This window comes from Gossypium arboreum, chromosome 12, assembly GCF_025698485.1.
Source record: "Gossypium arboreum isolate Shixiya-1 chromosome 12, ASM2569848v2, whole genome shotgun sequence".
Classification (NCBI taxonomy): Eukaryota; Viridiplantae; Streptophyta; class Magnoliopsida; order Malvales; family Malvaceae; genus Gossypium; species Gossypium arboreum.
In genome coordinates, this window is record NC_069081.1 from 8,606,937 (window position 1) to 8,679,025 (window position 72,089).

The window sequence follows — 72,089 nt, forward strand, 5'->3', positions numbered from 1 at the left end:
TTAACCTAAGTCTCATTACAACCTCTTAAAGACTTTTTGATTGGTGTGTCATATCATTTTATAGTGGTGGAGATTTGATTTTCAAGCAAGCTTATGGAAATGACATTTCATGTTCGACTATTGAGTGCTTAAACACTTTGAGTGATTTAAGTGAATCTTTAGTGAGGATGTCAATTCTTGTCAATTTTGAATTAAAGGTAATTACTTAGAAAAGGGAAGATACTTATGTTTTCGTGCTTTAAAATTTTCAACTTGGATTGTTTGAATCTTTAGTGCCATTTTAGTTGAATTTCCAATGCATGATTATTTGCTAATTATTTTGAGACATTATTGATAAGAATCATAAGTTGAGAAAGATTAACTTTAATGAGAGTTGATGATTTTGCTTGAGGGCAAGCAAACGCTTAAGTGTGGGGATATTTGATAAATGATAAAACTAACATATTTTATCTCATTCTTAATGCATTTTTGGATGCTTATTTATGCAAATTGGTGAATTTAATGCTCCTAATCCCTTTAACTCATATTCTTATTCTTAGGTGAGCATTTGGGAGCAAAAGGAGCAAAATTGGACAAAAAAAGAGATTCAGGGGCCATACGGGCTGGGCTATAACACCACTAACCCATATCCGTGGCCGGAATAGGATTACGAGACATTACTGAATAACACACCTCATTCACATAAATTTATACATTCATACTCAAGATCCATTCAAAAACATTCACAATGTCCCTTGTAAGGCTCTACGAGACCTTCAATCATGCTTAGAAGTGGTTTGGGACTAAACTGATAACATTTGCAAACTTTGGGAAACTTAGAAAATTGTCAAACATTTAAGGGTCACATGCCCGTGTGAACAAGACGTGTGACCAGACACGCCCGTGTCACAGGCCGTGTGAAAACAGGGTATACATACTGACTTGGACCACACGGTCAGAGACACGCCAGTGTGCCATGGCCTTGGGAAAATTAGGGAGATTACTGACTTGGCCACACGGCCGGCCACACGCCCATGTGTTAGCCCGTGTGCCACACACGGCCAATAGACACACCCATGTGCCTAGGTCGTGTCAAAACTATAGGGTATACTGACTTAATTCGAAAGGGTACCCCAGGGGACACACAGCCATGCAGCATGACTGTGTGTCGTACACGGCTGAGACACACACCCGTGTCGATAAAAATAGGCTATTTGTAAAGCCAATTTGCCACCCTTTTCTCATGCACACAAAGTAACCAAATTTGGTACCATTTCAACACATATATAGGCAGCTAGAACATGCTAATTCATGCACAAATCATGCCAACTATCCACAACCATTTCAACTACTCAATTTCATATTCAAAACATACCAAATCATTGTACCAAAATCATCAAACTCACATAACTTCTAAATGTATTTATATTACCTTTCCATCAACTAGATCATGCTTTTCAAATAATTTATCATCGATAAACCATACCAAATATAACATTCCTCAAGCATTAAAAATTAACCAAATGAGTAACCATTTAGTCATACCAACGACCATAGCAAATGATGCTAAAACACAAGACATTTTATACACCATATATAATGCTTATCCAACACATAATTTAAGCCAACTTAAATGGCCAAATATATACCAACATTTACAACAAAAGTAAGCCAATTCTCATGGCTATACCATATCTCAAAACATACTAAAATGACACTAGTCTATACATGCCATATACCATATATACAAAGCTTCCAAAAATATCAACGAGATGATCGATAGTGTGATGACGTTTCTCGACAATCCCCGAGTCCGAGCTAGCTTCGATAATCTATAAAACAGGAAAGGAACACACAAAGTAAGCTTTAAAAGCTTAGTAAGCCATATACAAATAAATTCATTACATAAACATTTGCATATCAATTCAAATTTGCTAAACATAATTAATCACATTCAATTTCACAAACCTTTCTCATTGAACATATATTCAATATCTTAATCAAGTTCATCAAATACTTTCCCTTTTCAATGCTCGTATGAATTTCGTACGTACCTGAGTCACTTAGCTCATTCACATATTCTTTCTCGACTTAACTTTTCACATTGAACCGTTCGAAATCATTAAGGATACTCAGAAATCATATTAGCTAGTACAATGCCATATCCCAGATATGGTCTTACATGTTATCACATATCGATGCCACTATCCCAGACAGGGTCTTACATGAAATCGATTAACGAGGCCAATGTCTCAGATATGGTCTTACACGTAATCTGAATACAATGCCAATGTCCCAGACATGGTCTTACATATAATCAAATCTTGATAACCTAATGTCATGACATATGTATCTTATACTATTCCTAAGGTTCGTACGAGACTTTCGGATATCGTAACTCTGTCGGTTCCTACTCGTAATTGCTCCTTCAACATTCATTATAATGCAATCATAATAAAACATATATAATTGAATGTGAAGACGTTTATTTGCATATGAACTTACCTTGTAGTCGGAATAGAGGAGCCGGATCGACTATTCAATAACTTTGGATTTCCCCCGATCTAAATCTAATTTCTTTCGTTCTTGATCTATATACATTCAAAATTAACTCTTTTATTAATCAACACATTCAATCTAGTCCAAAAACACATATTTGGGCATTTTTTCACTTTTCCCCTAAAGTTTCACATTATTACAATTTAGTCACTATTTATAAATACACAAAATTCACAAAATTCAATACGGCTCATGCTTAGTCGAATTCTCTATAGCTTCATAACAGCCCATATTTTCATTTATTTCATACTTTTAACCACAACATTTGACATTTTCTCAATTTAATCCCTAATTGACATTTTTACTCAAAATCACTTTACAAAAAATGTATATCAAACACCAAGCTTTCATATTTCATTATCAAGCATTCAAAAACACATGAATTTATCAATGGAAACTTTCAAAATCATCAACACTTTCAAAAATTGAGGCATGGGCTAGCTAGTACTTAAAGCAACGTTCACAAAAATATAGAAATCATCAAAAATCGAGCTAAAACTGTACCTTAATAAAGCTTAACCATGATCGAATGGATGAAAGCTCAAAACACTCTTTTCTTTCTCTAATATTCGGCTAAGGTTGATGATAATTTAGGCTTAAAATTGTTTTTCTTTTATTTATTATAACTTAATACATATTTTACCACTTTACCCTTGATTGTTAAACATTTAAAACATCAAATATAAGGCTATTAATGTCCATCTCCACTATCAATGGTCTAATTACAACATAAGGGCCTTTCATTTAATAAGCCATAGTAATTAAGCACTTTTAACTTATAGCATGCTACTTTTGCATTTTACGCGATTATATCATTTTTCTCAAATTGAGCTATTAAACGATAAAGTTAGCTCACGAAATTTTCACACATATATATATTCACATGCCATAAACACCAAAAATAATATTAAAATAATTTTACGACCTCAGATTTGTGGTTTGTAAACCACTGTTCTGATTTAGTTAAAACCGGGCTGTTACATGGGCACACGCCCATATGAGCCACACGGATTATGTAACACCCCAAACCCGGCCCAGACGTTATGGCCGAATCTGACGTGCCACATTGGAGTTGAAAACCCATGTTCCGTTTTAGTGTTTTAAAACCATACATTTTATTGAGTTAACAAAGTGTATGGAAGCCGGGCACCGTGTAGGTATCCGAGAGAGGAGGTGAGCCATGAAGGTCGCTTAAGTACCAAGCTCTTTAATTGGATCCAATCTAGACATGCCCACAACCATAGCCACACTTTGTTATATCGAGTTTAAATTTGTTTAAGTGGGCGTCTTTGATAAATCGATTAATCGTGGTGTTGAGATATTTTGAAAACAAGTATCATTTTGAAAACACGTCCTAAGTCTAGCCCATTTGAATAATTATTAACCAATTTTTAAAGTTATTAAAATTAAAATAATTCCGAAAAGAAATAAAAGGAAAGTTAAAATTGGCCTTATTACAACCCAAAATAAATAATAATTAAAGGAAATTAAATGAAAACCAACACTTATTTAAAAGTCCAAAGACAATCACCGTAGCCACTCTGAATCCTCTCCGCCCAAGTCCCCATATTAAGGTTCACCGCAAGGTTAAGGAAAGGGGGTGAGTTTGGAAACTCGATGTGCAACAAGCCCTTTCGAGCCCAAAACAATAACGGCCTGTTGGGTCTAAGCCCAAATCCAATCTCAATCATGCACTGGGCCGTAGCCCTTTTCATATTTCATATTTCATAATACTGGGCCGAAGCCTTTTCATATTTCATATTACTGGGCCGAAGCCTTTTCATATTTCATATTCTTGGTAAAGCCTTTATCAGAAATCAGTATGGCCCTTAGGCCCATTTCAATGTCACATATAATTTCAATGAAAGAATGCAACCCATTTGGGAGACTACTCAACCCACCATTCGCTACTCTCTACCCGTACCAACCAACACACCATGTGGGATTAACTCGACCCACCCCGCCAAACTCTCCAATGGCAAAGATAGTTGCTTTATCATATAACCGAGGCCTAGCCTCTTTTAATAATCGGGGCAAAAGCCCTTTCAATAATCGGGGCATAAGCCCTTTTATAAGCAGGGCATAAGCCCTTTTGATAATCAGGGGCATAAGCCCTTTTGATAATCGGGGCATAAGCCCTTTTGATAATCGGGGCATAAGCCCTTTTCACTTCCTCCATCCATATAAAAACCCAACCCAATGCATTTATGATTACCTCATGTGCATATCATACATATCATGTGCATAGCATACATTTCATGTGCATATCATACATACCATATTTATCAAAATCCCATGTATTAAAATCATACATAAACCCTAGGGGTATAATGGTCATTTTTACCTAGGGGCAAAACGGTCATTTTCATATTATAAGGGTAATCTCGTAATTTTACCAAAATTAGGGTTTCCATGTTCATTAACGATTACTAACAATCCATGGGTGCAAACAGTGATTCTGGCCCATTTTTAGCGAAATCGAGTTATTGGGCCTAAAACCCCTAATGGGCCCTACTTAGCCAATTCTGTCGTCTAGGCCCACTTAGCCTATATTCCATAACGGTTTTAACAGTCTTATCATGCAATTTAACAGATTTCCGTTTTCTACCAATTTTACCCAAATGGGCCCGAAAGCCCAATGGGCCCCACTTCGGCCCCTCGAGGCCCAACTTACCAAGAACGCCAAAAATCACATTCTTACAGTTTCCATCGTTCTCGATCACCGTCTCATCGATTCTAACTAACTAGTGAGCGTTTGCTTGCTCACAAGTCCTCGAAATGCCAGAATTTCAGCATTTCGGCTTTTCGGCATTTTATCGCTTTAAGTTATGAAAGGGTTCGTTACACACCTGATTTACGATATTCCTTGACGAGATATCCTATGCGATTTCTCCTATAATCAACCACTTATAGATTAGACCATGTTAATACTAAACCAAATCGAAAACTACCTATTATCATCACTTACACATTCGGCCACCATCCACAATGGCCCTTGGGTTCATACCTTTGCCGAAGTTGATGACTAGATTTAGTCACTCTGATGATCCAAGCTTTTCACACACTCCTCGATCGGTAGCCTTTAATCCTCACTAGCACCAACAAACCAAATAACACCAAAAACCCTTTTAGCCTTAGTCGACAGAGGGGTTTTCATCTTTTCTTAAACTACAAGATACAAATGGAAAGAAGGTTCGAATACTTACCAAGAGATCTACTCATTGAAGAACGTTCCAAATACCTTCCTACCCCATATCCGTTGTGAATCCAACTTAAACGTGCGTAGAAAATAGATCTAAATATTAATTCCCGAATCACTAAAATATGAAGCTTTCGGCTTTTCAAAGAAATATTAATCTAAGCTATTACGAGGGTTAGTACACACATTACGGGTTGAAGTTGAAACGTTTCCATAATCAATCACCTCGATAACCACCACATCACTCAAACTCAACTATTCCAATATCAATATATGTAAATCCTAAGCACATCACCATACGGAACATAAGGGTATATTCGTCATTTTACCATACAGGGTATTACGGTCACTTTACCCTACAGGGCTTTTACTATCTTTTTACCTAATAGGGATATTTTAGTCATTTCATCCTACAAGGGTGTTTTGGTAAATCTACAAACTAAGGGTATTTCAAGAATTTTGTAAACCAATGGTATTTCTATAATTTTAGAAAGTCAAGGGTATTTCGTAACTTTGTAAATTAGGGGTATTTTGGTAATTTTACAAATTGAGGTTTTTCACAATTTCACAAACCAAGGGTATTTTAGTAATTTTGTAAATCGAGGTAAAACAAGAATTACATAAATCAAGGGTAAAACAAGAATTCTATAAATCAAGGGTAAAATAGTAATTCTATAAATCAAGGGTAAAATAGTAATTCAAGAATCGAGGTAAAACAGTAATTACGTAAGTCGAGGGTAAAACGATAATTATGTAAATTAGGGTAAAACGGTAATTATGTAAATTAGGGGTAAAACAAGAATTACGTAAGTCGAGGTAAAACGATAATTATGTAAATCGAGGTAAAACGGTAATTATGTAAATTAGGGGTAAAACAGTAATTACGTAAGTCGAGGTAAAACGATAATTATGTAAATCGGGTAAAACGGTAATTATGTAAATTAGGGGTAAAATGGTAATTTTGTAAGTCGAGGTAAAACGATAATTATGTAAATCGGGGTAAAACGGTAATTATGTAAATTAGGGTAAAAGCAGTAATTACGTAAATCGGGGTACTTTAGTAATTTTACAAGTCGAAGGTATTTGATAAATTTACAAATCGAGGGTATTTCAATATTTTTACAAACTAAGGGTATTTCGGTAATTTTAGTAAACTAAAGTATTCTAAACAGGATAACAATACGAATGGGCCTAAAGCCTATTCTCATTAAAAATGGGCCCACACGCTCGTGTGGCCCTTTTAGCCCAAATCTAGCCACAAATATGAGATTCACCTAGCCTAGCCCAATATTTACTACACAATCAAATAACTTATCCAATTGGGCTCAGAGGCCCATTAGGCCCACATGACCCTTTCTACCATCGCGACCAAGTAGCCATCCTACACTAGAGTAGTAAGAAATACATACCGATAGGAGACCTGAGTTAATCCACACTCAGAGCACTCTTAGCCGACACCCAACCCAAACGAGCACGCCATACGGTGAAAGGGATCGCCTAAGAAAGGTACATTTACTCTCTTCATGGTTCCTCTATTTAAAGCCGACTTCACAACCACTCTTATGTTAGCTTCCGATGTGGGATCCTCCAACATTAGAGTTTAAATTCAACACCAACTCTTGCCCTCGTTAGCAAAATAAATGCTCTTTGCTTGCCATGGGATTCGAACCTATGCCTCCCTTAAATGCTCCACACGCTACTTGCCACTAAGCCACAAGGCTTTTTGTGTCATTTATTTAATACAATAATTTCAAAACCCTCATCCAAGCATCCAGGTTTTTTTTTCACTTAATACCAAAATTTTTTGCTAAAGCCCAAGTTTGAACCCAAGATTTCTCTAACACTTCTCAGGGCCATTAACAACCAAAGCGGACATTTAATTGTGTCATTTCATTACACAATTAAATACCTATATATCACCTCCTTACGGACCCACACTCAAGGCCCAATACTTCTAGGCCCAAATTCGGGGTGTTACAGGTTAGCCACACATCCATGTGCCAGCCCGTGTCGATTTCGCACCTTGATTCCCAAACACGCAGAAAAACACAATTTTTAGGCTTTCTGAGAATTCTAAAGTTTATAAATACCAAATAGAATAAGCGATATGGAGCCATCAGAGAAGATCGAAGAAAACACTCAAGGAACAGCATTAGAGCCACTTCCGAAGCAAATTTCCATCAAGATCGAAAATCTCCTTTTAACTTCTTCTGAAGTTTTTTATGAGTTTCTTTGTTTCTTGTGGTTTTTCTGACTTTGAGATGTTTTTATTCAAAATTATAAACTAATTCCCTAGATATCTAGGGAAGATGAAACCTATGACGAATTCTATTATTTAATTTTTGTTTTACATGATAAATACTTGATTCTTGTTCTCAATTATGTGTGCTTATTTCTTGTTTTAATATTTCTGGGATATTAATTCTTGTTTAATGTCCTTAATTCAGTGGAGAAAAAGTCTCTGTTTAAGAGTAGATCTAGCATAATTGATGTGGAGTTGCAAGCAATCCTAGAAATAGGACGACATAAATCTACCGGATTAGAGTCAAATATAATAGAGGAATCCATGGATCGAGTTAATACGACAATAGGGTTTTAATTAGAAAGAGATTTCAATTAATCAACCTAGAGTCAGTTGCTTCTACTCTCGAAACAGATATTAGCATAAGTTAGGATTTCTACGGATCAAGACACCAAGTGAATAAATCATTTAAATTAGATTAATAATAATAGGAGTCTAGGTGGATTCTTTCCTGGGTATTATCTCGCTCATTGGTTATCTTTCAGTTATTTTCCTTATTCGTTATCTGCTGTGTTCTTAATTAAATTAGTTTAGTAATTTTAGATTAAAACTCATCACTCTAAATTGTCGGCTGGATAATAAGAAAAAAATAATTACTAATACTTTTAGTCCTCGTTGATGGGCGTCGAAATCACCAAAAATAATTCCTACAAAAATAACAATATAGTAGTAAAGAGTGGTAGTAGGGTCGAGTCCACAAAGATTGGATGTTATAATCAAATTTCGCATTTCACTTGTGATCAAAATTTTTTTCGTGTCGAAATTCATGGCAGAAGTCGTGCCCATGACTCCAAACGGACCTATAAAAAAATAAACAAATAAATAAGGGGAGTTTTGGAATGTTTAGAAATTAAGCAATTGACACAACATAAATAAATAATTAATAAATTAGAAATTAAATTGGAAATTAAATTTGGATTTTGTAGTCAAAGATAATAAGTTTTAGCCCTAGACTCGGTAGATTCCTAATTTTTAAATCGATCCTTAAAAATTAATTTTCTCCTCCAAACAATAAGTTGGTTATAGCAGTTAAGAACGTCTTAACCCAATGTACACTTTTTTTACTTGAAATCGAGTTAACTTTAAGGGATGAGTTGTCAATCCTGATACTTAGGAAAAATGTGAATACCGATTGAAAGGATTTTTAGTATGGATACATATCTCACGATTCCCGACCGAAAAGAACACCGGTCTAAAGCTAAGATGGAATTTAGTGAAACATGGATTTAATCATGCTTCATAGGTTTTGAAAGGTGTTTTGATGATAATGGAGGAAACAGGGAAGAGAAAGGATTTGAAAGGCAATTAGACAAATTTCGGTAAAGGATAAAGAAATGGAAATGAAAGTAGCAGTATGCTACTGACACATCAAATTGGAAGGAAAAAGTAATTCTTATTTTGTTCCAAATGAATTCCAATGTAAAATATAATGTGTCTTTCCAAGGTACCTTAAAGCCCTATTTATATATATGATATTTACTAAATTTGGCTTTAACCACTTCAACATATAATTAAAATTAAATAAAAAATAAAATTAGATTTTTTCTAATTTTGGCTTTTACAAAGTCAAAAGAATTTGATGAGTCCTTGGCTTTTTCCACATTTTTTATTCGGCCTCACTTTTTTGATTGTGTTTCAATTTGGTCCTTTTCTACTCGTTTTTGACTCATAGCATCCCAATTGCCCCCCTGACAAGATTAAAACATAAAAGTACTAATTCAGCAGGGATCAATTCAAAAGTTAACCGAATTAAACACAAAAAGTCATGCAAATTAACATGTTATCAAATTCCCCTACTTAGCTCATGCTTGTCCTCAAGCATATTGTACTTTCAAACATTAGAAATTATTCAATAATTTATTAAAAATCGAGCCTCTTTTTCGCATCCATAATCAAGGTAAACATTATAGGCAAAAAATAAATAAATGCTCAAAATACCTAGTTTGATCAACAAGTGTCATAAAACTGAAATATGTGAACTAAATCATTTTACTAAATTGAGTTTGAATCCAAAATTTGCAAGGTATTATTAATTAACCACGCAGTAATAAAAATTTTAGACAAGGTCAAACCTTTTTACGTGAACTAGGATGACAAACACAAACATCCTATCTCGGTTACTTAGTTCAAACAGTCTTTTTTTTTAGGCTCGGTTAGGAGAATGTTTGTAAGTTTTCGATTTGCCATTCGAACCTTTTTACGAGAGATGAAATCACAACCCAAGCACCTCACCCCAGTTACTAAATTGGGTCACGTTTTCAAAACTTTCACTCATAACTTAAGCCTTTATTTATTTATTTATTTATTTATTTATGTACAAGCAGATATTTTTTCAAACAATCAATTTTTTTATGAAAAATCTAGTTACATATATCAACTTTAAAACACACATGTCAATTAATCTAGATATTTGAACAATTTAATTCAAAAATTACCCAATTGTCCAAATTGACTAAGTAATGAGATTAGAGGCACAATGTCAAGTAATTTATCAAATAAATCTAGCATAAGATTGAACAAATGCAAAAGAGAAACATGCAGCAAAAATCAATCAATCATCCATGCATACTTACAATTTTCAATCCCCCTACTTACTCTATGGTTGTCCTCAAGCATGTTTTATATGCAATAAAGTTCAGTAACTCAAACAACAAGCAAAAAGAAAAGGTTAAGAATACTCCCCATGTGTTTCTATGGTTGTCCTCAAGCATGTTTTATATGTTGTCAGCGTTGGGAAATAATTGTCAGCATTTAGCATGGCATGCCCACGCCACCACCAGTATCTGATTTTGGGAAAATTGACAACCTCCATTACGTACCTGAAAATAACACATTAAATTGATTACATAATAATATCATTATTGTTCATTTTATTTTTAATCCAAATTAAACTGAAATTTAAAAAATTGAATAAATATTTTAATTTGGGTTGCCTCCCAAAAAGCGCTTTTGTTTAACGTCATTAGCTCAACGACCTTAAATGTTATTCATTTGGCTCATTGAGAATTAATTTTTCCATCTCATGCACTTGGATGTTCTTGTAGAAAGGTTTTGAAATTTGCCCATTGTCCTTAAAGCCCTTCCCAGATTCCCTATCATTAGTGGATTGAGGCAACTTTGAGCTTCTCCGTTCATCTTTATATTTTTCTCTGTTGGAATCCTTGTACCTTCTGGAAACAGTTTGAGCTCTAATTTCGAGGCTTTCATAACAGCATCACGTATTGGTTTTTTTATCGTCGATAATTCCTCTTGCTTAACATCGAAATCTACATTCCTACAAGGCACAATTTGTAACTTATCATTGGGATGTCTCATATCCTCATAAACATTAAACCTAACCATTTCACCGTCAAATTCCATGGTGACTGTTCCACTCCAAACATCAATTTTCGTTCACACGGTACTCAAGAATGGTCCCCCAAGAAGTATGTCAGATGAATTGACCGAGTTGTCATCCTCCCAAGAAGTATATCAGACGAATTGGCCGATTTTTGTGGTGCTGACTCTAATGGAGCCTCTATGTCAAGTTTCTTCTCATCTCGACCAACGTCGTAAGCACAAATCATGCCAAGTACGGGCTCAAAAACCTTCCCACTCCTCAACATCATAGCACTTACATTGTGTCGAGGATTAGGCTCAGTTTGGGACGGTAGCTTACCTTGGGACTCTAAACGAATAACCGTGAGTGCAAGCTTTCTCACTTGCTTATATAAATCCTAGAAATGCATTTCAATTTTTTGCTAAAACTTCACAATACTATTGGCTAGCCTTTCCACTATGGCCTCCAAAGATGACTTTGGGGGCGGTGATTGTTAATTCGAAGGCAGCCTTTGTTGGTAAGGTTGATTGAACTGAGGATTCGACCCATAACTTAGATTTGGATAATCTTTCCACCCCACATTATATGAGTTCGAGTAGGGGTCATATCACCTTTGGGGCGGTCCTGAAAAGTTCCCGACAACATTTTCTTGTTCTGTCGAATCCTCATGTAAAATTGGACATGAGTTTGTCGGGTGGTCTGGCTTAATGCAAATTCCACACAACCATGCTGGGCCCGTTTTATCTGTAAGCAAAGTTTGAACAACGTTAGTTAGCTTGTCAATTTTATTTTCTAGAGATAGATAACTTAACCCATGAACCTGTCTCGTGGGTTCTGTAATTGGTCGAAATTGCTGAGAGTTAGCAGCCATTGTCGATATCAACTATCGTGCTCTCTGAGGAGTCATGTTAACAAATGCCCCTTCACTTGCAGCATCTATCATTTTCATTTCCATCGAGAGTAAACCCTCATAGAAATACTGCGAGAGTGACTATTTAGTCAGTCTATTTTGTGGGCAACTTGCACACAACTTTTTGTATCGCTCTCAGTAATCATAGAGCGATTCAGTCTTCTTCTGACGGATTCCTATGATGTCCTTCCTTAGTTCTGCCGCTCGAGCTGTATGAAAGAACCTGTCAAGAACCAACGAGACATGTCAAACCATGTGTTGACAGATTCCGGAGGTAAATAAAATAGCTACTCTCTAGCAAAATCGGCTAATGAGAAAGGAAAAGCACGAAGTTTGATTTGGTCTTCGATTACTCCCTAAGGCTTCATGCTTGTGCACACCATATGGAACTCTTTAAGGTGGGTGTGCGGATTTTCATTCTATAATCCATGAAAAATAGGTAGTAAATGAATCAAACCTGACTTTGACTCGAACAGCGTTCCTCCCACCGGATAGGTTATACATAAGGGTTGTTATTCATCCGGTGCCACTGCGAGTTTGCGTACAGTTTGTTCGCCCATCTTGTCTGGTCCGTCAAATTGGAAAATTTCCTCGGTGTAAGATATGGCTTCAAATCCTAGATTTGGTTGCTTACAGTGCTGAATGGCTTCTTTCTGCAATTATCGGGCCAATTCCATAAGGTAAACAAACAAAAATTAGAAAAATATCTCCAATCCCCAGCAACGGCGCCAAAATTTGATGGGCGTCGAAATCAGTAAAAATAATTCCTACAAAAATAACTCTAAATAGTAGTAAAGATTGGTAGTAGGGTCGAGTCCACAGATGTAACACCCCAAACCCGGTCTTGATGTTATGGCCGAATCTAACGATGTCACATGGAATGGATTTTGAAAATGAGCTTGTCAAGTTAAAATCATTCTAGTTACATAGATTTTATTTAATTTGAAAGAAACGTGCACTAGATGATTTGCCTCAAAACTTGTCTATTAAGCGGAAGCTTTTGTAACCAATTAGTTTAGGAAAAACCATCCTTATTTGCGAAAACCTTAGTTTTTAGGAAAAACCGTGTTTTGTTGATTGCAGTTTAAAGATCCATAAAAACAGTATAAAGTCCCAAATTAAAAACAAAAAAATCCAAGTCCAAAATTTACATAACCAATACCGGTAATAATAGAAGGGAAATCGTATAAAACCAACAAACGAAATAAAGCAGTTCAACCTAGTGGTGGTTACCGTCGAGTCTTCCGTTGCACCGATTTGCCTAAGCCTAGGGGTTACCTGAAAAGATTAAATAGAAATGGGTGAGTTTTTGCAAACTCAGTGTGTAATCCTCACATAAAACATGCATACAGTTGTACATCAGAATACAGTCATTTATAGTCTGGGCCTGAGCCCATTATAGTATCAATTTGGGCCTTAGCCCATTCAGATAAAATCTCATAATTATATTAGGGCCTTGGCCCATATCAGATACAGAATGTAGATACAGTAAATCATAATCCTACCTACCAACCTCTACACACCATCTCTGTCTAGCCCTACACACCATGTAGGGATTAAATCAACCCACCCATCCCTACACACCATGGGGTACCAAAATGCGGCACATAATCAGAAGTTTGCAGTTGAGCTGCCAGATAACAAGCTTAGGATCCTTTTAGATACTCCCTCCAAATATCATCATCCCACCCTGATGCAATGCAACATACCATAAATGACATGCAAATATGCTAATAACAGAACATTCATTCAGTTCAGTACAGATATCATCTCAATTAGACACCATACAATCAGATCACATAATTAGGGGTCTAAGTAAAGCTTACCGACCCTACAGTAGGTCCATAGTCAACTAGGGCAACTCGTACAACCTTAAAGAATAATTCAGAAAAATGGGCTCACACGCCCATGTGGCCTGCCCGTGTAGCCCACACGGCCTAAATTGGCCTTGGTCGTGTGGATCACATGACCTAGCCTAGAATCTCACACGCCCGTGTAGACTGCCCGTGTGGACTCACACACTCGTGTGGCCCACACGGCCCAAATCAGTCTGGCCCATGTGTCACACACGGCCTACTTGACCATCACACGGCCATGTCATGCGTGCACGGCCTGGCTTGTCGATCAGACGCCCGTGTTTCGTCACACGGCCTACCACACGGGCGACCATACGCCCGTGTGGTGTCTACAGTAAGCTTTTTTGACTTTTCACCGAACGTTATTTTCTGCGTTTCGAATACACACCTAGTTCGTTTTCAATGTAGAAACACTCTCAAGATATCCAGCACCTATAGTTGACCAATACTTTCCCAACTTAGTCACTTAAATCATTATTCGATCGAAAAATTAACGAGATATTCCGACTTAAAACCATTAAATCCCTTACCTTTGAACGAACACTGGCGAATTTGCACTCTACAGCACCAGTCAAAAATCCACAGCCACTCAATGGCCTCCTAAACACGAATTAAAACCTCATTTAAATAATGATTCGATAACTAAAGGATAACCATACTTACACCCTTACCATTAATACCCAAAGGTACAGAGATAACAAGATACGACCACTAGGAAATAGATGGGAAAAACGCAAAAAGACAGCAAGGAAAAATAGGAAAAACGGTAGGGAGTCAAAAAAGAAAAAACAAACAAAAAATTTTGGGGAAATAGGAAGAGAGCCGAAAACTGTGTTTTTTAGGGAAGGGATAATCAAAATATTTTCTGATAATCATAGAATCTCAACTCCCCCTACTAACTCCACTATCCCACTCCCATCAGAATTTCAATTTTACTGAAACACCTACACGGCATCAAGCAAAAATAATTCCCTTCGCTCACACAGGGATTCAAACACTTAACCTTCAGTAACTTAACACTCCTCTTAACCACTAAACCAGCAAGCCTATTCTTTTAAGTATTTACAAACAATTACTTAAAAACCTACTAACCAGAGATAGGGCTTTGATTTAGAAGAAAAACAAAATTTTGCCAAAGACATGGCTTGAACTTGGGACCTCTCACACACACCTAGAACACTTAACCACTGAAGCAGATACATAATTGTCAATTAATAGCAAAAGCAGTGACATATAATTTGGGGCGTTACAACAGGGATTGGATGTTATAATCAACTTCTGCATTTAACTTGTGATCAGAATTTTTATCGTGTCAAAAGTCGTGCCTACGACTCCAAACTAACCTATAAAAAAATAAACAAATAAATCAAGAGAGTTTTGGAATGTTTAGAAATTAAATAATTGAAACAACATAAATAATTAATTAAATAAATTATAAATTAAATTGGAAATTAAATTTGAATTTTGTAGTCAAAGATATTAAGCTTTAACCCTAGACTCGGTGGATTTCGAATTTTTGAATCGATCCTTGAAAATTAATTTTCTCCTCCAAACAATAAACTGGTTATAGCAATTAAGAATGTCCTAACCACCAATTCTTCCTCCCGTAGCTAGTCCCGGTACGACCTGCAAACCAACCCTTATCTATTATCTAACCAAGATACATGTGTTCCCGATTCAAGATTCCAGCAGCCTTGTGGTCTGAAGAACTCAACTCAAATTAACGGCCTCAATCGCGTGGGTCGTTTAAACCCGATCACTTCTCCCTTGATTTATTCTCGGAGATCTGAATATAGCACAGTCGACTCATTTCTCCAACTGTCAACAAACATGACTCCAACCCAATGTGCACTTTTTTACTTGAAATCGAGTTAACTTTAAGGGATGAGTTGTCAATCCCGATACTTAGGAAAAATGTGAATACCGATTGGAAGGATTTTTAGTATGGATATGTATCTCACAATTCCCGACCAGAAAGAATACCGGCCAAAAGCTAAGATGGAATTTAGTGAAACATGGATTTAATCATGCTTCATATGTTTTGAAAGGTGATTTGATGATAATGGAGGAAACGAGAAAGGGAAAGGATTTGACAGGCAATTAGACAAATTTTGGTAAAGGATAAAGAAATGAAAATGAAAGTAGTAGTATGCTACTGACACATCAAATTGGAAGGAAAAAAGTAATTCTTATTTAATTCCAAATGAATTCCAAATTGGAAGGAAAAAAAGTAATTCTTATTTAATTCCAAATGAATTCCAATGTCAAATATAATATGTCTTTTCAAAATACCTTAAAGCACTATTTATATATATGATATTTATTAAATTTGGCTTTAACCACTTCAACATATAATTAAAATTAAATAAAAAATAAAATTAGATTTTTTCTAATTTTACTTTTACAAAGTTAAAAGAATACGATGAGTCCTTAGTTTTTTTCACATTTTTTATTCGGCCTCACTTTATTGACTGTGTTTCAATTTGGTTCTTTCTGCTTGTTTTTTACTCATCGCATCTCAATTGCGCATCTCTGACAAGATTAAAACATAAAAGCACTAATTCAGTAAGGATCAATTTAAAAATTAACCAAATTAAACACAAAAAGTCATGCAAATTAACATGTTATCACTCATGGATACGATATCTCTACTTACCATAGCTATACTATTATTCGATAGGTGCGCTTGCCTTTGTCGTAAATTTTGATTAGTACGGAAAACACACATCAATGGTATTATGCTAGTTTAGTATTATTATTATTACTAGTCTTATTATTTTTGATGTGTTGATTATGTCTTATTTATTGGTTTTATTATTCTTGATGTTAGCTTTAGGTTGATAGTTTAGTATTGGTTGTATGTCGTATTAGGAATAGATTTTAAAAATAGTAGTTAAGTGATCCAGCTGTCGTCTTGAGATGAATTGCATGCTGATTTGTGTTATTTACTATGCCAATTTATCTATTTGCTCGATTAATTGTTGGTGACACTACTTTTTTTAGTTAACTGATATTTGATTTTATCTTGTATTTCAGGTACATCATGACTAATACCCGCAGTAAATCTAAGGTCGCAGTTCCCGCTTTGAAAAAGTGGAAGACTCCGAGCGTGACCTTATCCTCGAGCCCCACCTCTGGCGCACGCCATCCATGTCTCCAGTTTCCACCGAGTCCTCACGAGGGCCAATATCAGCATCTCCGACAACGACCCTTGGGATTGGGCCATTGTATCGACTAGGCGGCTCTACAGGAGATTCACTTAGCCAAGAAAGTGCAAGCACTGATCAAGACAGCTCCATGGGATCGACTTTTCTCCATCGTCGAGCCTACCTACTCAGAGGTTACATTGGATTTTTGCTCAACATTTTTTCTGCAGCCCGCCATGTCGAGATATGATGAGCCACGCACCGTCTCTTTCCAGTTGGTATTAATTAATTAATCTAAATTTAACTCAAATCTAATCATCTTCATCTACACCAAATTCTATTTAATTATTTCTATTTAGCCCAATCATTATCGATAGGCTTATACCAATTTATCTAAACCGTCAAATTAAAAGTTAGACTAATTTAAAATTAAGCTACATAACTTAAAAACAATCCAAGTTAATCTAGTCAATTAATTCTAAACACATTTCAGCTATTTAATTAATTTTAACAATCTTCAGATACATCAAATTTTAATCAAATAAACTGATCAAACAAAGCTTCATAACTCCACCACTAACCGGTTAATCCAAAGCAAGAATTAACCTTAAATCTAGTAGCGAGTCACAATAACATTAAAAAGTGCGGTAACTACACCAAATTTTAATGGCCGCTTACTTGTAGCGACTAACAACAACAATATATAGGAGTAATGATCGGCAATTGGCAGCATCTTAGATCAGCAATTTTGGAGATAATTAACCGCAATAACTGAGGTGGTGAAAGCAGCAAAATTAATGAAATAGCAAGCACAAATGGCAGCAATTTGAAGCACGACATAGCAGCAAAATTGAGGCGATAAGCAGCATATCGAATTAGTAAAATGGGAGCACCAAACGGAATCAAAGATCAAGCCAAAGAGCATTGAAGGAAAGCTACTTGGTGCTGCAAATTAAAGGATCAAGTAGCAGCTTACTGGATGGCATAAAGAGCTGCTATTTGGGTGAAATTACAGCAGAGATTTTGATGTTTTGCAGTAGCAAATTGACGACAAAGACAACAGCAAAAAACAATGGTTTGAAGGAGCTGGCAATATTTAAGGCTTTGGACTGCGATTTCTGTTGAAGTTTTATTATGTATTTAAGAAAATTACACAATCCCATATTCTTGAAATAAACCTACCAAGGTAATGTTGAAATAAACCTATTAATAGAAGTATTTGTTAAATCGTGACAATATCTTAGAGTGATCCTTACACCTCAAGCAACAGTTTCAAATTTCTAACCCTCGGAATTCTAACAATTTAATGGCTATTATGGAGTAGCTGAAGCAAATAGCAACAGTAAATTGAAGGATGATCGGCACCAATTTGCAGCAAACTGAGGCAATTTTGGTCGGCAAACAAGCAAGAAGATGGCCAACAATTTGGAACCAATAAAAGACCGACGGTGGTGAAGGCAAAAAGTGACAAGGCAGCGGTGGAATTTAGAAAGAATGATGGCAGAGGTTCAAAACAACGTATTTCTAACCCTAAATTTTATGATGGAGATCGAAACAAACGGGAGTAGGGTTTTGAAGCTAATTAAAGTAGCATGGACGGCTTAGATAAAATAGAAAGGGAGAGAAACTAAAAGGAAAATTATGAATTGAGGACTTCTAGTTTTAAAAGACTTTTAATTATCTTAATATACCTAACAAAAATTCTTAAGAAAATCCCCACTATCATAATCTAATGTAAACAACAATAACAGTAATAATACGACACGACATACTCCGCTAATATATTGAAAATGAAACAACAACTTAATTCTAACTTTAATCTCCCACTAATTTTTGAAAATTGTGGAGGCAATATTAGCTAATTATTGATGAGTGACATTCGATAATGCCAACAGCAAATTACCACTAAAGTAGTTTATTATTTACCTTATTTGATTTGACAATTTAATGAAAAAAATTTTGGGACTATTCATGTGTTGTTTTATGAAAATACTATGATCTATCTATGAAAACTAATCCATGGCTTTTGAAGATTGAATTGGATATAAGTGAATCAATTCAACCCTTAAAATATGGAGATTTGATCGAGATTGTATTGTTGATTTTGGAGACCATATCTTCGATTGATTGTGCTTTGATTGTTAATGATGTAATAGTTATTTTAAGGAGTTACTTTATATTCACTTGGATTCTATGTCAACAAACCAAAATCAAAATATGCTTTTGAGACATGTCTAGGTATATACGAGAGTTTATTGAGTGCATTCTAATCTATTCATTGAAGAAATGTTTTTGTGAGAGTGCAAATTGTTATTGTAAACATTATTGAGTGTTTACTGCTAAGTTCTTAGGGAGAGGATTTGGAGGTGAGTATTCTAGTATTTAGGTATAAATGTGAGATCTCTATACTTGGAAAGTAATAGAGTTTGAATCACGTGTAGTATTTGTGAACAAAGATGGTTAAATTACTCACTAAGCTAAGCTCCGTAAATGTAGGAAAATTGAACTGTGTAAACAAATCATTGATGTTATTTATTATCTTGTTTGCACAGTTTGTAGTGCCAAGTTGTAATGGCCACTGCAGTCTAACACTTCCATTGTAGACATCATTTTAAGCAAACAAGTAACTTATGGTAGCAACAAAATTTTAATTTAATCCTTAAAACAAAATCGAATGTCAATTTAGTCATGAAATCAAGCAAAAATTTCAAATAGGTTCATAAAAATACTGAAAATCTAAATTTGATAATTTAGTACAAAATTGTTTAATAATTTATTATAAAAATGTTTTATTGATTTTATCTCGACTCGGTGCAAAATTTGATACCAAAAAATTTTGAAGCGTTACATTCATGTTTTTTGGTATTTCCTTAGAATTTTATGTATTCCCCCATAATTTTTGGCACTCTCTCATGTTTATTGGTATTCTCTCATTATTTTTGGTACACACCTCATAAATTTTTTGTACAAAGAATATTACTACGGTATAAACAAAGAGTTTAAGAGTAAGCATTACACAATCTCCAAGAGCATTTTTTTGGAAAAAGAAGAGAATAGATTCCCCGTTTTTATACTCCCTTATGTATTTTGGTATGCTTTTATAATTTTTGTCTGGTTTATAATTTTTAATATGCTTTATAATAATTGGAAATATAATTTTCTTTAGTGATAAATATTATTTTCATATTAAAAATTTTAATGGGATTTTATTGAAGGAAAATTTGGTAATTTTAATTATTAATTTTGCATATTAATATTCAATACTAAAAATATTATATATAAGGATAAATTTTAAAAATAAAAATATTTAAATAAATAAAACAAACTAATATTTGATAATCCATTATAATTTTTATACTTCTTCAATTTTTTGTAAACCCAACACTCATACTTTTGGTACTTTCTTATAATTTTTGTATTCTCTTATAATGTATTTTTGGTATTTCGTCATTATTTTTGTACTCTCGTGTTTTTTATATGCTCTCATAGTTTTTATGTAAACCTTCATAATTTTTTATATGCTTTGGAAAAGAGGATTTGGGATCAAATATATATATAGTTAAAAAATTTATTTTGCATGTTAATAGGATTTTGTTGACGAAAAGCTTTAAAATTATTAATTTTACATAGTGTAAAAGAAAGAGAAGCTTTCTTTCTGGATGCGGTTGAGTTGTGATGTCAGTCTATTCAGCAAGGGAAGTTGAGGCTTTAATCGATCGTTTATTTTGAAAATGGCAATGGAACCTCCAAGACTATGCCTTCTCAACCTACTTATCTAGCAGTGGGTTAAAAGGCCTACTTATCCTTGCCACATCGGAAATTCACTTCGAAGCGCAACAAAAGGGAACCTTCTCTCTAATAAAATGAACCATCATCAGCTCACTACATCCTTCCCCCATCCTCTCTTTCTTTTTATTTCCTTTTCAATCTACCTTTATAAATATAATACATATTGAAAAACAAATAGATCATCATTATATATAACAAGGGATAATTTCTTAATCCATAAGCCAAACTAGGATCTTACTGAAGAAGAGAGCTGAGATACAGGACGAAAACTTACCAGCAGATGGTAAAATACATATATAGCTTCTCACCATTCTAATATTACTATGGATCACCAATGCATATACATTAAGAAAACAAGTTGATACTACTTATAATAATTGCATCCACAAACTGAACAGCAAAACAGCTTCACCAGCATTCAAAGCCTTGCCTCTCCTCCCTTCTACTCACTTGTTCTCTAACACTTCTTTCACTACATCGATGATGCAAGTCAGGTCAGGGATCTTTTGCTTATGTTGATACAGATCAAATGGCCTCAGATTTGCTAGTAGGAACCCAAGAAACTTGGAATGGTTGCTAAGTGTGCAGTGCCATGAATAAATTCTGCTTGCAAGCATGCTCCGGAATAAGTTTCTTGACAACTTCTGGAGGGATACCAGAGAGCTCTGCCGATTAAGAGGAAAAAGAGAGCAAGAGGTTAAGACCACTCAGCAGGCTGGAAAGTCATCAAGATATGATTAACCAATTGAACAACGTAGTTACAAGATAGATTTTATCATAGCTCTTTTTTTTCTTTTATGCTATGATGATCTGTCAATGAGATTTCTCAACAGAATAAAGCAACAATGCATCTAAATGACATAAGATGCTAAGTGTATTTAAGTACCAAGCGGAACTGACCTTGAGGCTTGAAATTGAAGAGAGGTGGTAGAGGACGGCCGTTGGGAAGGCGAACATTTGGGTCCCTCAATTCATCAAAGAAAGGGTGAACGCAAGCCTCCAACTAAAGAAGTACCAGTACAAGGAGATACACATGGAAACGGGAGAAAGAAGAGGCTGATTATTGAATTATATTTTTACCATTACTTATCAAGGAAGCAAACTTAAGAATGTCACACTTACAGCAGTGCATCGCAAATTAGGAGAGTACTGAAAAAACCTACAGACAAGGTCTACTGCTTCTGGAGGTAAACGCTTTTGGAAGACCTGTTGCAAATATGTATTATGAACTTTGAAAAATAAATATTATGACAAAGGCACAAAAAATGGAGAAGAAAAAAGAACATGCATATACCTTGTGCCATGGATGTGGTTTTATCTGGGGAAACTTGAATTCAGTGTAGTTCGGGTTCATGCACTTGATCTCCTCCCTTGTTGGAGTCCCCAAAACCTAAACAACAATTGAAAATATATAGAAGCTTTCTTAGGGCCATCCAAAAGGCACCAAACAAATAGTTATGGCGCAGACTGTATCCGGCAGTACTTTTAAGTTTTAACATATTCAAATCCCCAAATACTGAATTTATTTGATTCAACATTTTTTTTCTCTATTCACCAAAAGGAAAAGTGACACCATAGAAACTCATTTCTAACTTCTGTGAAAAGTGTCAACTTATATTCGGAGTTTATAAACCAACCCAAGAGTACATTTAGTTTCATTCTTAACATAACTGAGTTTAAGAAAAAGTTAGTCTACACTGATTATAAAAATTTATGGTTTATTTTATTAGCATCCTTTTGGTCAATCTATAATCTTAGAGTTGGGTTGGGATGTCATAAACTTCAACTGATTTGTCCTATTCTAGCCAATGGTCAAAATTAAGTAACAGATTAATCATGCCTCAAAAGCATATACTCCAAAAAATTTATGAGAATTGGTAGAAGCAATCACCTTAATGATTTCAACTAATTGGTCGACCCCGCTCTCACCAGGAAACAGTGGCTGCATGGTAAGTTAGAAGTCAGAAACAACTGACTTATTAAGCCAACAGTAACTTATAACAGTATTCTGATTATACAAACCTGTCCAAGAAGCAACTCAGCCATCACACAACCAGTGGACCATATATCTATGGCAGTTGTGTACTCAGTAGAACCAAATATGAGTTCAGGAGCACGATAATATCTCGAGCAGATGTAAGAAACATTAGGCTCTCCCTTTACCTGAAAACATTGGAAAGGAACCATGCTCAGGTGAGGAAAACAGAACTGGCCACAAAAATTACTATTGTATCAAGCTTACCAGCATTTTAGCACTCCCAAAATCACAAATTTTCAGCTGATGTGTATGTGGATTCACCTGGGCATGAACCATAGCAGTTCTCATCAAATAGAGGACAATTTGAAACCAAATATGAAGCCAGTTTAACATTTTCTTTTTTCCTCACATAAAAAGAAAAAAATAATAAATCCTCAAGCTACCTAATTTATATCAGGGTAGCTCCACATAACTACCATATGTCTAGCAAAGATAAAAAGAACGAAGCCAATAATTCACAGATCTCTATAAGGTCAAGAGACTTTACCACCAAGAGTAACAAACAATACATTTATGAGCGAAGTGTACACTATTACATGAAAAAATATCTCTTTCTGCGGCAAATACATGATTCCTGAGAAGAAGAGTCTTACAAGTAAGTTTTGAGGTTTAATATCACGGTGACATATACCAATGCAGTTGTGTATATAGGCAAGTGCTCTGCAAATCTGCAAGCCAAAAGAAGACAATTAACTACAGCTTTCTTCTATTCAATTAAAATCTTTTTGCATTTAAACTAGACTGAAGAAAGGGATAAAGAAAAGCAAATTTATCTCAAAAGAAATTAAAATATTTGACCAACCTTATGGGAAAGCAATAGTTTGAATTTAAAATTGAAGGATGACTTCTCATTATATTACCATATGAGATAATAACAATACAGGAGAAGTTAGACCACAAATCATTTTTCAAACAATTTTGAACTACCCAATTACCCAGTAAAAGGTAATCCGAAGAAAGAAGCATATTCCAACTCCATCAGTCCATAAATCAACAAAATATATAAGGATATGCTTCCATAAAACAGGGACGCACCTGATAGGTATAGAGTTTAACATATATTAAAGGCATTCGTGTGTTGATCCGGGTGTAGCTTCTTGCTGTGCGATTAACAGTCTCAGGAACATACTCAAGAACAAGATTGAGGTAGAGTTCCTCCTTGTCTGTTTTTGAGAAAAAATAATGCTTAAGGGACACTATATTTGGATGGTCCAGCATTTGCATAATCTGTAACTCCCTGTTCTTGTAACGCTTGTCTTGTAGAACCTTCTTGATGGCAATAATTTCTCCATTTTCACGACATTTTGCCTGCAGCAATCAGCCGACTCATTTCAAGGTTATAATCTATTTGAATAAATTCAAGAACATATTTACAGACAGGAGTATAATAGAAGTACATACTTGGAAAACAACACCAAAAGAACCAGTTCCAACCACATGCTCAGCAATATAACTGACATTCTGTCAATCAAAACAAAAAGTAAAATGATGCGGGTCAGTAACAAAACCAAATAAATTGAATTTCACAAGAAAACTTGCAAGCTAATTTATTTTTCTTCCAACCTGCTTTGAATGACCATTTCGACCACCAATGGTTGTTCTTATCACATGCCCTGTTTCAGCACCCACTCCATCAACTACATCAGGTTCACTGTCCTGCATGGACAACAAAAGGGGTCACTTACAAGTATAAAAGCATTTTGCAAAGATTGTGAACTTCTACTTAAGGTTTCAACAGGCAAACTACCATATTTTCAATTAGATATTTTGGCACGTCCAATCCCCCACCCCAACCCCTCTCTATATATAAATTGAGCTGCTTACTCTGTCTTCGTCATGGTCCACTTTGTCTGTCAATCTCATTTCAAGCATTTCTCTCCCCAGCCAATCAACAGAACTAGAAGAACTTTTGAAACCGTTGACAGACCTTGAACTACCTGCTCCACCATTTCCTAGGCTTGCAGAAGCCATAATTCAGCCAGGAAACCTTAATAGATTCTCTAGTATTTGCTATCAACCATATACTCTGCAGTGCAGCTGCCCATCCCGTCCAAGCACCAATCTTCCTAACAGATTCCCGAAATTAAGAGTCAGAAACCTTAACAAAGATAAATATAGAATGATTTGTTAACATAAATAGCCACCAACTGAGATAAAAAGATCTGATAAGAAGAGAAAGAAATGCATCAAGAAAATAGCTTCCTAGACAACATCACAAGAATAAACTCCTCAAATAGAAACAATTATATGCTTCTAGGAGAGGTGAACTTAATCGTTTACATATTAGAACAAATAACAACAAGATAGATAAAATGGAATATTGAAAACATGTTGGAATTAAAATTATCAGTTCTTTGCGTAGGATATAATTTTAGGAATTTGTGTCAGAAGAAATGTAACGAAACAAGGAAACTGGGAAACAAAGAAGAAATATATTCTCAGTCAAGAAACGAAATGTTAAGACAAACAGACCAGAGCTTGACTTCAAAATAGTGAGATCAGCTATATAAATTCATTTCCATGTAAAAGTTAAAGTCTAATGTCGTACTCTCTGAAAGATGCCCTAGATTTACTGTTTTGCTTAATCTTCAGTCAATTATTTTACCTTAAAAATGAACCTTCTTTCCATTAAAAAAAAACCTTACTTCTTAGCAATTAGTTTCATAAAATAATCACTGTGATCTCAAAATAATGTAAAAGAAAAATCGAGGAAAAAATAGTAACAAAATTAGCAAAAAGAGAAGAAAATCTCACAGTAACTCACAATCACAACGTGAAATCATCCGTCTAACTGGTAACAAGCTTCGATCAGATCCAACCCTAATCTAACTAATCGAAACACAAGAAACCACACCTATGTCCACTCTAAGGATAAATTTATAGAAGAAAATCCTTAAAAAAAGCACTTCTGCTTACAATTAAACCTAAACTATAATTAAACCTAAACTATGTCACTTAAAATAAAAAAATTTAAAAAAAAAAAAAGATCGTGAAAACATTGTTAGCGTTTCGGATACTCACTGGGAAGAGTTGGAAATGAAACTTGGAACAGATCAAGCGCATCTTTCTCTTCCAATCTCCGGCGTCCACTTACGAATTCAAAGCAGCTCTTGCAAAAAAAAAAAAAAAAGGAAACTAAGAACAGTTTCTGATCTGATCAAGTGTTCTATTTTCTTGATTTTCCTTTTTTTTATTTTTTGTAATTTACATTTTTCTATATTCTTTTGAGTGGAGAGAGGGATGGGGATATATATATATGGAGAGAGAAAGTGAGTGTTTGGAGTTTTATGGATGTTTTTGGGAATGAAATTAAGAACTGAAAATTACCTGACAACCTTCATTTAACCTAATAATTATAATCATCATTGCTATTTTCTTTTAAACAAATCCCTTCACTGTTGCTTCTATTCCGCTTCCATTCATTCTAAATTATTTTTTGTTAATCAGTTCAAATCAACTTCTTCAATCCCACAGAATATACTTGTTTTCCTTTTTCAAACTAAATAACCACGTAAATTTGTACCTAATTTAAAATAACATTTTATCCCTAACGAATCCAACATTTTTATCTAATTTAATTATAAATTTCATTCGTCCAACCCTACAAAAATTGGAAATTTATTTTTATATTTTAATTTATTGGAATTTCATCTTACATTTAAAATAAATAAATATAATTCAATTATCAATAACCACATAAAACTGAACTTTAAACGGATGGTTTTTCTTTTTTTTTGAAGTAGTGATTTAATAGCAAAATTTAAAAGTATCATCCAATTACATTAAATTTTCAATTTTTATAAAGTAGAGAGGTAGAAATTTAGAATCTGACGTGTGCCTAATTACTTTACCAGATCTATAATATCAACAGAATCAGTTCAATTATTTTGATTTGGAATAAAAATAAGAATCATTATATTACGCCACCTATTTCTTTAACTAATTTTGTTTATTTCTTACTCTTCATATTATATACAATCATAATACAACTTTTATTTCTTTAAAATGACGAGGAGAATTGTTAGTGAAGCTTTTGCATTGTTAATCAAAGCTTAGTATTTACAATTTTCTTTTACTTTAGAGGACGAGATAAGATTAAAAGAATTGAAGGCATCAAAGTGTTAAAATGACTTACATTGAATTACTAACTTTTTCAATGGCCAAATTTTTATTTAATTAAAGAGCTACAAGAGATTAAATTAAAATATTAGACAATTATACCATTACCTGCTTCCATTGGTTAACCCGGTTATCACGCCATTCTTAATTTGATTTTATTTTATAATTATTCGGATATGATAATGTTATACTTGTGATTGTATTGAATTTGAATGAGAATTAAGTCGAATAACTGGATGATAAATCTAATTTGTTATTATAGACTCAACCCAATAGACTGGAAATTATCAAATCATATACCTTATGAATTTAAAATTAGTTGATATGATTAAAAATTGCTATAATAAACTCAAATCAGTGCTTATATAAAATTCGTAAGATATTGCATAAAATGATAAAACAGGAAAGGAGAGTAGCCAAGGCCATAATCATGGGTAAGAAAGGGCAATTATATAAATGTCGAGTTAAGGTGTCCTCCTCCTCCACTCCACATACATATATACATACCCTCTGTAACGATATAAAAGTAGTTTGTTTATCTATAAGAAAAAAGAAGAAAAGAAAAACACTAGTTATGGTCCACTACATAATTAAAGAAAAAAGAGTATACATATGGACATGTTCTGCCCCAACTTGTCTCTAAAATTCTATCTAATTTACATCTCTCTCTTTTTTTTTCTATTCTAAAATTATTTCATTTTTAGATATACTAACGTTGAATGATCAAGATCCAACAAAACATAATCTAAAAAAGGAACAGTATTCTGAGGAGTTATTCTGGACTCCTCTGATAGTGCATGAATACGAAGGGTAACGTCTAAACCTAACAATCTAGGAATGAACTACTAAATTTACATGATAGAAATGTGGCACTCCTTTCGCTTCAAAAGATACTCGTCTTTTTTGTTGAAATACCTTAAAAAAATTCTTGGTTTTTATTACTATTATTATTATTTTGCCATAAAGTATAATTTATTTGAAGAAGAAACACTTATCCAATTTTCAACCAGCACTTTATTAAGAGAAAAAGAAAAGAAAGAAATCTCGTTGGGCAATCACATCAAATGGCATCATCAATTTGAGTAACATGGGGAGATGGGTTCCAACGACATTTAAATCTACCATATTCCTACAAAACACTCAAAAAGTATCAACGTAGTCAAAGAAATAAAGATCCAAAACAAGCTGCGAAGGAGGGTGACTTCCCTTCTCTTGCACAAAACCCACCTGAAAACTTGTGGGGGCTGGCTGGCTGCCTTTTATACACAAAGTGCTAACCCTAAACCTAAGTCCAGCAAACAAGACCACACCGCTGCATTTATATTTACAGTTCCAGTTGAGTCCTCAACTGGATAATATCTGCAGGGACCAAGAAAACAGTGGTATCGTGTGACTAGAAAATCATAACCTCCTCCTATTCTCAACCATCTTTCACAAAGATGGAGATTTCTTCACCCTCCCGTGTGTTAATTACAGTGATACCATCTGCAACCTCTGTAGGTCACTCAACCTTCTGCGATAAGATCATGGGTACCAAGACAGCCTACAGCAATTGCAACTGCATGCTCAAAATTCAAGTGACCATGCACTCTGCTGCATAAATAATGATACGAAGTGAGAATGACTATAATACCTTGAAATAAAAATAAATGTATATTGCATCCGACAGCACAAATGAAATAGCATGAACCATGCAATGAGGCAACACCCTACCTACACTGGAATTTTCTTTCATGTGGCAAAATGGAAGATGACAGTCCCACTCCTCAAGACAACAATCCAATTCAATAAACCAATTTGTTTCACAGCCACGACAAACAAATTTTACTCGGATGGATGAATTCAAGCAGATTTTAATATTCCATACTCTAGATGAGATTTATGATCAATGTCTCATTCATAATATATTATCAGTAACACAGATTAATATTTCAAGGCACAGCTTCCGAACTTTTTCTTTTACATCACCGCTTTTCATAATTTGTAAAACTTCCGTCGAGATTCTTGTGTTCTGATTGACAAAAGAATTAATCACAAGCTAATAACAGGAACACACTAATGGTTGCATTAGACCAAGTTCAAACAAGTTAGCTATGGTTTGACAGATGTTTCGAGTCTTAAGTTAACTTGGCAACCACCTAACTAATTCAAGGTGAACACTCAAGGCATTACCTGGCAAAAGGTTTAGACCTTTAACTAGACTCAAAAATACAGACTGATTATGATCTAACTGGCCATTCCCTGAATTTCCAATACAGCACTCCAACAGGCTGAGAAATCAGTCCAAACTACATACTTCCTTTACAAAAACAAATAGTTCACATCATGCTCTAAACTGTGTAACTTTCAAGCTGGTAAAGCAGTGGCCAACAAATTCAAATCATTACAATAAATGCGTTCACAATAATTAAGTGCTTACCATTTTAAAAATTCACTAAGAACCTGAACTAGATTTCTGTACCCAGACTTGTTTCTGCAAATTTGGAGAATAAATATTAACAGAATAACACTACTAAACATATCAGATATTACAGCACAAATATAATCACCTCATGAGAACCATAGTAAGAAGCATTGCCTCTCTTCCCTGGTTTCCCATCACTCACAACAGATGATCCATCAGCAACTGCTCCGCATCGGCTACCATGTTTAGAGGATCCTGCATAAATTTACAAGAAATATTGATGAAATGCAAACAAACACAAAACAGACAGTTAATCAGCTTCCAAACACAAAGCTAACCACCATCAAAAGAACTGTTACGTGCACTTCTGACAGTTTTAGGTTGCATGCTCCAAACATTAGATAAATCAACTTTAGTATCACCATAAGCCCCTGCCAATTATACATGGAAAAAGAAACATCAAAAGTTGTTCTCCCTAAGGAAAATTATGATTATGCAGTTCTGGCTTGCTGCTGCTACTCACAGAGCACATAATGCAAAATCCCAAGTGCAAACATATGCAAGTTCTCAATTCAATGTGTCATGATAGCAATCAATTATATTTAGTAGAAAATCCCCAGGATAATGATTATCCCAAGTAACAATAATAGCTGAGATTAAACATACCTTCTGAAGAATCTAAAGGTATATGTGCAGATTGAAAAGCAGACGATGACAAGGACTCATCACTTGCATATGATCCATCAGAACGGCGAAGGGTCCATACACCACGGTCTGGCCTGTCTTTGTTTCTCCTACGCCTCTCTGGCTTCTCACTACCATGCAAGTCACTCCCGACCTTATTGTCTGAACTGTTAGTATCCTTCAGCATTAATTGTGCATGTGAATGCCGAGAAGGTCGTCTGTCCTTTTCCAAATTTGGGGTCTGAAGCTGCTGCTCTGACTGGACCCGAGAAGACTGACGAGCATCCTTGTTTAAAAGTACACCTCTGATAATTCTGCCTTCACGCCCAACATTTTGTTTGATAGGAGTTGAGCCAAGTATTTTTGTAATTGGCGATGCAATATCCTGTTGACGTAACATGCTTCCAGCCACCTGTGCAAAGAATTATAATCATAAGGAATGCAAAATCACAAAACATGGTGATTGAAAACTATAATTCCTTCCAGTATCCATGTGAAAACAACAATCTTATTAGCAACAATATCACATATAGAATGAGAGTAGCATTGTTCCTTTCTCCCCCAATTTAACCTACCCCCCCCCCCCAACACCAAAAAATAATAATAAAATAAAATCCTTACCCACTCCCCAAGTATCATAAATGCACTCTAGAACATGACAAAAAAGGAACAAGAGGCTCACATGAGAAAATTCTCTCTCTTTCCCTTTAAGAAGCAGAACTTTCTTTTTACCAGCATCAGTAACTCCAGAAACTCCTGGAAGAACAAGAATGAGAAATTTAAACTGGAAACATGAAACATCAGAATGCAACCACAAAATGAAAATTTCTGACTGATTACAATGCCAAATAAAACATACATAAAGCAAAGAATAATAGCTCATTAAACAAAGGAAAATTAGAATAATATATATTAGGCATTTATCCATTATCACCCATACCACTTTCCTCTTCAGATATTTGAGTTCCCACAGGTGAAGGTAAGGTAGCATGCTTATCAGAAAGTTGCTTATCATCCCTTTTGGAAACCAAAATGTAAGCGGACTTGTCTTTGCCACTTGCATTTTTCAAGCTATCCCTTAGAACATACTGCCACCAAAAGGACAAGGAATTAATGATAAAGAAACTTCCAATATCCGACCAGGAAATCCATCAAGGTCAACTAGATTTATTATTAAAAGGGGGAAAAAATCAAAAGCAAATGTATCGGTAAATACCCAAATCTACACATCTTTACAACATGAAATTACAACTCCATTACTATGCAAGAGAGAAAGATATCAACTCAAAAAATATTATATAGTTTTTCACTAAATTAACCAAATATACACATACCACTGTAGTACTACCCCTTCGCTTTTCACAACCTCTTCTGGATGATGCTGAACTTGGACTTCCACCAGATAACCCACCAGCTCTTTTGCTCACTTTCCCATTAGATAGTGACCTCTGTGATAAAAACACTATTAGAACCAGTAAGTTGCATATGATGAATTGCTGGTGCAAATAGCTCACAAAAAAGCACTGAAAGAAAATCAGAAACAAATTAAAAGCATAAATAAAAGGTCCAAACTTCGACAAGTCTGAGATTCAGGCTCTGTAATTAAAAAAGTTAAAAATGAAATCCTCATACTTTTTAGATTTAAAAATTCAAGTCTATTTGGGGAAACTGTTAGCATTTTCTATCAAATTTTGCTTGCTATCAAATATGCTTCTGAAGTTTGTAGGGTTGTATGAGTGTATTGAGGGTAAATTTTGAAGGAAGTCAACAATTGGACCACAATTTGACATCTAAAAAAAGATTTATTCTTAAAATTTTGAAGTATAGGGACTAAATCTCAAACTCCATTCAAGTAAAGGGACTAGCGGCATATTTTGACCTGAATAACATAAAATAAAACCAGGAAAGGAGAAGTTGGGGGAAAAAAAAAGACAGCTTACTTCAGTCCATTTATCAATATGTCAAAAGGTTGGAGGAGAAAAGTATTGAATCCTTGGATAACATTTTATCATTCTTCAGTAATGATGTCAATGATTGATTTTAAGATCGTATTTCCCTATCAAATCACATTATAGTGAACGAAAGAAAAGCCTATTTGACTGTAAGGGCAAAGCTTGGTAAGAAAAACACCAAATTATAGCAAACACAACACAGCTCCTAACTTTTGTCAACTATAATAGTGTTGCAAATATTACCCGAGATGCACCCTTAGCAGCTCTTTTCTGTCTAACAAAATCCATTAAAGGTGTAACTATCGGACTATCCTTTGATACACCTGATAAAAGCCATTGTGGCATAACAGAAAAATAGCAATACATAAAGATAATTTTTAGTCAGTCAATATAACTACAAAAATTTTCTTCTTGTTTTTCCAAAAGGATCAAAATAACAACTTCAGAGATATGGATAAGATTCATCTAACTAACCAGCTCTTTCTGCTTCCCTTCTCTCTAATTGTATCTCGGCACTAGGAAGATTCTCAACTGGCTTTTCAAGGAATTCAAGGAACTCCAAATACTCAGGATCTAGATGTTTATCAAGAAAAACTTGAATTCATGAACAGGAAAATAGTGGCATAGATAAGTTTTCACAAATTCCACTTCTTTTCAATTATGATTAAATAAAATCAGCTTATTACCTTTGGATATGGTCCCTTCACGACCATCCTTTTTAGAGAACTGCTTTGGAACACGTTGAGAAGGTGCATACTCAACAACAGCTTTGAACTGAGCCCCTGAAAAAGAGAACAGATATTTTAATTTGAAATCTACATGTAGAATCACTTTATTGCAAATAGAGGCTAAGATAAACAGGGTATTAAAGAAAATGAGATATTCTACATAAGCTAGTCAAAATCTCTTTTCCATTAGGCAATCAAGGTGCTCTAACATCCCCAAACAACTCGTAATTTTCTGAGGTGTGAATTAAAGACAGATTCAGATCATATGCCTATTTGAGACTTAAAAGAGGATTATGTTTTATACTGCTGCAATAAAAAACTAAAATAGTATTGCTTATAACAAATGAAAGCTACACTACATCAATTTCTAAGAAGTTAAAGGTTCAAGAAGCATACCCTTCTCACTAACAAATACATGACCATTAAAGAATTCTGCAAACTCTAAAACATCCTCTGGCCTCTTGAAGTCCACGTACGCTCTTGAATAAGACAAATTCTTCTGACTACAAATAATTTTGAAAAGTAAAACCATAATAAGATAATCTTTTGCTGTAAGCAACCCCTAGAATTTCCGTTATGAAAACAATACAACGTGATAATGCAAGATCAGCTGGATTAATTAGCCTCTCAGCAATATCTAAACGATTTATTCATATTTGATCGGAAGAATCAAGAACATGGCAAAAACTAGTACAAGACAATATAAACACTCCTACTAAAGAAAGACACTGAGACTCTGAGTAAGCAAAGCAAGGCCAAACATGTCCCTTTACAAGAGACCCGCAATTAACCCCACAATGGCATAATCTCCACATAAGACACATTGGATATATATATATATATATATATATAGAATCAACCCTTATGAGGGCTGAAAGCAGTAATTTACTGTAAATGCAAAGGAAAACACCCATGCAATTCACTAAAGGAAAATACGGCCAAAGTTAAAGAAATAGAGACCGAGAGGGACTCCATTAACAAAAAGAAAAAACAAGGATAAGAAAATACTAAAAAAGTCCAATGAAGAATATGATCCAACCCCCCCCCCCAAAAAAAAAAAAAACGAAAGAAAGAATGGACCAACCTACTCTTCCCGGGACGAAAGGAGAGCCAGTTGTAACGGCCAGAAAAGGCACTATCGACTTGTTCGAGAAGCACGGACTCCGTGATGGACGGAGGTAAGTGGCGGAGAATCACCTTGGTTCGATCTAAAGTCCCCTTCATGCCTTCAAAAACCCTAACCCTAAAAATCACAAACCACAACAAAATCCCCCTCAAAAACCCTTTAACGAGTTTGAAATTTAAGAAGGAAAAAACGCGAGAGTCGCTGTGAGATCACATCTTCAATGAACGGAATTGAGAATCGACCGATTAGCACATCGGAGCCCTAATTTTTGCGATTTGAAGCCCAAATCGCCATGCAGGAGCGCTTAACACTAAATGAAGAAACATAATAAAAAAAAGGATTCCTAGGAAGAACTTGTAAATTCTTTATTTATAATTTTATGATATTTCGGTTATGTCTTCATTCTATTTTAGGCTATTTTAGTTTCATTCTTTTTATTTTATTTTAAAAGTGCCCGAACTTTTGAGTAAATTTGATATATATATGGTTTTAGAAAACAATTAGGGATGATTTTTTTATATTTAGGGTAAAAAGTTCATAATTTTTTTCCAAACGATTAATTTATTTGGTATATAAATTTAAGCAATTGTTTTCCTTTCCCATCCAGATCTTATTCTCTTATTTTCTCAATTGATTCATTTTATACAGTCTCAATTTCTCTTAATTTTATATTTCGTAATTTTTTATTTTTAATTGATTTTTATAATAATAATTTTGTACATTTATTTCTATAATAATTACATTTTCGACGTCCAATTGTAAATGGTAAGAATATTATTAAAATTTTTAATTTATTAGTAAGTTGTTAACATTATTAATTTTATAATTTTTTTATGTTTATATAATCAAGTCAAAAATCGAATTTCAGACACATAAATATACAATTTAATTGTGCGTGTTATTGAATAATACTTGCAAGAGGGGGGATTTTTGCACGTGTTGTATGCTCGAGGGGATTAAATTGGAGCCCATACTTATCAGCTCTTTGGCGGAAAGACGGAGACCTGAGACACACATATTTTATCTTTCGTGCAGCGAGTGTACAATTACACTTAAGGACATAGCTTTACAACTCGATTTACCACTGGATGGGTCAGTCATTACAAGGGTAGTGGCCGTTGGCGATTGGAGCGCAATTTGTGAGCAACTATTAAATAAGATGTCAGACAAGTTTTTTGGTAGTCGAATAGAGATGAAATGGTTGGAAGAAAATTTCAATTATATCGACAACTCGGCGTGTGCCATTGAAAGAGAACAATATGCCCAAGAATTCATCTTGAGGTTAATCAGAGGTATTCCAATGTCTGACAAATCTCGAAATCTGGTACATTTAAAGTGGCTACTATAACTTATTGACTTGAAAGAAGCAGTGCGACTTAATTAGGGATTAGCTATGTTAACCATATTGTAATAAGAGATGTATCAGGCGACACAACCACAAAAAATTAAAATTGGTGGTTGCATACTCATTTTGTTGTTATGGGCATGGTACTGACTATCATTTTTACGTCATTGAGTGAACACTCATTATTCTTTCTCACTCGTAATAAGGTAAAATTTATTTGATAATATAGTTATCGTAATATTTTTCATTATTATATTTTTGAAATAACATATTATTTAAATAGGTAGAACAATAAGGCGAGTCATGTGAGTATAACGAATGAGCTCAAAGATATCCAACTACTGCTAAATCAACAATCGGAAGCCGAGCTTAGTTTTTGAATTTTAAATTATATAATATTTAAGTAAGGATTTGAAATTTAATAAATTTAATATTAGATAAATGATAAAATTTAGGCTTAAAAGTGTAAAAAGTCCTCAAACTTCTTCAAAAAAATGCAATTAAGCCCAGTTTTTTTTTCACTCAACTAAGTACTTGAACTTTCAAAATGCATCGAAAAGACTCTCAAAATTTTTCAAAAAACAATTAAGCCTCTGCTCTTATTAAAATTAGAAAATAATAATAAATAATAAATTTTAGAAAAATTATTAAATTTTAATAAAATATAAAAATTAAAATTATTAAAAATTAGAATTTTTAAAAAATTGTAAAAATTTAAAAATTGTAAAATTTTATAAAATCATAAAAATTAACGACCCTAGTTTTTTTTCAATTAAAGTCATCACGTGTCGCAACACAACTAGAGGTGTCCATGGGTTTGGGGGCCCAATCAAAGTTTTAGGTCTGTTTGCTAGGCCCAACCCGGAAAATGGATCTAAAATTTTACTCAAGCCTAGACCGGATAAAAATACTAAAACCCGCCCAACCCATATTAATTTTTATATAATTTTTAATATAAATTTTTAAATATATATAATACATAAAAAACTAAAAACATTAAAATAAATGTTTTCTAACAAATTGAAAATAAATTTTAAAAAATATGTATATTTAAATAACACTATATATGCAAGTTAAGAAGCAATTGCCTCTAAAATAATAACAAAATTAACAATAAAACAAGAGTTATACAATATCCAAACAATAACTATAAAATATTACCAACATAATAGTGAAAAGGTAGCAAAATAATGAAAAAAAAACAAGAAAATAGTAAAAAAAAATAAAGCTGGGACGGGTTCAGGCCAAAAAAGACTTACCCGAGGCCTGACCTGTTTTCTAAACAAGCTTTATTTTTTTCCCAAGCTCATTTTTAGAGTCTATATTTTTACCCAAACGCTCCCAATTTTCAGGCTGGCCTTTGAGCCGGATCGAATGACCCGACCTATGGACAGGTCTAAACACAGCGTGACATGTGGCAAAAATGATAAATAAAAATAAAAATTAATAAAAGTTATAGAAAAATTATAAAATGCTTCTTTTGGTACGATAATTTTTATAAAAAATTTTACAAAATTTATATTTCTTTACATTTTGTATAATTTTCCGACAACTTTATAAAATTTTATACTTTTATATTTCTATATATTTTATAATTTTTACAATTTTTATATTTTTTTATTTTTAATAACTTTTTAATAATTTAATTTTTATTAAAATTTAATAATATTTATAGCTTTTATTTTTTCTAATTTTTAATAAAAGCGGGGCTTAAATTTTTTTTGAAAAGGTTTGAGGGTCTTTTTGATGCATTTTGAAAGATCAAGTGCCTAATTGAGTGCAAAAAAAAGGGGAGGCTTAATTTCTTTTTTTTTAAAAAAGGTTTAAGAGCCTTTTTGACGCATTTTGAAAGTTCAAGTATCCAAATGAGTGCAAAAAAAAAAAGTTGGGGCTTAATTGCTTTTTTTGAAAATGTTTGAGTGCTTTTTGCACCCTTAAGTATAAAATTTACAATTTCATACTATAGTTTGAATAGATGTAATAAGCTGATCTGAGAATTCAAAAATGCACCCCGATCGAATTTTTGGCCAACCGTAATATCTGGCATGTCAAGGTGCCATTGATAGTTTTTGCGATGACGAAGATGCACGAATCTGATCGAGTGGTGCACCAGTTTAGGTTTAGGCAAAGTATTCCACCATCACCCTAAGACATCAAAGAACTACACAAAGTCAACTTGCGAGAGAAAATTGACGAAGATTGGGCAAAATTCCTTGACAAATATATTTACATTTGGGAAAATATTTACAATTTCATACCTATATGCGAACCAATTCTCGAATTGGAATTGGCGACCTCTACGGATTAAATGATATAATTTAAATATCACGGTAAGCCATATCTACTGCCAGAAGAGGAAAGGACTAACCAATGTAACACCCCATACCCGTATCCGAGACCGGGATAGGATACAAGGCATTACCAAAATTTTCAGAATAATTTCAATTAATTTATATCATTTAGTATTCATTTTCATGTTTCATGTAACATCCTTTTCATATTATAATTCTCGTATCATATCAAATATTCTATCCGTTGAATCATTGGAGTTCTGATGGATTTTTCAACAATACACTCAAAGCGTACATTTCTATATTCCATCAATTCATATTCAGAAATAACCCTTAGGACGTTTAATCATCAAGCACTCTTTCGAGTCACATCTCATGTAACTGTAGTGAATCAGGATTACCTTTTCAGGTCAAATTCTACCACCTTAAGTTATCATAAAGAATCATATATCGTGTAACCGTAGCAAATCAGGATTACCTTTTCAAGTCAAATCCTATCCACCTTAAGTTACTATAGTGAATTAGGAATAAATCCTATTCACTTTAAATTACCATAGTGAATCAAGAACAAATCCTATCCACTTTATATTCTCGAGAAGGCTTTTGTCAGATTAACCGTCCAGGTTATTTATTTCTGCAACACATGCAGGAACTCTTTCATTTGGGAAATCACCTATATCCATCTGGAACCCAATTTTCAAACAGATTTTATCCCTTTTAAGTAGTTTCAAAACATGTGTTATTTCTTTCATTTCAGCATCCATACATTTCATATATTCAATTCAAACATCATATAAAATACAATACAATATTTAAATTGACATATTTACATGCTCATTCAAGTTATACGAACCTATCTGACTAAATTGTAGAAATACAAAAATTTAGGGGCATTTTGGTAATTTACCATTTTCCCAAATTTCACCCTATCTTAAACTAATAAATTCATTCAATTTATTAATTTAGATAATAAAACAATTCAGTCCCTTCAATTCGGTCATTTTTGACATTTTTACAAAATTCCCCCTAAAGTTTTACTTTTATTCAATTTAGTCCTTAAGCCTAAAACATGCAAATTAACCATACTAGATGAATATTCATAAATATTTTCCTCCTCCTCCTCTCCATTCCACATCCTTAATGTATATAACATGCTTATAAGTAACATTATCTACAATTTCACTATTTACTTATATGTATATTCAAAGTTGTCCATCCGTGTCATAGTTACTAAATTATTTTTATCTTAAGATAAAGAACTCCAAATTAAGATCAACTAATTTTTCCTGAAACTAGATTCACATATCTTCTTACCATAAAATTTTCAGAATTTTTGGTTTAGCCAATAAGTACAGTTTATTCTTTAAATTTACCCTTGTTTTGCTGTCTTACAGTTCCGACCATTCTTCACTAAGAATTAATTTTATCCTCGTACAGGATCCATATGATGTTCCTGCTTATTTCTCTTAAAAATATACTCAGTAAGGGTTTTAAAAATATAAAGCCCTTAATTATTTTTCTAAAATTTTTAATGATTTTCTAAAGTCAGAACAGGGGAACCCGAAATCATTTTGACCTTGTCTCACAGAATTTATTATATCTCATAATTCACAATTTCATTGCTTACACTATTTCTTCTATAAGAAACTAGACTCAATAAGATTTAATTTCATATTTTGTTCATCCTCTAATTTGGTTTCCAAAATTTATGGTGATTTTTAAAATTTAGCCTACTGTTGTTATCCAAAACTGTTTTAGTGCAAGATGTTTATTTACCACGTTTATAACACACTTATTTTCTTTCTCTACACTATTTCCCATTACTTTCTCTTATTTTCTCTTCACTAACATATCAAGAACATAAAACCTTATGTAAGAAAACTCTACATTAACATCATTCTCATGCTTTTTCAATAGTATCAAACTTAAAAATTTATTGAAATCTTGACGTTCTTACTTGTCTCATTGATTTCAATCTTTAACTTGATTTTGTCTCTCCTCCAGCTTCTATTTCTTGAATCTAACTTGATATTCTAGCTCCTCATAGTATCCTTGTCATTTTTCTCTCTTGATAGCTAAGGAAATTCTTTTGATTTCTAAGTGAAAATGGTAGATTTTTGGTGGAAGATTATAAAGAAAAGAAAACTTTCTTTCTTCAACGTGAATTTCATGGATGGAAAGATGATAGAAATTCTTCATCTTTCCTTCCTTATATATTAAATAAATTAATAATAAAATAATATCTCATTAAAATATTAAAATAATATTTATCTTAATTAAATAATTATAAAATATCATCAACATCATCATCACTTTCTAGACTTCTCTCTCTTCCAATTGACCATTTTTCCCTTCATTATCTTTTAAAATTCCATCATTGAGTCATCATTTAATTTGATAAAATTACAATTTAGTCCCTCATAACTCTTTACCTATTCAATTTGGTCCTAATTCATCCATTTTCCTTAGTTTTTAGATCATTCCACCCTTAAAATATTTACACTATTGACCCTTTAAATTTTTTATATTTACACTTTAACCCCTCAAGTTTTGAGTATTTACTCTTAGGCAATAAAATTTTTCACACTTTTACAATTTAGTCCTTTCCTGAATCAAGATATCATAATTTACTTCCCAATATTGTCATAACTCAAAACTTCCATTTTTGTCACTTATTTCCTTATTTTTCTATATCAAGGATAATATCTTACTATAGAAATTTTCGGGGTATTACAGGAAACTTCGTCGTAGGAGGCCAAGACAACCCCACATGGATCTTAGGTCGGGAATACATGCCTTGATGGAGTTACCATTAGCTCCAACCCCACACATGGTACTGATGGTTGCCCTACCTCCTAGTCAATATGGTTCATATTATTTTGGTGCTTTCACTAACCCTATTTTTTATACACAAGCACTGCACCGTATCATGTATCAACACTTTCTGTAGGTGTATTTTTTACAACACCTCCATCCCTAGCACCATATGGAGTGCCAATGCCAATAACAACACCGATGTATTCGTCATCTCCGACAATTCCAACATTTTATTCGAAACCAAGTTATGCGGCATCATACATTTATCGACTGATAGTGTCGCAAACACCCTGGCGTCATTGTTCTACCAAGGTGGCTCATCTTTGCAACCACCTATTACTCGAACAGGACGACATGATGCTCAAGCACAAAGGAATGGAAAGAAGATGAAGATAGAGCTCGATGTGAAGATGAAAATGAAGAAGATGAGGAGCCGAAACCCTAACTACAAAGAAATCTTATTCGCAATCGGTACCCATCGAGTTATGGCACATATTCGGCTGACAACACAGATTATTTTTTAAAAAAAAAATTGTCATGTAAATTATCATTTACTTTTTTAACTTTTAATTTGTATTGTGTTACTTTTTTCATGCATAATGTACTTATTCCAATTAGATTAAAAAAAAGGGTGACATGTTGTATTTTACATCAATAATATACTTATTTACAGTCTAAGAAAAGAATTAAAAAATTGGCTTTTTTATTTTTCATATCAGTAGTATATATGACTGCCTCCGGTCGTACCAGCGTCCAAAGTAGAAATCCTGCACAAAATATATGAAGAAGCGGTGTCCACAAGTATATGGGTCAGGTTGTAATATAGTTACAACGGAGTAGATGAGTACTACGAGGATCTTACCCAAAGGAGACGAACACTAAATTAATTCTAACCTAAGTATAAATAGATCTAATTAGTACTTTAGATGAATTATATTACGATAAAAAAAAAAGGTTTTTAGGATTCTTAATAATGATAAAAATAATGAAATAATGAAATAATGAGAAATAAAAAAATATATTTATCAAATCTGAGCATGGGTGATTAGCTTGCTTCGGTAATCATAATCAACTATCGTTTCGGGTTTTCTTATTCAATCAACTAGCTGATATCCTAATAGGATCTTCCGATCTTCTACTAGAATAATGACTCAGTAAGAACTATTATCTCTCGACCTTACAATCCAGACCAATTTAGGGTTAAGGTGTTCACGGATAGGTCATACCAATTTTAGGTTAATTCCCACCTTAATGACTTCTTAGGGTTGTCAGGCTTAGGGTTTAAGTTCTTAATTTCCTGAACAACTAATCCGCTTAAGAGAACCCTACAAAACAGTTAATTAATCATACCTCCACTCGCTAATCCCCCACAAGAGGATTAGTTTCTCATGGATCTCATTGTAAGAGTATGCCCAAAGATTAATCATGAGATGGTTGTAATAACATACTTGATTTATCATGTTTTAATATAAGGCATTTCCATTATTATTTCAGTTTTTCTTTCTGTGTGTACAAATAAACTGTCTTATAATAATGTCCTCAGAATAATATGATTGTTCTTAAAAGATCCTTAGTCAAGTATTATTGTTGACTAGGACAACAATAATGCATTGAGACTAACATGTAGTTGATTGATGATAAAGAGTTGTCATTGATATGGAGTGTCAAAATCAATGCATGAATATGTGTGTTAGAGAAAAACATATTGGACTGACCCGCCATGAGTATGTTTCTTGGATTATTATGTAATTGTCACAATATTACTCATAGTGATTAATATGTATATGATCCTCAGACTTGAGATCATCATTATCCCAACATTGTGAGTTGTATATTTTGATACAGTCAAATGTACATCGTAACTGGTTGTTCTATAAAGGCTGATGTTAGATATACCACAATCTATGTAGAGGTATATGGTTGATCAATATAGAATAGGTCCCTCCTACATAATGGAAGTAATATCTTAAGCCACTTGATTGAGTGAGACTAGAACTGCATGGCCATGCTCAAATAAGTTGATATGAGATGTCATACTTATTTGTATATTATAGTCTACTCAAGATATCAAGAAACATGAGATGGACTATGCAAGTGTGACTATCCCATGACTTGTGTTCATTCCAGAGATAAAGGACTTGAGGATTAATGCATGAAAGATAAATCACAAAAGGTTATGTCGAATCATGACTTCTTGTAACTTAGGTAGCAATGATGCATTGCTAGATGCCACTCATTGTATGTAACATTAGAATCGTTCTAGTATTACTGCTAACGTTACAAGAGCCTACAGGGTCACACCATATGGTTGAGATGATCGGAATAAAATATAGTTGGTATTGTTTTTGGTTGTCACATGAATTAAATTAATTATAGAATTAATTTAATTGGGCAATCAAATATCGAACATATTATATGTACAAGAATGTTGTACACATAATGGGAACATAATTCTATTAATATATGAAGTTGGTTCAGTATATAAATTTAAATAAATATAGTTTACCAAAATCTTTGTTATAATTAATGTAATTATAATTTCGGTTAAAACATTATTATATTTATTTATTTTAAAATATTCGATATAAATATACCAAATTTAAAAAGGGAGTTATATATATAGATAATAACCCTAAAAAGAAAACCTAGTTTTTGTTTTTGAGTGGCCTAGCAGCCGTCAAAATAAAGAAATCTCTAAAACTGTTTTAGGGACTTCTTCCTTTCATTGTCAATTAGGTGGACTACGTAGAGGTCGACATCTGAAAAGTTGCGACTTGGTTCGATAGTGGTTCGGAATTCTCATTGCCGAGGCGTCGCTGTCTACTCAGATTGAAGTTTTGGTAATTTCGAAACCATTTTCATTATTTTGGTTTTCCCGATTCATTCCTCGCACATGGATCCATGGTTAAATTACCGAAATTTTATTTTTTCGCTGCGCCTTGGGGGCACCGGCATTCCAGCACTCATAAACAATATAAACTTGATAAAAAGAATAGACATGAACAATAATTCAAGAATATAAGGTTTAGAATAAGGATGGTTTATATTAGAATAGAATGTTGAATCCTAAACTACTTATACAAATTTCAATCAACTATAACTTACTTTATTACAAATTTGAAAGTAAAATACATAAGTAAATATAGATACAACATGAGGCAATTAAATTATAATGATATCCAAATTAAAACCCTAATTTATTACAAATACTTCAAGTATGGATTTCTAAGAAGTATTTTAATCTTTGAACATGCCGCCAAGCTCGTTCTGTATTCATAATATCCTAATACGCCCTTTTCTTTGGCGTAATCTTGGCACCATTCCTTCTAGTGCATACTCATAATCAGCCTGAAGAAAAAATATAAACTCATGTAAGCTCATAAGAACTTAGTGAGAAAAACGTCCTTTACCTGTACAATGCTTACACATTGTTACTGAAGAATTGTTAAGACTTTTTTATTATCTTGGTCTTTCAACTTGTTTTTGTCAAATATTTTTCCCAGAATTTCATTCTTCATTCTCTATGGATATCACGCCTTACTCTGAACTAATTACTTACCCATCAACACCTTCGATACACTACTTACCTCTTTCAAGATGATCTTTCATAAGTCTTTACTCATTTCCTTTACAGAGTTCCATACGACCGAAACACCGTTACTCTTGTATTCGTAACTTTAAGCCATCGTTTCACCACAATTCATGTTTGATCACTTATACAAATAATAGGTGCTTTCAGATATACGATTAAAAAAACCCTTATTCAAAATATGCTTCTTTTATGTTTACTCATTACCTCTTCTACATCTCATCACTTCATTACTCATAGTCGAATCATGGTCTTGCATAACACTTTACCATAGCCCATAAAGACACTGTGCCTTTCTAATCTTTCTAATCACACTTACAAGTCATATTGAATGTGCCAAAACAATTTAACACAAAATCTGCTGCCAGAAATCATTTCTTTAGGGTATGCCATTGAGAGCCTTGCTATAATATGCCACAAGGGCATTGTTTTCAGAATTCACCATATAAGTCATTCCTTCAAAGTGAGCCACAATGGTTTGTCTTTTAAATTATTACTACAAAAGTTATCATTGTAGGTTTCACCATTGAGACTATCCCTTCATAATTCACCATAAATGCATTCATTTCATATTGCGCCACAAAGGCTTTCTTTCTTTCCTGACATATTTATAATATGGATTTGCCTAAATTCACGTTATGTGAGGTTTGCCCATCATCATCCTGGGACATGCAACGAACCCCATTGGGAAATCACCGTTCTTTAGTTCCTTTCGAAAAGTGTCATGACCATGGGTTTTTCCTTCAAGATTTATATTAGAGATTGTGTTTTTAATCCCAATGGACCCCTTTAGACTCCACCGTAATGAACAGACACAGATTCTCTTGACAAGCTTTTCATATTCTGACATTATTTAATACTCAACACTTTCATGCATTAACATACACCCAAACTAATTCACATCCCTTCACATTTTTACCAGATGTACTCATACAACCATGCTTCAACATTAGGATACTTATCTCATACTTAAGCTTGACAGATTTTATACGAACTATACATGCCATTCCTAGCAAACATTCTTACTATACTTTTCTAGTTTCAATTTCATAGTTCAATAAATTTCCACAAAGGTATCTCGTGTGAATAGTATACTTACAAGAGTCAACTTAAGGACTCACCTGACAACCATGGATAGCAGTTTGAACTCTAGATCCAACCTTCATCATGATACTGCAACAACCACTACTTACAAAATAGAAGAACACAATTAAAGCTCATTCGAGTAACCATACTATCATATCAAACCCAGATGAACCACATACAAAGCCTTACTTCTTCATCTTATTGTTCATGCACTCATACAGGCCTACTCTTTCATAACACAACATGTAGAGCTATAAAACTTACCTTGACATGGAGTAATCATTAATAAAATCTGGGATCTCAACTTCAGCTTAGAGAAATGCCTTTAGTTCTTCAAGCTTTAGATAACCTTACTTTAAAAGAAAGAAGAAGAGAACTCCCCTTTTTCCAAACATAAGTATCTATTATTATAATATAAGTTCTTATTGAAACTTGACAAATGTCACATTATTACTAAATTATCTTATCAAAAGTTTACAACTTCCAAGAAACTAATTTAATATCCTCTTATCTTTTAACTATCCTGGTTCACATTCAGTTGGTTTCTAACTAGCTTACCTTGCAACTTAACATGCACAATACCACAATTAATGGACGCACTATATCCCTAATGTAAACTCATACTTTCGAGACCATTTTACTTGGTCATTGGTTTTATTCCAATTAATATAGTAACCTAAAAATGAACCTTTATTAACTTAACCACATAATTGCATATGCTCGCTCTATACTCCAAAAAACGTACTTGGGCAAAGCTTATTCTGCCAACCATACTACTTTAGGACTATACGCCAAACCTTGTGCCTGTTAGAATTGGGGTGTTACATAAGAAACGATTTGCATGAAGGGAAAAATAAACATATTAGCCTTATAAATTAAGAATCTGGTGAGCTGGTAACCTTTCTAACTCTTTTTTATCTTTTTTATTGAATGAAAAAGGTAAGAAACTTGTAAGTTATGGTAAACTTCATAGATGTGAAAAAAAATCTTAGATAGCTTATAAAGATAATTTGCATGCTAATGGATTTCGACTGTCTCACTTATGAATGCTATCGTTTTGATTGTCGAATGGTTATTTTGTTTAGCTAACCAAGGAGGAGGCCTAAGTGACAAAGGAAAGGTTAAACAGGTGTAGGGTTCAAGCATCCTGGTGTTTTGCGGATGAGTTTCTGAACTCCAACTCTCAGTTTTCATTTTGCATGTTACAGGGCTGTGATAGTTGGGTTATGTGTAACACCCCATACCCGTACCTGAGACTGGGATAGGATACGAGGCATTACCGAAATTTTTAGAATAATTTTAATTAATTTAAATCATTTAGTACTCATTTTCATGTTTCATGTAACATCCTTTTCATATTATAATTCTCGTATCATATCAAATATTCTATCTGTTGAATCATTGGAGTTTCGATGGATTTTTCAACAGTACACTCAAAGCGTACATTTCCATATTCCATCAATTCATATTCAGAAGTAACCCTTAGGACGTTTAATCATCAAGCACTCCCTCAAGTCACATCTCATGTAACAGTAGTAAAGCAGGATTACCTTTTCAGGTCAAATCCTACCAACCTTAAGTTATCATAAGGAATCATGTATCGTGTAACCGTAGCGAATTAGGATTACCCTTTTCAGGTCAAATCCTATCCACCTTAGGTTACCATAATGAATCATATATCATGTAACCGTAGCGAATCAAGATTACCCTTTTCAGGTCAAATCCTATCCGCCTTAAGTTACCGTAGTGAAACAAGAATAAATCCTATTCACTTTAAATTACTATAATAAATCATATATCATGTAACCGTCGCGAATCAGGATTACCCTTTTCAGGTCAAATCCTATCTGCCTTAAGTTACCGTAGTGAATCAAGAATAAATCCTATTCACTTTAAATTACCATAGTGAATCAGGAACAAATCCTATCCACTTTGAGGTATTATAGTGAATCAGGAACGAATCCTATCCACTTTATATTCTCGAGAAGGATTTTGTCAGATTAACCATCCAGGTTATCTATTTCTGCAACACATTCAGGAACTCTTTCATTTGGGAAATTACCTATATCCATCCGGAACCTAATATTCAAACAGATTTTATCCCTTTCAAGTAGTTTCAGAACATGTGTTATTTCTTTCATTTCAACATCCATACATTTCATATATTTAATTCAAACATCATATAAAATACAATACAATATTTAAATTGACATATTTACATGCTCATTCAAGTTATACAAACCTACCTGACTAAATTGCAGAAATACCAAGATTTAGGGGCATTTTGATAATTTACCATTTTCCCAATTTTCACCTGATCTTAAATTAATAGTTTCATTCAATTTTTTAATTTAGATAATAAAACAATTCATTCCCTTTAATTTGATCATTTTTGACAAATTTACAAAATTGCCCCGTAAAATTTTATGTTTATTCAATTTAGTCCTTGAGCCTAAAACATGCAAATTAACCATACTAGCTGAATATTCATATATATTTTCCTCTTCCTCCTCTCATTCCACATCCTTAATGTATATAACATGCTTATAAGTAACATTATCTATAATTTCACTATTTACTTATATGTATATTCAAAACTATCCATCCATGTCATAGTCACTAAATTATTTTTATCTTAAGATACAGAAATCCAAATTTAAATCCGCTAATTTTACCTAAAACTATACTCACATATCTTCTTATCATAAAATTTTCAGAATTTTTTATTTAGCCAATAAGTACAGTTTATTCTTTAAAGTTACCCTTGTTCTGCTGTCTGACAGTTTCGACCCTTATTAGCTAAGAATTAATTATCTCCTTGTACGAGATTCAGATGATGTTACTGCTTATTTCTTGAAAATAGACTCATTAAGGATTTTAAACATATAAATTTAAGCCCTTAATTATTTTTCTCCAATTTTTGATGATTTTCTGAAATCAGAACAGGGGAACCTAAAATCATTCTAACCTTGTATCACAAAATTTATTATATCTCATAATTAACAATTCCATTGCTTACAACGTTTCTTCTATAAGAAACTAGACTCAATAAGATTTAATTATATATTTTTTCATTCTATAATTCGATTTCCAAAATTTATGGTGATTTTTCAAAGTTAGCCTACTGCTGCTGTCTAAAACTATTTTAGTGCAAGATATTTATTTACCTTGTTTATAACACCCTTATTTTCTTTCTCTACACTATTTCTCATTATTTTCTCTTCACTAACATATCAAAAGTATAAAACCTTATATAATAAAACTCTACATTGACATCATTTCCATACTTTTTCAATAGAATCAAACTTAAAAATATATTGAAATCTTGATGTTCTTACCTTGTCTCATTGATTTTATTCTTTAACTTGATTTTCTCTCTCCTCCAGTTTCTATTGCTTGAATCTAACTTGATATTCTAGCTCCTCATAGTCTCCTTGTCATTTTTCTCTCTTGATAGCTAAGGAAATTCTTTTGATTTCTAAGTGAAAATGGTAGATTTTTGGTGGAAGGACCAAATTATAAAGAAAAAAAAATTTCTTTCTTCTAACGTGAATTGCATGGATGGAAAGATGATAGAAATTCTTCATCTTTCCTTACTTATATATTAAATAAATTAATAATAAAATAATAATAAATAATAAAATATCTTGTTAAAATATTAAAATAATATTTATCTTAATTAAATAAGTATAAAATATCATCAACATCATCATTACTTTCTAAATTTCTCTCTCTTCCAATTGACCATTTTGCCCTTTATTATCTTTTAAAATTCCATCATTGAGTCATCATTTAATTTGGTAAAATTGTAATTTAGTCCGTCATAATTCTTCACCTATTCAATTTGATCCTAATTCATCCATTTTCCTTAGTTTCTAAATCATTCCACCCTTAAAATATTTACTATTGGCCCTTCAAAATTTTCATATTTACACTTTAACCCCTCAAGTTTTGAGTATTTTCTCTTAGGCAACAAAACTTTTCACACTTTTACAATTTAGTTCTTTCCTGAATTAAGATATCATAATTTACTTCTCAACGTTGTCATAACTCAAAACTTCCCTTTTTGTCACTTATTTCCTTATTTTTCTATATCAAGGATAATAACTTACTATAGAAATTTTTTTGGGTATTACATTATGTTTGTTGGAAAATTCTACTGTAACATTTGGTGATGTTGAACTTTGTTGTTTCTAATGTTGTCAATGTTGTTTTGTTGAATGTGAAAGGGTATGTAAACCTCATACCATTGAGGTATTGATTGATATATGAATTGCTCTTATGTTGGTGAGCTGTAAAACTTAGAATGGGAGGCATGCTAATGTCTTCTTGATAGTAAAAAATATGTCCAAGAATAAGATAAAATATGACGCATTGGCGTTGTGGCGAGATGTTGATTGAATGATGTATCAGTGTTGTGGTGGAATGATAATTGAAGAAGTATTGGTGTTGTGGCGAGATATTAATTGAAGGAGGACTAGAGTCAGCAAGGACTTGTTCTCGTGGTTATAAATTATGATAGTCCGCGGGGACTTGCCCTCAGGTTACAAGTCATGATAATTCGCACTCGACTTTAAAAGCACAAGTGTGTAACCATTCCAGAATGAATCTGCAAACATGATAATCTGTCAAGCTTGAATTTGCATGGATTGTTAAAGTATGAGTTTGCAAGATCATCTATAAGCATCTGTTAGTAGGGACTATCTTTCAAGTATGATTCCATAAGGACCATATTGTATGTAAGATAGTCAACAAGTCTTGTTTTCAAGCTTCTCGGCCAAGTTGGTCCATTGAGACTCCGCTATATGACAGTTAACGGAAATAAGTCCGAAAAGTACAAGTCCGCGTGAACAAATTCACATAATGCGATTCTACGGGGCTAAATTCTCCAAGCATGATTGAATGAGAAATATTCATCAAACGTGAGTCTACAAGAACTATCTGTAAGTATAGATCTGTATAAACGAGTGCAGGTATGAGTCTGCAAATCTGAGTTCACAAGTATATGTCCGCAAACATGAAGCCACAAATGTGAATTCACAGGCATGTGTTTGGGGTGTATTAGCCAAGTATAACTTCGCCAAGATTTTTCACCCTGTATACGTTGCATTGGGTAAATTCACCTAGATATTCCGTAATGCGTATGTCCACAGAGAGTAAAGGTGATAGATTATGAGCAAAGTGTGTGTATGCGTGTTACTTATACATGAACTGTTAAACGAACTATTTGTCTTTATGCATAAATTATATTCTTCGCAAGCTATATGTGTGGGCGAGTAAGCAACTTGCAAATTCACTTAAGTTCACCTTGAACTTACCATGTTCCTTGATCTATTTTGTTTTAGGGTAACAAAAGCTATTTTGAACTTAAAGGGAGGGACTAAGCCAGAATTTGCTGTATCTTGCGTGAGCCTAGCAACTTTTGAGTTTTAAGTATGTACATATTGGGGGCGATCCATAGGCTTAGCTTATGAAATTGTAAATATTGAAAGTCTTGTTCCAGTTATGATGTGTATATATTTAACGTTGGGTAGATGAATGAGGAAATTATATTGTAAGAATAGTATTCGTTTCGGTGTAAGCACTGTGAATAGTAGAATGAGTGGTAAAAGTTTTAAAGATAAGACAAACTGTTCGCCAAGTCTGAAATCTATCCGAGTAGCATCCTGGAAGGGTGTTACAGATGACCCTAAAAATAAAAAAGCCATGCGACAAGAAATATAAGAACTTATCTACAAAAGATTGGCTCTTGAAGTTATCTGAAGTATGCAAAATGAAGAATTTAAATACTGCTGCTATTCTTCGCGCTTGGTTCAATTACACGACGAACTTCGATTTAAAATTTGACTTGGGTTGCTTCAAAATTAAGATCTTCATGTTAGAATGAAAAGCAAAAACTGCTATCAATTTGAACAAGAAAATTTGAGTCCTGCAACTTTGCTTTTATTAGACAAAGAAAGTAGAGCCTTACATGACCAAGGATTTACACTTTCGATTATACGAGGACTTCAACAGGAAATCAAATTCCAGTCAACATTGCAGGCTGCAGACTCCACAATTATTTGAAATTATAAAAGGTTGCAAGCGGTTAAAAAAAGAAAAATGGCACTTGCTTTAGCCACGTTGTATGGAGATTGGAGAAATGGTGATCAGGGAACGGATGGAGTGAAGCATGAAGCTAAGCTAGCAGTGGAAAATGAAATAAAAAAAAATTAATTTTGATTTTTTTTTTTTTTGCATGAAATGAGATATGATGAATCAAAATTAAAAAAAATTATTCTATGAAAGTTGAAAGCTCAAGATACAAATATAATCGAGCATTAAGATGAGACCAAATTTCAAGGTTGTCTCTTTCGCAACACGCAGAACATTCGTGTATGCTATTAAATCTTGAGAGAGTAGTTATAGATGAAGTAAATTTATGGATGAATTATAAAGTGTTATATACATTAAATTAAAATTATTGTTGGTCAAAGTCAAAATTATGATGATGATATCATGTGTCATAATTAATTTAATTTAATTTAATTTAGTTAAGAGATTCATTAATAAAAATAAAATACTTAAAAGTGATAATATCAAAATAAATAATAAATGATAATTAAAATTATTTTGTTGAAGAAAAGACTGATTAAAAAAAAAGAGAAGTGAAAGAATTGGCATATAAAGTTGTAATACAAACAGTAATGATGGAAGAATTTGGATGATAACATCATATGGAGAATGACAATTAAAGAAAAAAGGATTAAAAAATCCAAACATTTTTATTTCACATGTTTCACGACGACACAATAAAAAGAATTTGTGCATGAGAAAAAGTGAAAAAAAAGATAAAATGATGGGTGAGGTAAAAAATTGAGAGGGTATAAATGGAGCAAAACAAAGCATCATAAGAGCGTTGTTGGGAGTAGGGCTTTAGTCTCTTTGATTCACACTCTGCTCCACATAAAAAAAGAGGGCAGCAGACTTTGCATCTCTGCCCCTTTTTGCTCTTTTGCTTATTAGCTTACCTTTCTCCATCTGCCACTTTCTCCCTTTCCTTTCATCAAAGTAAGTTTGGGTTTTCCTCTTTAATGTTTATATACGTGTTTCTACGTAGGATTCTTGATTTTGATTACCTTTTCTTTTTCTAACATATGTTGAATGAATGAAGCAGGAATAAGGGAAGGTGATTTATATATATGATGGGGGAGAGGATCCCACCAGGGAGTTACTTTCAGTATCCGCCTTCTGGAGTTCCTGCTTCTCCTCATAGGGCTTCTTCTCTTCCTACAGATCGTGATAGGTCCGATTTTTTTTCTTAAATTACTTTAATCAATCAAATCCCATGTTCTGTTTTGCTTCTTTTGGGAAAGTTTTACTCCAATTTTTGATGCTTTTCTTTTATTGATCTAATAATTGAAGTTTTCTTCTGCTGATCGATATGGGTTCTTGAAGTTGGTTTAAGGAAAAAACTTTTCTGTTTCCATCTTCTTGGGTTCTTGAAGTTGGTTTAAGGAAAAAACTTTTCTGTTTCTATCTTCTTGTTTTTGTATGATTGATTGTTATGTTTTCAATTGATGGTCATGTTCTTTTGCCCCTCAGGTTCATAGTTCATTTGTGTGTGCTTTACATATTCCATTTTATCTAGATATGGTTTTACTTTATCATTGTTATCTTCAATGTTAACTTACAATCTAACAATGGCAGATATTTAGCTGAATTGTTGGCAGAGAAACATAAGTTGGTGCCTTTTACCCAAGTTCTGCCTCTATGTACCAGGCTTGTTAATCAAGGTTATTGATTTTTTCCCTTTTTTTCTGCAATATAAGATTCATTATCACTTATCATTGGTATCGTTGGAAACTGGTTTTGATTATTTTTTGGTTGAATGAACACCACACTAAAAGTAAATCTATCTGTATCTATTCATGTTATGCACTCAAGGATGTAAATATAAAATTCGTTTTACTAGATTGTTATCTTAGATTCATCATCATGAGTGCATTGTTGGTTTGCTTCTTCTTAGAATAAATCTCTCATGTTAACGATATTGAACTGGAATTGTAAACAAACAACAGCCTAGTACAAACTGGCCACCTAGCTATAGTTGACCTACTATTAGTCTAAACTAGCAACATATGATTTTAAGTTATTACAGGCTGAATTGATCCTAGACTAATTGGTTGTACTAAAACATGTGGCCTAAGCCAAAAAATAAACCCCAAATGTTCACTTTTACCATTGAGGTAATTTTGACTGCATATTGTCATTTTTGTTTTTTCTCATGTAACTGCAGAGATCAGAAGGGTCTCAAGTCTTACTCCTAGTTTTGTCGATCAAGAGCGATTTGAACATGATAGTCCTTTCAGGTCATTTGGTCAACATCCCAATGGGAGACAGATGGATTTGGAGGGATGGTCTGTTATGCAAACAGAGGTAATGCTGCTTAATGGTTATATACAAATTTCAACTGCCTTGTTATTGGCTCCCACTGTGGTTTATTCTTACGATGAATAATTTGCTTCTCATTAATATTAAATGAAAGGAAGATGAAATTTGTTAAATGTTGTTATCTTGCTTCCAGGAAAATGGGCATATGCAACGAGTTCCTCCAATTCAAGCTGCATCAGTGGGTTGGCCCGGTTTGCCTAGAGCCCCTACAACACCGATTGTAAAGAGAGTTGTTAGACTTGATGTTCCCGTGGATAAATATCCAAATGTAAGTTATGTTGAAAATTGTTAGTTTTCATTTTCTTCTTTGTAAGATAATAGTTCAGACTTAGTGCCCTTGCAGTACAATTTTGTTGGCCGAATTTTGGGACCACGGGGAAACTCCCTAAAGAGAGTTGAAGCCATGACAGAGTGTAGGGTGTACATAAGAGGCAAGGGTTCAGTCAAGGATTCTGTAAAGGTGAAGTTAGTCATGAATTCTTTTTAATTTCCAGCAAGTAATTTTGGTAGAAGAGTGTAGTTTGATATGCACCATAGGTCAAGTCTTAAGCTACTTCTAGCTTGGTCATTTATACAAGTTCTGATTATAATGGAACTGTGAAAGTGTTTTGTACTTTCTCTTGAAAATTGGAGTGTTGCTGGTTCTTGGGCTAGTTTTAGGAGCATGTTTTTCATATTTTTTCCCTCCCAATGGCATTTTAAATTGTATGTGATGTGAAATTTGCTCATGTAACTTCATTTATGCTAGTAATCTGCTTCTCCATTTGCATATGACATGCTTTGCAGCCAATTTCGGTATGATGTTTATTTGGGTTTTTTTTTGGGCTTTTTTCTGTTTGTCTCTTGTTTATAGTTAATGTGTATTTTATGCTTTTCACTTTTCGACTACAAGAAGCAAAAAGCAAAAGCATCATCGAAATGGCAACTTAGTCTTTTGCATTTTTGGACAAGTGACTATTGTGGATCAATCAATGCAGTGATCACCTTTACTACATAAAGTAACTCCTTAAATACAATAGTGCATGAGCTAGTTCTGACAGTTTCTGCTTAAGTATAAGATCAAGTTTTCCTTGGTTGTTTGGCCACTTATCCATTCCTACTTCCTTTAAATTCTCACAACTGGTGGCTGGCTTTTTCTACAGGAAGAGAAACTGAAAGATAAACCTGGATACGAACACCTTAATGAGCCACTGCATGTGTTGGTGGAGGCTGAATTTCCCGAGGATATGGTAAATTCTCGTCTGGAGTATGCTGTTGCGATACTAGAAAATCTTCTGAAGCCAGTGGTATGAATGAGCAAAAGCAATTTGTGATATCTTCTATGGATAGCTAACCCTTCCATTCCATTTCTGTTTTTGTGCTCACCCTTCTCCATTCCACCATTTCCAGGATGAATCCTTGGATAGCTATAAGAAACAGCAGCTTAGGGAGTTAGCTTTGCTAAATGGTACCTTAAGGGAAGAGAGCCCAAGCATGAGCCCAAGTATGAGCCCAAGCATGAGCCCAGGTATGTCGCCTTTCAACAGTACGGGAATGAAGCGGGCGAAGACGGGAAGATGAAGAAATCCCTTGTTTTCTGCTGGTTCTGATCATCAATTGAAATCGAGATGGCTTGGCTTGGCTTTTGTGATGGATGATGTATTTCACCTTAACTTAGGGAGGCTGAGTTAGGAAGATCTAAGTCAAAACTCCCATCAGTTTTGGGGCTGCATTAAGGGTTTTCTTCTCCACTGATATTCCTTTTCTTTTCCTTCTTTTATGTATTATTCATTGCCCCTCCCATAAGGTTTGACGTCAGTCTCTATTTCCACTAGTTCAAAAATAACTTGTTTCCCTAATTATTTTAGCCTGCTTCCGATGTGCTGCCATGATTCTTTGTACTGACAATTTTACATGCATATTTCTATGTATGCCCATCGTCATAAGATACAATCAGTCCCTTGTATTATCTTCTATCTTCATAGCAAGTATTATCTCTCTATCTTGTTCATTTTACGTTCTGGTTTTGCATCCACTGGTGTTATGCTTCTCTCCACTCCAATTTCTGGAATTCATGGCTGCCTTCTTGCGAGGATTAATGAAATATGCAAAGCAAAATGATGCAATCTTGTAAAACAATAGAAACTATATCTTCTTAATATAACATAAATAGAGAATTTCAAATCCAACATCTCAGAACATTAAAACTTAATTGTAATGTTACCTTAATCAAAACTGAAAACAGCAACCTATAAATAAAACCTGACATGCAAAAAGGTACCAGAAATATAAAAAGGTAAAATTAAGAACATATTCCATCACTTAAAGCACTTGGCATCCAAGAGAGGCTCTCCCTCAAATGGCTCGCAGTCTTCAATCATCTGATTCACCCGTTCCTTCTGGGCTGCATCTGAGAGGTCGACCTTCTTCCACTCGTAGAGTTCCATGTCATAGCACTCGTCAATCACAAATTGAGGAATCTCTTGCCCACGGAAAAGCCATAGTCCTTTCACCTTGAATGGAGGGTTAGCACCGATCACCAACATCTTCCCAAATGCATACTTGCGGGCCAAATCCATTCTCTGCAGGAATCCTCCAACCTTGTTCATTGTGACAAATGAAACTGTATTCTCCTCATTGTACTTGTAGTCACAAAACCACAGTGAGTATCCCTCGGGATCATACATGTCCCAGAATCCTGACACGAATCAAGTATCAGATATCACAAGTCCAAACATTGGTTTTAAAAGGGAGTGCTACTGTGAAAACAACAGGGATACCTTTAATCGCAACCTCTCGGAAATTGGTCTTTGTGTTAGAATAAAGCCTTTTCCAGTCATCCAGTACCATCTTACTTGGAGGCAGCAAATCAAGAGGATTCCTTGGTTTGGGCTTTGGTGCCTCCTCCTCCTCAGCGGCCTCTGCCTTTGCTGCCTGTTTCTCAACCTCCTTTTTGGCTTCTTTCTTTGGTTCAGCCTTTGGTTTAGTTTCTTTTGGCTGGGCAGCAGGCTTCTTTGAAGGAACAGGTGGTAGAGAGACTGCCTGCTTCACTTCACCAAGAATCCTCTTGATTTTTGGCTGATTAACCAAGGTCCAAAAGTACCTCTCAACATGAGGGAATTCAGAGGTAAAACTCTTGGTCATGATCTGGAAGAAACCCAAGTAGAGATTACATGTCATGATAATGTCAGCAAGGGTGACAGCATGTCCAACAAGAAATGTGTTGGAAGCAAGATGAGTGTTCAAAGCGCCAAGGGCTCTCTTCAATGCAGCAATAGCAGCTTCCTCAGCCTACATGCAAAATACAAATAAGAGATTAAAATGAAATAGATGGGCAAAATCATACCATTAAAGTAAAATGAGCTACTACTGAATTACAAAAATAAAATTTCTCTTTATATAGATTAATAAATACATCAGAATGGGGGAGAAAACAACCTAATCTCTTAAAAAAATAATGAGGAGAAAACCCATGCCTACTTGATTATCAATTCAATGGGCATTCCCTTCTACCAAAATTACTTAATAGTGCTTGAGTTGATTCCTTTCCAGAAACTATGCATGGGAAAACACCACCACATTAAGCATGTACTAAATGTTGTGTAACTAATCCTCTCTAAAATAAATAAAACAAGAATCATAGACAGGTAATCAATGCCAATTTTCCCTTCACCATGCCCACCTTAATATTATGTATTTTGATGACTAAGTTGCCTTATTCCAATTTTAACATGGGACCTATTGTCTTATAATTAGAAAGAAACAAAGACTAAGTATGGCCCCAGCAAATCAAGCTTAATTAAAATGATAAAAGAATCTGCGAGGAAAGATAGTAGAACTTACTGGAGGAAGGTAAACACCGTAACCAAGTCTTGGATACAACCATTTGGCAATATTAGCATCAATTTCCATGGCTGCAAAATCAATCCATTGCTCGATATGACCCTAAGAAAGCCAAAGTAATACATACAAACAATTACTTCCATGGTTTAAAATAAACTTAACTGATGACAGAAGAAAACAAGACCATTGTACTATAAGAATCTTACATAATCAATCAATGTAGAACCACATATAGGGTTGTTAACCTTTGAGCGAGCAACTGCAGAGAAAAGTATACCAATAAGTAAACAAACATTAGAGGAAGAAAATTTAGGATATGGAGTCAGCAGATCTTCTCACCATAACGAGCAATGGCATTGCTCTCAAATACCGGACCCTCAGGTGTTTCCAACACAGGAACCTAGAAGAGTTATAAATATCTTCAGTGAACTGACCTAGAAAAAAGGTTACGTAACATGCATAAAAAAAATTCTCCAGTTTAAATATATTAATAGGCGTTACAAGGTCACCTTCCCCAAAGGGTTCATCTTGATGAACTCAGGAGTCTTATTTGACACACCCATCTCAAAATTCTCAACCATTTTGACCTGCACACCACTATATTCTGCAGCAATGAGTGCCTTAAAGGCATTTTTGTTTGTTTTTCCTGCATGCAAGATCTGCATGTAAATCAACACACCACATTGATTAGATGAACCGGTTGATTAAGAAGTTGAATACAATGTCAAACACCAGTCACTCCCTACAACTAATCCAGGAAAATCCTGAAATTAATCCTTTTCACCCTATAAATTCTCTTAAAGACCATTCCCTTTACATTCTAAACTACTAAACGGTACTTAGCATTTCCATCTACCATACACAATTAACCTAATTGACGTAACATCTCGCCATCAATCTTTCTTCTGGTCAATGGTTCCCAATTGAAATCTAAGGTGGTAGAGTTAAAATCAAAATCAATTTTTTTTTATCGTTATGATTAGTATCTACAAATCCATAAACTATTCCATTGATAGTAACTATATAAAACATATTCAATCTGCCACTTCCTTCGCAATGTAAAAAAGCTAGTTACAAATTTCACTTTCTAATTCTACTCGAAATAACTTCCACCTAGTCATTAGGTGTCAATTCTGTCAACAGTTAAACTACCACAAGAAACGAAACTAATATAGATACACAGATATAAAGCTTACCAGAGCCATGGCTTGATAGAAAAGAGCGCTACGATTTGAGAACTGAGATCTGGAAATTGAAAAACAGAGAATAAAAATAAACGGAATAAGGAAAAATATTCAAGCAGGAGAACTTGATTGCCATGTATTAAGGAGTAAAAATGAGAGAAAGGATTAAGAAAGAACCTTGAAGACGAAATCGCAGCGAGAAGGAGCGGGAGAGACTGCGGGACAAAGAGAGAATAAAAGAAGGGGGGACTAGGGTTTTTGTAGAGTAGAGCGAATGTGATGTGGGGTTATCAGTTCGGGTTCCGGTTTAGATCCAGATTTACTAACCCCTTTCTTTTTCCGGTTTTTTTAAGCGTGTCTTTCAGGTAATAAGTGGGTGAGTTAGAACTAGTTTAATGGGATTACCATTTAAAGAATAATTAAATAAAAATTATAAATTATAAATTATATAAAAAAATTCTCATGACCATTGAACCGTTGTTTTTCTCCAATTTTCTTTTTCACAACAGTTTTGCTTTTTATGTAATTACACGCAACTAATTTATCTGGATAGATTAAATCACGAATTTTTAATTTAATTCTTTAGTTCACTCTCAACAACACTACTTATCTCAAATTTTTATTTTGTGTCTAGTTATTATTATTATTATTATTATTATTATTATTATTATTATTAACTTGGAGTATAATGATTTACATTTTGCTCATGCATGTTGAGGGTCTTTATTTAGATAAAAGTTAATTCAAGTGAGTTGTATTTAAGTAGAAACTCTATTGGTTTGGGTTCAAACATTGTTATATGTGATATTTTATTTAAAAAATTAAACTATTCTCAAATAATTTAATTTATTTTAAATATGAAAATATGTTAAATTTGTAAAATAAATCTGAAATAAAATTTAATAAACTAGGATCTATTATGTCAAATCATCAAGAATAAATCAAAAACAAAACTAGATGCAGAAGCGTACCTGAATCCATGAATTCCTTGAAGTTTTACCTGATCTTGGGGATTTGATCTTCTAAATTGGAACACAAGAAATTCAGAGAATATTTGCTCTCTCTTTCCTAATGATGAGATATTAGAAAAGATATCTTGTATATAATTTGGGGACCATAACCCTAAACTTCACATATTTGACCCATACTTTATTTAATAATTAAAACCCAGTAAAATTTTAACCAAATTAGATCACTTTTAATTTGGGCTAATCTATCATGATAATAAATAATAACATATAATTACCCTTGTTATATATGTGATATCCATATTTTTCAATAATCTCCCACTTGGACCACATATATATACTAATTACTCTATAATTACATGTCATTATATAACCTTATGAGCTCAAAATTTTACTATCATATCCAAAAGGTATTCCAAATAATCTCGTCCATTAATTATGTTAACATAGAACCAAGGCGACTTTCGTTACGTATATCGTAACTAAATCCATCCATGATTACGTATATTAACACAACCAAATGACATAGATCAAGTATGGATGTGTAGCATGGAACATGCAATATGATCTAAACATGTCTATTTCCAACTGGTCCTCCTTAGTGAGATCAAACCTTACCAAAATCAGAGTGTGAATAAACTAAATAAACTTCATTTCTGCAGAAAATAAACTTAATATCTTTAAACTGAAATAACTGAAAATGTGTCTATGACATAAAAGCATTTAAAAATACAATCTCCCACTAAAATCAAATATCTTTTAAATAACATTACACTTATATGAGCAGTGTGCTCTTATAAGACCTTAGGTGTAGTTCCTTAGTAAGCGGATCTACAATCATGGAGTTTGTCCTAATATGCTTTATAAGCACCTAACCACTCTGGACTTTTACTTTAACAACCATGAACTTAAAGTCTATGTGTTTTTACTTTGATGTGCTCCTGTTGATATTGGAATAAAAGACTGCAAATTGTTTTCACAATTTGCACCTTAGTGAAAAAATCTTGTATCCATATTCCATCAAAATCGAAGCCTATATACTTGATGATCTCTAACTGATTAGACCTCCGATATGTGAACATGTAATCTTTTGTTCTCTGAAAATACCTTATAACCCTCTTGGATGCGATCTAATGGTCCAAACCAGGGTTGCTTAAAATATCTGTCTAACATCCCAATAGTGTACACAATATTCCAATGTATACAAACTTGAACATATATTAGACTTTCTACTACTAAAATGTAAAAAAATCTAATGCATTTTTGTAATCTCAAAATCATTCTTAGGGCATTGATTGAGACTATACTTATTATTGATAAGCAGTATGTCATTAACATATAAAACCAAATATAGAACCTTACTCCCACTAAACTTATGGTATATACGATTATCAATAAAATTCATCTCTAAACCGAATAAGATAATCATTTGGTAAAATTTGTAATATTATTGACGAGAAGTTTGGTTAAGCCCATAGATGAAGTTCTTTGCAAATCATTAACTTTGCATCATTAGACACAAAGCTTTCTAATTGCGCCACATAAATGTATGATCAATGTTACCATTGAGAAACCATTAACTTAATATTCATCTGATGTAGCTTAATGTCAAAATATTCCACTAAAGCCATTATAACCCTTTCTCTAGTGGACCTTTTTAATGACATTCGTTCTTGAGGTTGTTAAGTTTGTTTTTTTGGAACAATTACCTCATCTTGAATAGGGAGTTGTTTAACATTGTCTTATTGAGGTTCTAGATTCACTTCTTAATCAATGATAGGTATGAGAATCTAAACATCATCAAAAGTGATAGTAAGAATTGAGTTAAAATTCAATTCCTCCTTAAAAACAATGTATCTAACCTTATTTCTCCTTCCAAACTCAACATCCTAAAAGAATGTTGCAATGCTCATCTCAAAAAAATATTCCTAATTGTGGGATTGTAAAATTCATAGCCCTTAGATCGCTCAGTATTTCCTTGACCTTATACTTTATAGACATCAAAGAAGTTAGAAATGATGTCATTTCAACCTTATCATTTTTAGCAAAACATTTCTCAATTTCGTCAATGAAACCTTAGCCTGAGTAATCTTTTCAGATTCTATGCCCTTAAAGGCTTTTAAAATGTTGTGCCTCATGATCATTAAACTCATGCAATTTGAATGATTCCACATCTCAAAATCCCTTTGTAACACTCTGAAAATTTCTACAGTAAGATATTATCCTTAATATAGTAAAATAAGGAAATAAAGTGACAAGAAGAGGAAAATTGAGTTATGTCACTGGGAAATATATTATGACGTATCGATTCAAGAAAGGACTAAATTATAAAAGTGAGAAAATTTTTGTGGCCCAAGAGTAAATACTCCAAATTTGAGGGATTAAAGTGTAAATATAAAAAAGTTGAATGACTAATATTGCAAATATTTTAAGGGTGGAATGATCTAGAAACCAAGGAAAATTGATGAATTAGGACCAAATTGAATAGGTGAAGAACTATGAGGGACTAAATTATAATTTTACCAAATTAAGTGATGACTCAAGAATAGAATTTTAAAAGATCACAAAAGGCAAAATGGTCAATTGGAAGAGAGAGAAATCTAGAAAGTAATGTTATGTTGGTGATATTTTATAATTATATAATTAGATAATTATTATTTATTTAATATTTTAATAAGATATTTTATTATTTTATTATTTTATTTAGTCTATATATATATGTGTGTGTGGAAAAAAAACACACACATACACACCATCCATCATCTTTCCCATGCACTAATGTGAGAGGAAGAGAGAATGAAAGAAAGTTTTACTTTCTTTATAATTTGGTCCTTCTATCAAAAATTCACCATTTTCACCCAAAAATCAAAAGAATTTCCATAGCTACCAAGAGAGAAAAATGTTAAGAAAACTATGAGAAGTTAGAATATCAAGTTGGATTCAAGAAAAAGAAGTTGAAGGAGAGAGAAAATCAAGTTAAAGATTGAAATCAATGGAACAAGGTAAGAACATCAAGATTTCAATACATTTTTAAGATTAATATTATTGAAAAAGCATGGAATTGATGTTAATGTAGAGTTTTCTTATATATGGTCTTATGTTCTTGATATGTTAGTGAAGAAAAAAATAAGAGAAAGTAATGAGAAATAGTGTAGAGAAAGAAAATAAAGGTGTTATAAACATGGTAAATAAACATCTTGCACTAAAACAGTTTTGGACAGCAGCAGTAGGCTAACTTTGAAAAATCACCATAAATTGTGGAAATAGTATTAGAGGATTAAAAAAATATTGAATTAAATCTTATTGAGTCTAGTTTCTTATAGAAGAAACGGTACAAGAAATGGAATCGTAAATTGTGAGATATAGTAAATTTAGTGAGACAATGTCAGAATGATTTCGAGTTCCCTTGTTCTGACTTTGGAAAATCATAAAAAATTGGAGAAAAATAATTAGGTTCTTAAAGTTATATTTTTAAAATTCTGAATGAGTAATAGAAACAAACGAGAACATCATCTGAATCCTGTACAATGAGATAATTAATTTTTTAGTAAAGAAGGGTCGGAACTGTTAGACAGCAGAATAAGGGTGACTTTAAAGAATAAAATATCCTTATTGGCTAAACCAAAAATTCTTAAAATTTTATGGTAAGAATATACGTAAGTCTAGTTTCATAGAAAATTAGCGGATCTTAATTTCGAGTTTTACAGCTCTAGATATAAATAATTAGTGACTGTGACGCAAATGGACAATTTTGAATATACATATAAGTAAATAGTGAAATTATTGATAATGTTACTTGTAGCATGTTATATAAATATAGGATGTGGAATGGAGAGGATGAGGAGGAAAATATGTATGAATATTCAGCTAGCATGGCTAATTTGCACGTTTTAGGCTCAGGGACTAAATTGAATAAAAGTAAAACTTTATGGGCAATTTTGTAAAAATGTTAGAAATGACCAATTTGCATGAAATGGATTATTTAATTATTTAAAATTGCAAACTTGAATGAAATTATTAACTTAGTTCAAGATCGGGGAAAAACATGTTTTAAGGATTAAATTGAGAAGTGTTGAAATTATGGAAAATTATGATATTTTATAGAATTCATGGGTTGTTATCAATTTGTATGAGAATAACGGCTAGAAATAAGGATTAAATTGCAAGAATTTTATTTTTTTGAGCCTAAGGATGAAATCATCATTAATTAAAAAGTTTAGGGGCAAAATGGTAATTTTGTTTAGAGCATTGAATGTATTAGAACATGAAATAAATGAAAACGAAGATCAAATTTATTTATAAAGATCCGGATGACTCGAATACGAGACTTGAACGTGGAAAAGAAAAAAAATCAGATTAATGAAATTATAAACATGAACAAGCAGCGAGGTAAGTTAGTGTAACTTGAATTGTATTTTTAAATGCATGAAATATCGATATAAAGAATTATCTGATTTATTTTTATGAAGAAATGGCAAGAGAATGATATTTATCATGACATGTAAATATGTGATTATCTTTGAAATTCAGTATATTGAGACGAGTAATAAATTCAAGTAAAACATGTCGAGAAAAATAAGTACGTTTAAGGGACAATATGTTTGATTTTAATTGGTTCCAAATATGAACGTTAGATGAAATAAAATATCTGATAAATAAATCGATACCTCCGGTAATGCTCCGTAACTCTATTTCGGTGATGGATTCGGGTTAGGGGCGTTACACCCTTTTAACATAGGGGGTGCTTTCCGCAGTGAGAGATGCGAGTAGTTCTTCCTTTAGTGCAAGGTTTATGTTCATATAGCCAAGCACTATAAGTAAGTGCGTTTTCCATTCATTGAAATTAGTCCCATTAAGTATGGGTATAGAATTTATATTAGCGGATATTGTGGCAGTAATATGAATTAACTGAATATAGAACAAAAAATAAATAAAAATAAGCTCACAGTAATATTCATAAGTAAACAATAAATTCAGGATAATGGTTAATCCTATCTCAAGATACCAAACACAACATTAATATCAATTTTTTGGACGATAATATTAACAGTAAGCGGTACTCTTGTTGTAGCAATCAAACATTGACAATAAATCATGTCAAACAATGAATTAATCTTTGGACTGACATATTGCTCACATAAAGTACCTTATAATTGTCACACATTTATCGCCACAGATGTCGTTGAAATTCTGCCAAATATTAACTTACCTTTGGGTCAATTAATAAACGCATGAATTACAAAAATATATAATCATCTTGCTATTTTAAATAAACTAATTTACACAAAAGAGGTCACTTTGGCGGTATTTTGTTTCAACTAATTTATTTAAAAATACTAGACATCCTTAATTAAAACCTAAAGCCAAAATCAATTTATTTGTTTCAAAATATTTCTTTTAATTTCATCTTTCAATCAAATTAAAAGATAATAGTATATATATGTATATATATATTTACCCCAAAACAACATACAATGATGTTGGCAAATATAATAATAGTTGAATAAATCTTAAACCATAAACAACCTCACATAAGACTTCAAATTTAAACTAAAATAATTTGAATAAAGATAAACCTCATCTTAAGATATCGGACACTCCATTAATATTTCATCTTTGAAAAAAATATTAACTTGTAAGTGATATCTTGGTGTAGTAATCAAACATTGACAATAAGAACATGTGGAACAATAAATCTTCCTATGGGCCAATTTATTACTCACATGTAAAACCGAATAATCGTCACATGTTTATCACCATAGTTGCACATGTAATATTATTAACCTTCATTTGAGCCGATCAATATCAACATAACTTAAGTTACATGCACACAAACTTTTATATTTTAAAACAAAATAATTTATACAAAGAAATCACTTTGGTGACTTTTTGCTTCAATTAAGTTATTTTAAAATATATATAAACATACCAATATTCAAATTTAAATTTCCCAATAGTCAAATGTTAAAACTATTTTTTATTGCTTTATAGACTCAAATAACCCAAAATAAGGTTGTCTTAATAATGCAATAAAAACTGAAAACTTAATTTTTTTGACTATTTCTTTTTTGTTCCAAAACCATATATATCAAAACCAAATAGAAATAATGTAGTGGTTCAAAGCTAAATAATTAACAAGCACATGTATTCATAATTTTGGCATGGATAAAAACACCAAAGCAATTCACACATATACATGTATTCATAATCAAATAGAAAAACTTACTGAATTTACCATGTAAATCTAAAGTTGTATTTATGATTAAACATATATTCATATAAATACTTGAAAAATATTTTCAAGCCAATAAATCTCAAAAACAAAATCATAATAGTTGGCATATCCCACAATTCATACAATAAACCATATCATCATAATCTAACCAAATATTTGGAACCATAAGATGCCAAAACCTAAAATTATAGAACCAAACTTAAAACCAAATTATTTAAATATGAATATAGTTGACATGAATTTGCACCAAAGCACCAGTAGAATTGAATATATAACCATAGCAATAATAATAATAATAATAATAATAATAATAATAATAATAACAATTTCAACGATATCCATCATAACTTAATTTCACCAATTAAACTATAAAAGATATCTTCTTGAATAATGGTTATAAACACCTATTCATGCCAACTATAATCATGCATTAATCCTCAAAATCATTTATATGCATATAATATATATACACACAATTATATAATTTATATAATAAAAAATAATCTTGGTTTGTCTTACATATTTCATGTAAACTAAAATTTATATTAATGACTAAAGACATTAACATAAAACTCATTTATACGCACAAATACTTAAAAAAACCATAACCACCAAATATAAAAGAATCCCAAATTGTATAAAAGCCTTCATATGCAGAACCACTTTTGAAAATTCATAGCCACCATATTAAAAAAAATCCCAAACATTTTAATTTTAGTCGGGTTCCATAAGGACTAAAACTTATATAAAATAATTATAGTAGGAACCAAAAGTAATCATTTGTATATATGAATTGAATTCAAAGGTGAATATAATTCATCATGAATTAAGACAAAAGATGATATTTTCATATACATTCAACCACAAATAGAAAATTTAAAACAAATAGTGTGAAAAAAAAAACATCTTAACAACTTTCATTTATTCATTATTAAGCATAATCATGAGCAAAAGCATAATATACAAATAGCAAACTAGATTTTAACCTCAGGCAGCTTGTATTTTGCGTTGTTTTATATGCGCATACATGCTAAAACAAGCAAAATAATTGACATACACTACAGCAAAATTGACTTTTAGCGGCGTTTTTTTAGGCTTTTAGCGGCGCTTTTAAGCGCCACTAAAACTACTAGCGGCGTTTTTGCAAGCGCCGCAAAAAACGCCTTTATAGATGGCACCGCTAAATTTTGCGGCATTTATTTGAAAAAAACCCCGCTAAAGGTCAAGACCTTTAGCGGCGCTTTTCCCACAAACGCCGCTAAAGGTCGCTTTTTCCACAAACACCGCTAAAGGTCATAAAAATTAAAAAAAATATTATAAAATATTGTAAAAGTCCTGAAAAATATAAAAAAATTAAAATTCATTATCAAAATATTGAGAAGAAGAATAATCTATGATATAAATACATCCCGCCAAACAAAATACCGCACTTATACACCAGAAATCTAACAAAATACAAATAGAACAAAATAAGGATGAATGAAAGACATTAATGATATATAAAATAATTGTTTCTAATGCATATGTAGAAATCAAGCCATGGTGTGCACCAAGGATCCGGCTCTCGTAATAGCACCGTGCCTTGATCAAAATAATCTGCGTTTGAAAATATGATCTTTTCAATTAGTGGTCAACTTTGAAAAACAAAGCAGTTCAAAAGAAGTCATGTGTCAATTAAACTTGCCACCCTTGATATTGTTGTAGGAATTAATGCATGGAGAGTGATGGAGATGGGATTAGGGATTCCTCAAGGTCAGCAAAGAAAACTTAAGCAACAGTGTGGGAAAAGGTGAAATGAGAGATTTTAGACTAAATCCAAAGCATTAATTTCTATTAAATGAAAACAAACAAACAAATATAATTGTTAAAGAAACATTAATTTCTCTTAAATCCGTAAAATCTTAAAGGATTTAGAAATGAATGAAATATAAGGGGAAAAGAAAGAGGAAAAGCTAAACTTCACTCTTGGGTTAGTAGTGATATGGAAGACAAAAGGATAAAACACCACATACCAAACGAAGATCATAAAACTACTAAGAATTTAATGCGGAAAATGAAACAATGTACCATTTAGAATTATACTTTTGAATCATCTTTTGCATCAAGTGATTTATATGAATTATGATTACCACATCCACAATGTTGGAATGGAAACGGATTCTAAACATATCAATGTTGGATAGGATTAGATGATACCTTCTCCGAAAGCAAAGTGCGAGATAGACCACCGTTTGATTGAAAGAGATGTCCACCGGTATGTCATTCACAGTGCATTTCACTATTTTAACCTGAAATCAAATTCCAAAATAACCGAAATGAGCTCAAGATGATTTTAAGCTATATTTGCTGCTTACGTACATATTCTAATATGCAATAAATACCATTTAATCGCACGGAACAACGACAAAGATACAACTGAAAATTTAATATCAGATAATAGCACAAAAAGAAGTTGTTGCCAAGTGTCCAACAAAGATATGACTTATGTGGTTTTATTCAATATCGTTAAGCGCCTAGTCGTTTGCTACCCTAATTTCCGTTATCTACATTACAGAACGTCTTTTAAATTTTACACGTGATGAAAAGTTATAAAGGGTGCTACCTTAATCGATTAGCATTGGGATGCGGTTTCGATGCTATGTCCAATAAAAGCGAAGTTAAGGAAAGAAATAAATCGATGAAAAACACAATCCTTTAATTAAATAATATTTAAATAATTATTATATTTATAATAATATTTAAATAAATTAATCAAATTATATAATTTAAAAATTGTGTATAAAAAGTTGAAAACTATATAAAATGAAATGTTAATTTTGTTCCATGAAAAATAAAAATAAAAATAATACACGTAATGCATATATTCAAAATGAAATACATGAGAAAAACTTCAAAACAAAAATTAATGACAAAAAAATCATAATATTTAGTCATGTATAATACACGTAAGTTTATTATTGAAAAATGAAAAGCATAATACACGAAGTTCTCACTTCATATATCATCAAACTATAGATGGTTAAGAATGTCAGTGTCAAATCAAGAAGGAAAAACTAATATATTAAGAACTAAAACTCTACAAAATTAAGCTTAGTTAAAAGTAGACATGGTTGATAGCAGAAGATGATGTAACATAAGTCACAAACTATACACTGTTTCTTAACTTTGTCATAAATATTAGCACTGTAACGCCCCAATTTTCGGGAATTCTGTGAATGTTGGCATAGGTTTAATTATGTTAGTGGGCCTCTAGAAAGCCCAAACTTAAGATAGAACCCGACAATTTTAGTTAATTTTTGTTCCATAAGAAAAATTTGGGTGAAATTATGAAATAGGACCTATGTGAAAATGTTTGAAAATGCTATAGGCTAAATTGAAGTGGCCAAATAAATAGGAGTGCAAAATAGGATGATTTGCATGACAAACCTCCCATTTTACATGAAGTGGCCAACCATCATGTTGTTGTAGACAAAATGTACACTTGATATCCATAATTTACGGTACAAATTGATACAAATTGATAAAAGGTTAGGTAAATGTTCCATGATAATAGGTTAGGTAAATGTTCCATGATAATGGGTTAGGTAAATGTTTCATGATAATGGGTTAGGTAAATGTTTCATGATAAGAATTTCATGTCTTTTGTATTAAAGAATTAAATGGATGAAATATGAAGTTTTATTAAAAGAAAAAGGGGTGAAAAGAACAAAGTTCTGTCCATCTTTGTTCATCATAGCTGAAAGTTAGAGAAGAGAAAGGAGAGGAGAAAGCTCTTGAGTATTCGGTCATTAGGAGGAGGAAAATTGAAGGTAAGTTCTTGGTACCTTGCTTCTATTTTGAGGTTCATGAGTTCTTCTTGTATATTTTGATTTTTAGTTGTGTTGTGAGCATTTAGTCATGAATTAAAATGAAGGAAATGGTTGTTGTTTCATGTTCTTTTGATGAAAAATGGAAGATAGGTGAAGTTGAGCCAAACAAATAAGCATGCATGTGCCTTAGATGTTAAAGGGAAAAATCAGCTGACATGTTGTGCTTTAAAATGATAAAATGGAGATTATACTTAAGTAAAATCATAGATATGTGATGATTGATTGGTGATATACATGTTTAAATAACATGCATGCAAGGTATGTGTGAAAGAGTGATTTGGTAATAAATCTGCTTGGGACAGCAGCAATAACGTGACTTTGGAAAATCACCATAAATTGTGGGAGAAGAATTAGAAGCTAAATAAATTATGTAATTAAAGCTTATTGAGTCTAGTTTCTAATGAAATAAACAAGAACATATTTTGAATTCTGTACAATGATCAATTTGATTTGTAATGAAGGGTGGTCAGATTAGTCAAACAGAGAAACATGGGAAACTTTGAGAAAATTATGGTATTGATTGGCTAAACCAAAAATTCTGAAAATTTTATGGATAAAAGATATATGAGTCTATTTTCAGGGAAAATTAACGGCACTTGATTTGGAGTTTCGTAGCTCCAGTTATAAATAATTTAGTGACTGTTGCTCAGGAAGACAGCTTGCAGTGAAATTATGATTATGTGGTAAACATTGACAAAAATTTGTTAATGAGTTGCTTATTGATTTCTTATAAGCTTACTATGATCTGTAGGTGTGGTTGGCGAATATTGTAAGGGGTTAATCGTAGTTTGTATTTGAATAGTTAAATTAACGTGTTAGTAATCCAATTGTAAGCGGTTCGTGTGTGGATCTCACAAGATATCGTCGCAAATGTGTGTAATCGACACCTCTCATAGACTAGATTGGCAAAAGCCAAATGCCGAAAAGTCGAGATTTTAGGAATTTGCGAGTGTGCGAATGCTCGTAAGATAGTTGGGTTTGTATATTTGGTAATCTAAAGTAATAAACCGCAGACGCTGCGATTTCGACATTTTGATAATTTGGGCTTAATGGGCCAAAGATCGGGTTCATGGGCCAACTGCCCAATTCGTAAGTATCTTGTAAGTGTTCGATAGTACGTAAATAGTTAGGATATGCATGAAAACCCTAAAAGTAGCTAAATTACTATAATACCCCTATGTATGGAAAATTATCATTATACCCCTAGGTGCAAAATTACCGTTATACCCCTAGGGTTAATTTTGACCAAAAGCATGACGATCGATTCGTATGATGTATGCCATGATTATATATCTGTTGCATGGGGACATGGGTTATATTATGGAGGAAGCGTTCTGGTGGCTATGCCACAAATATCTGATCTGGTGGCTCTGCTACAAATATTTGATCTGGTGGCTCTGCTACATATATCTGTTCTGGTGGCTCTGCCACGTTTATCTGTATCTGGTGACTCTGTCACATTATCTGTTCTGGCAGCCATGCTGCAAATTCTGTGGTGTGTAGCGGTTGGGTTGGTCGAGTTGTCTCCCCACACGGTGTAAGGTTGGTATGGGGGTGTATACAGTTGGATATGGTTGGGTTTCTGCATAAACATGTAATATCTGTTCTGTTCTGTTATGGGCCTATGGGCTTTATTCTAAATTCGCTCAGGATAAGGCCAACTTATTCTATTTCGTGGTTTGAGCTGATATAGGCTATGGTTGGGTTAATTTACACACGAGTTTCCACAAACTCACCCTTTTATTTTCATCCACGCAGAAATCCCCAACCATAGTGGGCTTGGAGCTGTGAGGGAATTCGAGTGGCCACCCGCTCGAAAGTTTGATTTTCTTACGTGAACTGGACATTCTTTTATTTACGTTTGAAGTTTTGGGTTTTAAATGTAATAAGGCCGCTTAATTATTTTTGATGGTTTTAATATGTATTACTAAGATAGGTAATACTTATTTTAACTGTTGAAATTGGATAGCTTTAGGCGCGTTTTCAAAAACAACAGTTGATTTCAAAATAACACGACAATAAGCAAAGCTTCTGCAATGAAAGTATTTTTCCAAAATTAATCACTTTTCCTAAAATGACTTAATCAAATCGGTTTCCTAGAAATATCCATGACGTTAAGGTGTGGTAATGGCGGTATGCATGTCTAGGATTGGATCCGAAGGAGCTTGGTATTAGCGATCAGATGGACTCACCACCTCTTTCCGGTTTCCTACCGGTGCACGACTTCCATTCACTTTAACCCTTAATGAATTAATCTTTTGAACATCAAGTACGATTTTCGGACTTAGAATGGAATTTTTTTTTTACGTTTTTGATGTGGCATGCTTGGATTCTACCATA

The 72,089-nt window shown here is 33.1% G+C and overlaps 4 protein-coding genes across 12 annotated transcripts; 1 reads left to right on the top strand and 3 right to left on the bottom strand.

Annotated features, from left to right (window-relative positions):
• Positions 1–21,222: 21,222 nt before the first annotated feature.
• LOC108479202 (shaggy-related protein kinase kappa-like) lies at positions 21,223–26,615 on the bottom strand. Of its 4 annotated transcripts, none has more exons than XM_053023450.1 (14): positions 26,425–26,615; positions 26,119–26,206; positions 24,922–25,159; positions 24,661–24,753; positions 24,499–24,558; positions 24,133–24,405; positions 23,691–23,765; positions 23,302–23,358; positions 23,082–23,222; positions 22,951–23,001; positions 22,354–22,449; positions 22,182–22,265; positions 21,960–22,062; positions 21,223–21,724 (listed from the first exon to the last, which is right to left on the bottom strand). In XM_053023450.1, the coding sequence occupies exons 3-14, from the start codon at positions 25,066–25,068 to the stop codon at positions 21,636–21,638; spliced, it is 1,269 nt and encodes a 422-aa protein (XP_052879410.1). In that variant the 5' UTR covers positions 25,069–25,159; positions 26,119–26,206; positions 26,425–26,615; the 3' UTR covers positions 21,223–21,635. The 4 variants fall into 4 exon arrangements, with proteins under 4 accessions (XP_052879410.1, XP_052879409.1, XP_052879412.1 ...); XM_053023449.1 differs by having other exon boundaries at positions 24,922–25,163; positions 26,119–26,204; positions 26,425–26,614; XM_053023452.1 differs by lacking the exons at positions 26,119–26,206; positions 26,425–26,615 and adding an exon at positions 25,862–26,082.
• A 1,600-nt stretch (positions 26,616–28,215) lies between these two features.
• LOC108479203 (regulator of nonsense transcripts UPF3-like) lies at positions 28,216–34,572 on the bottom strand. 4 transcript variants are annotated; one of them, XM_053023448.1, is made up of 14 exons: positions 34,324–34,572; positions 34,069–34,227; positions 33,381–33,487; positions 32,943–33,038; positions 32,731–32,829; positions 32,500–32,579; positions 31,639–31,752; positions 31,245–31,392; positions 30,987–31,060; positions 30,287–30,716; positions 29,962–30,051; positions 29,766–29,875; positions 29,636–29,689; positions 28,216–28,806 (listed from the first exon to the last, which is right to left on the bottom strand). In XM_053023448.1, coding segments are annotated over exons 1-13 (1,548 nt in total). In that variant the 5' UTR covers positions 34,326–34,572; the 3' UTR covers positions 28,216–28,806; positions 29,636–29,650. The 4 variants fall into 4 exon arrangements, with proteins under 4 accessions (XP_052879408.1, XP_052879407.1, XP_052879406.1 ...); XM_053023447.1 differs by having other exon boundaries at positions 28,216–28,809; XM_053023446.1 differs by having other exon boundaries at positions 29,959–30,051.
• Positions 34,573–52,098: 17,526 nt separating this feature from the next.
• Positions 52,099–55,666, top strand: LOC108479234 (KH domain-containing protein At1g09660/At1g09670-like). Of its 3 annotated transcripts, none has more exons than XM_017781704.2 (8): positions 52,099–52,288; positions 52,392–52,523; positions 52,928–53,013; positions 53,517–53,656; positions 53,805–53,939; positions 54,015–54,131; positions 54,814–54,957; positions 55,061–55,666. In XM_017781704.2, the coding sequence occupies exons 2-8, from the start codon at positions 52,420–52,422 to the stop codon at positions 55,229–55,231; spliced, it is 897 nt and encodes a 298-aa protein (XP_017637193.1). In that variant the 5' UTR covers positions 52,099–52,288; positions 52,392–52,419; the 3' UTR covers positions 55,232–55,666. The 3 variants fall into 3 exon arrangements, with proteins under 3 accessions (XP_017637193.1, XP_052879101.1, XP_017637192.1); XM_017781703.2 differs by having other exon boundaries at positions 52,100–52,288; positions 52,395–52,523; XM_053023141.1 differs by lacking the exon at positions 54,015–54,131 and having other exon boundaries at positions 52,395–52,523.
• Positions 55,667–55,778: 112 nt separating this feature from the next.
• On the bottom strand, positions 55,779–59,013 carry LOC108479233 (elongation factor 1-gamma). Its single transcript, XM_017781701.2, has 8 exons — positions 58,855–59,013; positions 58,690–58,738; positions 58,003–58,152; positions 57,833–57,893; positions 57,700–57,752; positions 57,494–57,595; positions 56,431–56,941; positions 55,779–56,348 (listed from the first exon to the last, which is right to left on the bottom strand). The coding sequence occupies exons 2-8, from the start codon at positions 58,696–58,698 to the stop codon at positions 55,969–55,971; spliced, it is 1,266 nt and encodes a 421-aa protein (XP_017637190.1). The 5' UTR covers positions 58,699–58,738; positions 58,855–59,013; the 3' UTR covers positions 55,779–55,968.
• Positions 59,014–72,089: the final 13,076 nt, after the last annotated feature.

Coding starts and splice junctions, on each gene's coding strand:
- LOC108479202 (XM_053023450.1), bottom strand. CDS start 25,068: ATGGCTTCTGCAAGCCTAGGAAATGGTGGAGCAGGTAGTTCAAGGTCT. Junction 24,559..24,660: donor GAAATGGTCATTCAAAGCAG/GTTGGAAGAAAA, acceptor TTTGATTGACAG/AATGTCAGTTATATTGCTGA. Junction 22,063..22,181: donor CTAATTTGCGATGCACTGCT/GTAAGTGTGACA, acceptor GTACTTCTTTAG/TTGGAGGCTTGCGTTCACCC.
- LOC108479203 (XM_053023446.1), bottom strand. Junction 31,061..31,244: donor AATATCTGAAGAGGAAAGTG/GTATGGGTGATA, acceptor TTGTTCTTCCAG/GAGTTTCTGGAGTTACTGAT. Junction 30,717..30,986: donor AAGAGAGAGAATTTTCTCAT/GTGAGCCTCTTG, acceptor TTCTTTGCACAG/GTGGCTGGAAGCATGTTACG.
- LOC108479234 (XM_017781704.2), top strand. CDS start 52,420: ATGATGGGGGAGAGGATCCCACCAGGGAGTTACTTTCAGTATCCGCCT. Junction 52,524..52,927: donor CTTCCTACAGATCGTGATAG/GTCCGATTTTTT, acceptor TAACAATGGCAG/ATATTTAGCTGAATTGTTGG. Junction 53,014..53,516: donor TACCAGGCTTGTTAATCAAG/GTTATTGATTTT, acceptor ATGTAACTGCAG/AGATCAGAAGGGTCTCAAGT.
- LOC108479233 (XM_017781701.2), bottom strand. Junction 57,894..58,002: donor AGATGAACCCTTTGGGGAAG/GTGACCTTGTAA, acceptor TAACTCTTCTAG/GTTCCTGTGTTGGAAACACC. Junction 57,596..57,699: donor GTTCTACATTGATTGATTAT/GTAAGATTCTTA, acceptor TGGCTTTCTTAG/GGTCATATCGAGCAATGGAT.